The sequence below is a fragment of the Budorcas taxicolor genome, chromosome 11, assembly GCF_023091745.1.
Source record: "Budorcas taxicolor isolate Tak-1 chromosome 11, Takin1.1, whole genome shotgun sequence".
NCBI lineage: Eukaryota > Metazoa > Chordata > Mammalia > Artiodactyla > Bovidae > Budorcas > Budorcas taxicolor.
This window is the reverse complement of record NC_068920.1, coordinates 105,916,626-105,988,714: the sequence shown is the minus strand read 5'-3', so window position 1 is coordinate 105,988,714 and position 72,089 is coordinate 105,916,626. Positions and strand designations below refer to the sequence as shown.

At 42.3% G+C, this 72,089-nt stretch overlaps 2 protein-coding genes across 2 annotated transcripts; both read left to right on the top strand.

The window, feature by feature from the left end:
- The first annotated feature begins 25,810 nt into the window (after window positions 1–25,810).
- IL1A (interleukin 1 alpha) lies at window positions 25,811–35,234 on the top strand. Its single transcript, XM_052649493.1, has 6 exons — window positions 25,811–25,857; window positions 27,075–27,123; window positions 28,783–29,005; window positions 30,606–30,779; window positions 32,490–32,611; window positions 35,043–35,234. Exons 1-6 carry the CDS (start codon window positions 25,811–25,813, stop codon window positions 35,232–35,234), a joined length of 807 nt encoding a protein of 268 aa, XP_052505453.1.
- Window positions 35,235–44,826: 9,592 nt separating this feature from the next.
- On the top strand, window positions 44,827–66,273 carry CKAP2L (cytoskeleton associated protein 2 like). The gene is made up of 9 exons (XM_052649559.1): window positions 44,827–44,857; window positions 47,052–47,118; window positions 49,029–49,080; window positions 50,137–51,377; window positions 54,574–54,781; window positions 58,844–58,999; window positions 62,997–63,060; window positions 64,446–64,635; window positions 66,048–66,273. Exons 1-9 carry the CDS (start codon window positions 44,827–44,829, stop codon window positions 66,271–66,273), a joined length of 2,235 nt encoding a protein of 744 aa, XP_052505519.1.
- Window positions 66,274–72,089: the final 5,816 nt, after the last annotated feature.

Here is a 72,089-nt window from a genome sequence, read left to right as displayed (position 1 = left end):
CATTTCCCTTTCCTCCATAATGACTCCAGGGCCTACTTCCTCTGCCATCGCAAAGAACCAGTCCTCCAAGCCAAGCAGGGGTGGAGGCCGATGCCTGAAAAATAAATTATTTCACCCACAGCTTTTTTTTTTTTTGTCAACAGAAATACCTCTAGGCTGAGTTGGCAAATGAGAACCTGAGAAACGTGCAGGGAAATTCTTGTCCCTGCTGCAGCTACTGAGTAATCGCTCTGAATTCATCTTGTGTCTCCCAGAACGCTGCCTCCACATCCTTGGGAATTCCCCCAGAACAGGGAGTTTGCAATGAACTTGATGTCGTGCTGTTTATTTCTAAGGCTGCACATGGAATATTTGTGGAACTTCCTTTGCAAGAGCAAATGGTGACCTTTAAACTTTCATCGAAAGAAAAGGAAGTAAATGCTATAATAAGATTCTCTCAGCCGATACTATCTAGCAGGGCTAAAAGCCTGTTACCTTTGGAGTGACCCCAGTAGAGCCCCTGAGAGACACCTGGGCAGGGGCTCCCTAGTTTCTCAGGGCCTAAAGCCCAGAGACCCTTCCTCCTCCCAGCCACCCTCCACTCTCAGGAAGCCTTAGATTCCATTTTCTAAGATTAGGATAACAAAAACTCATCTCTAAGAACTCTGTAGTCTCCACCTGAACCTATTTCCCAAACCTGTCCCTCCACACCCACCCACTCATCAGCAACTTGGTCTTTCTGTATGAGGAAGGAACTTTCTACCTGGTCACCAAAAAAGTCCAGGCCTTCAGGCTGCTCCTCATTGGCTGAGTCCCTGCCACCTCAGAAACTCTGGGCTCTTAAATGTCTCTTCCTGGGACTTCCCTGATGATTCAGTGGTGAAGATTCCATGCTTCCACTGCAGGGGGCATAGGTTCAATCCCTGGTCAGGGAACTAAGATCCCACATGTCATGTGGCATAGCCCAAAAAATAAAAACTAAGTCTCTTCCTGGCCTCAGGCCCTGGAACCCTTTAGAAACGAAATGTTAAGTCACTCAGTTGTGTCTGACTCTTGCAACCCCATGGACTGTAGCCCACCAGGCTTCTCTGTCCATGGAATTCTCCAGGCAAGAATACTGGAGTGGAATGCCATGCCCTTCTCCAGGCAACTTTCCCACCCAGGGATTGAACCTGCATTTTAGGCAGGTTCTTTACCATCTGAGCCACCAGGGAAGCTCAGAATCCCCTTACTCAGAGGCTTATCTTAACTCCCCTCCCTTTCTCCCTCTTCTTTTCCTGGCAGGAAGACTCACCCTTAACTGACTCCTGAGGTGCCTATCTTGACCTTCACACCATCCTAAACTAAGCTGCAGGATCTCATTTGTCTTCATTTACCCTTACTCACAGCAGCCACGTTCTCCTCCTGGGAAGTTTCCCCAAATCAGCTGCTGAAGTAAAAGAAGAAAAGGAGGAATGAAGGGAGAGAGAGAGAGGGGGAAGGAAGGAGAAATGAGCTTTTACTGAACAATAAACATAACCAATACATTGGGCAGTCTGAACAGCACGATTGGCAACATGAAATGATTTTCTTTTCAGCTTGTTTTTGTGTACGGTGTTAGAGAATGTTCACATTTCATCCCTTTACATGTAATTGTCCAGTTTTTCCGGCACCACTTATTGAAGAGACTATCTTCTCCATTAAATATTCTTGCCTGCTTTGTCATAGATTGTTGTGTGTGTGTTGTGTTGTGTTGTGTTGTTGTGCTCAGTAGCCCACCAGGCTCCTTAGTCCATGGGATTCTCCAGGCAATAATACTCGAGTGGGTTGCCATTTCTTCCTCCAGGGGATCTTCCCAAGTCAGGGATCAAACCTGCATCTTCTGTGTCTCTTGCATAGGCAGACAGATTCTTTAACACTAAGCCACTTGGGAGGCCTTGTCATAGATTAGCTGACATAAGTGCATGGGTTTTTTTCTGGGTTTTCTATCCTGTTCCATTGATCTGTATGTCTGGTTTTGTGCCAGTACCATACTATTTTGATTACTGTAGCTTTGTGGTATTGTCAGGCAAAGTGATTCCTCCAACTCTGTTCTTTCTCAAGATTGTTTTGGTTATTTGGGATCTTTTTTGTTTCCATACAAATTTTAAAATGACTTGTTCTAGTTCTATGACAAATGCCGTTGGTAATTTGATAGGAATTGTACGCTTGCCTGGAAAATCCCATGGACGGAGGAGCCTGGAAGGCTGCAGTCCATGGGGTCACTGAGGGTCGGACTCGACTGAGCGACTTCACTTCCACTTTCACTTTCATGCATTGGAGAAGGAAATGGCAACCCACTCCAGTGTTCTTGCCTGGAGAATCCCAGGGATGGGGGAGCCTGGTGGGCTGCCGTCTATGGGGTTGCACAGAGTCAGACATGACTGAAGTGACTTAGCAGTAGCAGCAGTAAATCTGTAGAGTACCTTGGGTGATAGGGTCATCTTAACAATATTGATTCTTCTCAACCAAGAATGCAGTATATCTTTTCATCTGTTTTCCTGCAGCAACTGCTTCAAACATGCTGTCAGAGCCCTCTGATGCCTCTAGCCAGTGCAGAGCTTTCTCTTGAATAATCTTCATATTTGAACAGTCTCAGATTCCAGATAAAGATGGCAGATATGAACTCTTTCACCTCTGCTATTTCTGTTCCCAAACCCACTAAAATAACATTAAAGGGGTCTTTAAAGCCACAAACCTACAAGGATGAAGAGAACAGGAAAGGAGACAGCAATAATGGGAGGGGGTGAAGACCAGACAGCTCCCTGGCATGCCCTGTGCTGAGTTCACATTCACAACAAAGATGCAAGAGTTCCCAGCCTCACACAGGAGTTTTTCAAGGGGTGGGGGGTGGGGGGGGGGGCGGAATCAAAGGCTGGAAAGCAGTAGTTGGACAAGTAGAAGCTGACCTTAAGTGAGCAGTAGGAAAACTGAGAACCAGCCAACATCTAGTATCTCTGAAAGAGGGAGTAGAGGGTAAAATATGGAAGGTTGCTTAAAAGCTGATAAAGAGACCAAAAAAAAAGTACATCTTGTGCAATTCTATTTTCATAAGACTCTAGAAAATGTAAACTAAGTCACAGTGACAGAAAACAGATCAGTGTTTGCTGGAAATGAAAGAGGGGAGAAGGAATTATCAAGAGGCCTGCAGGAACTTATGAAGTGAAGAATGCCTTCACTATCTTGATTGTTGTGACGGTTTTGCATGGGTACATCAAAACATATGAATTGCACAATTTAAACGTGCAATTTATCATATGTTGGTTTTACCTCAGTAAAGTTGTTTTTTTTTGTTTTTTTTTTTTTGAAGTGCTGACAGGGCTGTAAGGGAATTCTTATTTGTTGCTGCCTGGCTCAGTGTTTTTGAAGAGCAACATGAGAGCCATTTAACATCTGGATAATAATTAAAGTGGAGAAGGAAATGGCAACCCACTCTAGTATTCTTGCCTGGGAAATCCCAAGGACAGAGGAGCCTGGTGGGCTATAGTCCACGGGGAAACAAGCAGTCAGACATGACTTAGTGACTAAACAACAACAATAAACAATAATTAAAATTATATTAACAGGGGAAAAATTAATAAGCAGATCTATAGATAATTTTTCCCATGCTAATACAAGACAAATTGATTCTGTAAAGGCTGTAAAATAAAGTGTCATTGAACTAGGGAACACCAAGTGTATCTGAAGGTGGGAGAAGTATTACAAACAGTAATTTCTTAAATTTATTTATTTATTTTTATTTTTGGTTCCACTGGGTCTTCGTTGCTGCATGTGGGCTTTCTCTAGCTGCAGCGAGTGGGTTTAGTTGCTTCCTCGCAGTGCTGGGGCTTCTCATTGTGGTGGCTTCTCTTGTTGCAGAGCATGGTGTCTAGGGTGTCTGGGCTCAGTAGCTGTGGCACACGGTCTTAGTTGTGCCACAGCACGTGGACTCTTCCCGAACCAGGGATGGAACTTGTGTCCTCTGCATTGGCAAGCAGATTCTTAACCACTGGACCACCTCTGCTACAGGAAGAACCTGGGCTACTTTTCAAACTTGTCTGGATGTTTAAGGATTTTTGTGGTGAGAACTGGCAGGGGAGGAGAGGAAGCAAAAATACCAATCTCACATCTAAGTCAAAGTTTCTTATGGGTCCTACTCAGCCTGGCCCATGGCTCTGGGACAAGGATGCATGTCAGTTCCTTCACTTTTTCCTCCTTGCCCTCCCTCCTCTGTCCTACCTTCCTCCCTGATTTGGAGCCTAGGAAGAAGCAGTGGGGAGTAGGGAAAGTCTTTCATGTCTGGGGTTTGCCAACCAGACCAAGCCTGCCCTGAGTGATGGGAGGGCCGGGTGGAAACCTAGGTCAAGCCAGTACTTGGAGACAGCTGGTCCAGGCAGGTCAGATGAACTGGTGGGGCAAGCAGCAGGAAGTCACTCATTGGCATGAGCTGATTTGAATGCGGGGGCAGGAGAATCTGCCCAGGAATCTGCGGTGAGGAAACATTGTGGCATTCTTCTTTAGTAGGTGCCTCTGTTCAGGCACGGAAATCAGGAGAAGGGGCTTGGGAGAGTTATTTCATCAGAGACTCCATGAGACGTGGAAAAAAAAGTACCAAAGACACAGAGGCAGATGGTAGGGACATGCTCTGCTCTCTTCTGTCCTGATGCAGGATAGCCTTGATGCTTGTCCACAGGCAGGTCCTTAGAGGGCAGGCCCTCCTGGAGGGACTGTGCCTCCGGCCTATACATCAGCTTTCTCTGCTAATACCCGGCAGCAGGGCCAGCACCATGCCCTCAAGAAGCATCACAAGCCACTCCCAACAAAAGCAGCGTCAGTGCCACGTGGAGACTGTAATTCCCAGGCCGATTTACATATGAGATAGTGTCAAAGCTATCTCTGACTCTAAGGTAAGCCGGGTGAGACACAGGAGCAGACTCCGAGTTCTTGGCCAGAAGGAAACAGCAGTCAGGGAAACTGGAATTACACTTTTGTAGTTTCCTTTTTTTTTTTTTTTAATTTTTATTGGAGTGTAGTTAATTTACAATGTTGTGTTAGTTTCAGATTTATTGAATAGTGAATCATTTATACATATACACGGCAATCCACTAAAATATTCTTCCCTGGAAAATTCCATGGACAGAGGAGGCTGGCAGGCTACAGTCCATGGGGTTGCAAAGAGCTGGACACGACTGAGCATGCATGTGTGCATACACTCATTTTTTAGATTCCTCTCCATATTTATTTTGTTTTTTGGCCACACCGTGCAGCATGTAGAACCTCAGTTCCCTGACCTGTGATCAAACCCATGCCCCTGCATGGGAAGCACAGAGTCTTAACAACTGGATTGCCAGGGAAGTCCCCATTTTTACTACAGAGTATTGAATAGAGTTCCCTGTGCTATACAGTAGTCCTTATTTTCCAGTTTCTTTACACCCACACAATTGTGAGACCCAGAGTACCTTTGTTTTTTCTTTTTATGTTTAGTCTTTTAACAGCTTTATTGAGATGCAACTGACCAGTTTAAAAAAATGCACACACTGAAAGAGTACAGTCTGATCATTTTGACAAAGGCATACACCAGTGAAACTATTCCCACAATCAAGATAATGAACATTTCCATTAACCCCGAAAGTTTCTTCATGCCTCTGTGTCACCCGCCTTCCCCCGACCAGCCTCCAACACCAGACAACTACTGATGCTTACTGCCCCATACGTCAGTTTGCATTTTCTAGAACCTTCTATAAATGAAATCATACAGCATGTACTCTTCCATATTTGGCTTCTTTCAGCATAACTATTCTGAGATTCATCCAGATTGATGTGAATGTCATCAGTTTATTCCTTTTGGTGGCTGAGCAGTTTCCCACTGTGTGTGGATGTACCATAGTTTGTTTATCCATTCATTTATTGATGACATTGGGTTGTTGCCATTTTTAAAATATTTATCTTTATTTACTCATTTGCTTGCTTCATGTTTTATTTGTGGCACGAGGGATTTTTAGTTGCAGCATGTCAAATCTTAGTTGCAGGATGTGGGATCTAATTCCCCAGTCAGGTACTGAACCGGGCCCCCAGCACTGGGAGTGTCGAGTCTTAGCCACTGGATCACCAGGGAAGTCCCTGCCATTTTCAAATAATGACAAAGTTGCTATAAATACTCTTGTATGTGCTTTTGTATAAACATATGTTTTCATTTCCCTTAGATAAATAAAAACCTAAGTGGAAGGTCTGAGTCATATGGTAAATAAATGTTTAAATGAATAAACTGTCACCTCATTTCCCAAAGTGGTTGTATCATTTTTCATTCTCACCAGTACAGTATGAAAGTTCTATTCCTCTACATATTCATCAGCACTTGGTATGGTCAGTCTTTTTCATAGCAGACATTCTTATAGGTGTGGTGTGAGGTCTAAAGAGACTAGAGTTACACGGGTATCTTCTTTGGCACCAAGAACAATGCCAGTTCAGTTCAGTTCAGTTCAGTCGCTCAGTCGTGTCCGACTCTTTGCCACCCCATGAATCGCAGCATGCTAGGCCTCCCTGTCCATCACCATCTCCCGGAGTTCACTCAGACTCACGTCCATCGAGTCAGTGATGCCATCCAGCCATCTCATCCTCAGTCGTCCCCTTCTCCTTCTGCCCACAATCCCTCCCAGCATCACAGTCTTTTCCAATGAGTCAACTCTTCACATGAGGTGGCCAAAGTACTGGAGCTTCAGCTTTAGCATCATTCTTTCCAAAGAGCACCCAGGGCTGGTCTCCTTCAGAATGGACTGGTTGGATCTCCTTGCAGTCCAAGGGACTCTCAAGAGTCTTCTCCAGCACCACAGCTCAAAAGCATCAATTCTTCGGCGCTCAGCCTTCTTCACAATCCCACTCTCACATCCATACATGACCACAGGAAAAACCATAGCCTTGACTAGACGGACCTTAGTCGGCAAAGTAATGCCAGGCCTAGGGGAAATACTTGTTGCTTGATTGATCAATCTTCTTCCAGTAAATGGAATCAGTTACTAACTGGTAGTCCTATGGGTTAAACTGTGCCTAACCAAAGGCACAGACACAGAGACAATGAGGCACAGAAGGCAGAACATCTAGTAAAATATTAGTGAAGTAGCCATGGGCAACTCACTCAACTTCCCAGGGGCTCGATTTTCCTATCTGTAAAATGGGAAACTTTAGGATAATTGATTTGCATAAGTTTATGGTTGGTCAAAATTTTATCAGTGAATAAAGTTTTCCTTTATCATATTACAAAAATTTCATTTCTATGAGAGATGCAAATTTCCAAATATTTTAAGGACTACATCAGATGCAAAAGCAGAGAATTTGAATATTTTTGAGTATTTTTTTTTTAACCAGGAAACTCACCTTTTGTGGGATTTCCACAACTACCTTATAAGGAGAGGTACACCATTTCAGATGCTAGAAAACATCAGTCTGTTAGACTCCAAAGCCCAGGTTCTCTTTCCTGCAGTAGGAAGTGAAGGAACTAGTTCTCTACAGATGCATTAATCACTCAGGACCCCTGCCTATGTGAAATCTGTCCGCCAAAGCTGAATGGAGTTGTAGTTTCCCAATAATCTCCTCAATCATTCTCAACCCAATCCTTAACACAAATAGTTTCACCAGGCCTAGAGACAAAGTTGTTGAGGATTTAAAAAAAGACAAATGTGTTACAAATGAATTTATATGCAACATAGAAATAGAGTCCCAGACATAGAAAATAAACTGATGGTTACCCAAAGGGAATGGGGGAAAGAGAAATAAATCAGAAGTTTGGGATTAACATATACACTCTACCGTATATAAAATAGGGGCTTCCTTGGCATCTCAGCTGGTAAAGAATTCACCTACAATGAAGAAGACACTGGTTCAATTCCTGGGTTGGGAAGATTCCCTGGAGAAGGGGTAGGCTACCCACTCCAGTATTCTTGGGCTTCCCTGGTGGCTCGGACAGTAAAGAATCTGCCTGCAAAGTGAGAGACCTGAGTTTGATCCCTGGGTTGGGAAGATCCCTTGGAAGAGGGCAGGGCAGCCCTCTCCAATATTCTTGCCTGGAGAATCCCCACATAGAGGAGCCTGGCATGCTGCAATCTATGGGGTGGCAAAGAGTCAGACACAACTGAGCAACTAAGCACCGCATAGCATATATAAAATAAGGACCTACTGTAAAGCACGGGGAATATACTCAATATTTTTTTTATTTTGCCTTGGGGTATAGCCCATTAACAATATTGTGATAGCTTCAGGTGAACAGTGAAGAGATTCAACCATACATACACATGTATCCATTCTCCCCCAAACTCTCCTCCCATCCAGGCTGCCAGATAACATTGAGCAGAGTTCCCTGTACTGTACAGGAGGTCTTTGTTGATGGTTATCCACTTTAAATATAGCAGTGTGTACATGTCCATCCCCAAATCCCTAACTATCCCTCCCCCCACCCCACCCCCACCCCCCAGCAACCATGAGTTCATTCTCTAAGTCTGTGAGTCTCTTTCTGTTTTGTAAGTCACTTCATTTGCATCGTTTCTTTTTAGATTCCACTTGTAAGGGATGTCATACAATATTTCTCCTTCTCTGACTTACTTCACTCAGTACAACAATCTCTAGGTCCATCCATGCTGCCGCAAATGGCATTATTTCATTGTTTTTACTGGCTGTATATGCAATGCGTTTAATAATCTATAAGGGAAAAGAATCTGAAAAAGGATAGATAGATGTATAACTGAACAACTTTGCTGTACGCTTGAAACTAACACAAAATTGTAGATTAACTATACTTCAGTAAATATACAAAACCAAAAAAAATTTAAATTGTAATTAAAATAAAAGAAGAAGAATGTGGTTCACCTCAGCTCCACTGGACAGAGCACAGCGTGAGCAGCAGAAAGGCCAGCCCACACTGTTCTCCACACCTGGAGAACTCAGGAGTCCACCATATTTCAGGAGGGCCACAGACAAGCTGAGTCTTCACTGAGGAGAGAAACCAGCTCAGCGAGGGGTCTGAGAGACAAGCTATGTGAAGAGAACTCAGAGAAAACTTGGCGGGGATGGGGGGGGGGGGGGTGCATAAGATCAATGTCATCACCTTCCTCAAGAGCTCTGCTGTGGTGTCATAACTTCCATGCATCTTTCCAGATATATCTTGGATCAACAGCTGGGACTCACAGAGGTGCTTACAGGCTTTAGTTCATTCACCAAAAGCAAGAACATTCTACTAGCAGAGCTGTCCAGTTGCAGAGTGGGCGGCTTCACTAAGTTTGTTGTTGTTTGTTGTTTTAGTTGCTAAGCTTTGTCTGATTTTTTGCGACCCCATGGACTGCAGCCCTCCAGGCTCCTCTGTCCATAGGATTTCCCAGACAGGAATACTGGAGTGAGTTGCCATTTCCTCCTCCAGGGGATCTTTCCAACCCAGGGATTGAACCCACATCTCCTGCATTGCAGGCACATCCTTTACCACTGAGCCATCAGGGAAGCATGCTTCACAAAGCTACAAGTACCCCCATCTCTCAAATCACCCTAGTCTTGGCAAGAAATGCAGGTGAAGGTACTTACTTCTACCATGAGGAAGAGTTGGACTAGGAAAACAGTTCCAAAATTCTAAGAAGTAAGGTATGGTCGATCACATACTAGAAGTTTTCTAAGGTCTCTGCTTAATGAAACTCAAGAATTGAGACAGGAAATGTCAAATTAGACATTAAGAGATTGCATTAAGACAAGGCAAGCGGATGGAAATGAAGTAATGAGTTCTAGGGCCTGACTCAATTATAGTGATGAGGGCTGAGAAAGAAGATTTCCCAGAATATTAAGTAAGGCTAAACATGGGCCCAGGCCAACTGGAGAGGAGTAGTCTGGAGGGACTTTTATCCAATGATCTGCTACCCAAAAAACTACCAACATATCCAATGAAAAGAGGCATGCCCATCCCCTTCAGAAGCCCAGAAGAGAAAAACCCCAAGGGCTGAAGGCCGGAGGAAGATCTCTTTGTAAAATTTTCATAAGCAATTGGGGAAGACTTTTCTTTAATGTTTTAAATGTTTTTCTTAGTATAACAAAAGTAATATATGTTTGTGGTTGAAATATTTTAAATAAAGAAAAGCACAAAGAAGAAAATTTAAAATATCTGTAATCCAAAATTCAGAATATTTCTGTTTGTGACATACTGGTATATATCTAGCCAGTCTTATTTGTTTTTATAACATGGGATCATAAATACTGCTCAGGAACTGAAATGCAGACCAAAAGGGAAAAAACATATTTGCTTCAATGGAGTCAATGAGTTTACATTATTATTATATAAAGGAGTTTTAAAAAGTAATAATAGGGACTTCCCTGGTGGTCCAGTGGCTAAGACACTGTGCTTCCAATGTAGGGAGCCTGGGTTCGATCCCTAGTGAAGGAACTAGACCCCACATATCACAGCTAAGAGTTCACTGGCCCCATCTAAAGACCCTACATGCCACAACCAAGACCCAGAATTATGTAAATATCTGCCTTTACTTTCTTCTCATAATTTTATGATTTTTTTTTTAATGTCTATGCCTTTCATTTATTTGGAACTGAATGTTAATTTGGAGGCTTTCCTGGAGGTTCAGACAGTAAAGAATGTGCCTGCCAATGCAGGAGAGCCGGATTCAATCCCTGGGTTGGGAAGATCCCTTGGAAAAAAGAATGGCAACAACCCACTCCAGCATTCTTGCCTGGAGAATCCCATGGGCAGAGGAGCCTGGTAGGTTATAGTCCATGGGGTCGCATAGTCTGACATGACTGCGAGACTAGCACTTTTTGGCATGGAGAAGGCAACCTTTTCATTTTTTCAATGGATGATTCCTTTCTGAATCGCATTCATTCATTAACATAAGCATTCCCCCACTGCTTTTAAATACTGAAAGTTTACCTTTGACGTGGAGTCCACCACATTTCAGGCTACATTTCAGGAAATTTTTTTTTTTAATTTTAGACTGAGACTCAGAAGATCCTGTCTGCTCCCTCAAGCCTATGAGACAGAGAATACGTCACTTCCTTTTTTTCCCCTTTATTTCTATGAATTCCTTCTTTGCAAACTCTACAAGGAAAGGCCACTGGTTCCGTTTTATAGAAATTCTCAGGACCACGGGCAAAGCAGAACTAAGTAAAATGGGGAAATATGGGAAATGCTTTCTATAGGCGAAGCCCACCTCATGTGACTCAAACTGTCTAGCGTGCAAATCATTATTTTCCTCCCCAAACCATTTCCTCCTCCAGACTTCTCCAATTCTATTGTCCAGATTGATGTCACCATAGAGTCCTCGTTCTCTCTCAAACACCCAGGACCCATCAGGGTCCATTCCTCCTGCCCCACTCGGGCCTCTCTGATCCATTTTCTCCGTCCAGTCCCATCACGGCTTCCCTCTGCCCATCCTTCTGTCACTTTTCACCTGGAGAAGCAGACTGAGCTTCTACCTTCACTCACTTCCTGTGCTAATAACTGCCAGAAATTTCCCCAGTGCAGCATTGCTCTGCTCCAAACACTCCAGGGGTTCCTTCTTGGTCATAAACGGAAGTTCAGATATTATAGTTAGCAATGCCCACCACAACTTGGGAACCCCACCCACCTCTTCAGTCTTTTCTCCTTGCTCTGACACAAGCTCTCAGTTGATCTCTTCAACATTTCGTTATTTCTCTCCTCTTTTACCTTCAGTCTCAGCTGGATTTAAGGACTATTTATCCAAGTATTGAATAAAGCCTGACGGTGCCCAATGTTAATTTCTAACATTTTAAATTACATTGTACCTTAATGCTCATGTATTTACTTTTCTCAGTGGGTTAATAAGGCTTCCTAGTTGACACAGTGGTAAAGAATCCACCTGCCAATGCAGGAGATGCAAATTCCATCCCTGGTAGGGAAGATCCCCTGGAGGAGAATATGGTAACCCTCTTTGGTATTCTTGCCTGAAAAATTTCGTGGACAGAGGAGCCTGGCAAGCTACAGTCCACAGGATCAGAAAGAGTCAGACATGACTGAGCACAGCCCTGCACAGCAGTGGGTCAGTAGCCCTCACAAAGCACAGTTCTCAGGCCCAGCCTAAAACCTTGCTTTCTCCAAGCTCTTCTTTTAAGAGACATCAATATCTGCAAGGTGCACTATATTTGGTCCTGGAAATTTTGCATGAAAGATTTTATCAAATCGCTTTCCTCTAAGCCACGAAAAGGTGGGGGCAGAAAGGGCTGGAACAGGTCAGAACAAGCTAGAAGGAGCAATGAGTAACACCGCAGGTGAGCTGATGGCTTCAGCTGCACTGTGCCCTGTGGATGGACCAGAGCTGGCAGCTCCTCTGACTCCCAGGGACTCACACTCTCTATGCTTTCCCTAGTTCCTTGGCTTTCCGTTTACTCTTTCCACCCTTTCCCGGGCACCTGCCTCTGACCACCAGCTGCACCTCAGAGCCTCTCACCCTTTCTCAAGGCTTGCACTGCTAAGGATTCCACATCACCGTCTCCAGCCCATTGGCTCTTTCTGAGCTGTAAACACATGGCCCCAACTCCCACTGGCTTCAGTCAGGGGCTCCCCCACTCCACAGCCTCTTTTGCAAGTCTGTTACCATTTATCTTAGAACATGGTGCTGTAGTTATTCCTCACTGCTGCTTCCACAGTAGGGATAACTGTTAATAAAATACATCAGCCCTCCGAGGGGCCATCTTCCTCACATCCCCTGTCTATCAAGTCTTGTAGGTTCTACCTTCTATTAACCCAAATACACCCTTTCTCTCTACCTCCACTGCCAGGACCCACGTCAGAGCCATCCTCATCTCTTACTGGGAGGATTCAGTAGCTTTCTCCCCTTATTTGCTTTCTCCAGTTTAAACACAATACAGATCTTTTAAAAATACAAACCTGATTTTACCTGCTCAAAACATCTCGATACTGCCTTCAGGATGAATCCGATGTCCTTAATGTGTTTACAAGGCTACCAGTCGTGACCTGGCCCTGCCAACCCCTTCACCCTCATGTCAGGCCACTTAAAGTCCCCTCACTCTTTTGGCTTCTGCCAAGGTGGCCCTTTTTTCAGTTTCTCTAATACACAATAGTCCCTCTAGATTTGGGGCCAACATGCATGCTGTTCTCATTGCTCAAGATGTGAATCGCTTTCCCTACACCTACCTGCACATTCATCAGGATAAATCCTCCTCTTTCTATTCATTACATTGTTTCCCTTTAAGAATAGATTCAGTTCTCCCCTCCCCCACCTCATATATATCTCTAGCATCCCACATGACAGCTTTCTTAATAACCAGCCACAACTGTGATCATGTGTGCAAGATATGGTTTCCGGCTAGCAGAAATTATCCATGAGGTTGTTTTTGGGGGGCGGGGCAGGGGAAGGGGAGGGGTTTGGCTGTGCCATGCAGCTTGTAGCATCTCAGTTACCTGACCAAGGACTGAACATACACCGTTGGCCGTGAAAGCTCAGAGTCCTAACCACTAGATTGCCCGGGAATTCCCAGAACCATGTTTCTCTTAATCACTCTCTGGCTTCAAGCAGGTTCCCAGATCAAAGATACCCAACTTCTATGAATGAATGAACTGATAACCTTTAATAATTACTCCAGCCTACTGTACCCACTCTAGACAAGCTTGCATTCAACTTAGAATTCCTTTGACTGTAACCTAATCTCTTACCAGCCACATTTGACATTCCCTGCAGCAAATCTATGCTCTCCATTCTGTGTCCAGGAGGTAATAGGGCTAGGAAAGAAAGGTCCTAATTCCATGGATGGAAGAGGCGGAATAAATCCCAAAGCGGGAATAGCTTGAGCAAAGGTGGAAAGATGGGAGAATGTGGGACATTTGGGGAGAAGGAAAAGGAAACTAGTAGTAAACTGAACTCTCTGGAGGTGGGAGGAACCTACTGTATGGCACAAGGAACTCAACTTGGCAATAGTACTGGAGTGGGTTGCCATTTCCTTCTCCAGGGGATCTTCCCAGCCCAGGGCTCGAACCCAGGTCTGCCGCATTGTAGACAGACACTTTACCATCTGAGCCACCAGGGAAGTCTACTTAATGCACTTCAGTTCAGTTCAGTTCAGTCACTCAGTCATGTCTGACTCTTTGCCACCCCGTGAATCGCAGCACGCCAGGCCTCCCTGTCCATCACCAACTCCCGCAGTTCACTCAGACTCATGTCCATGGAGTCAGTGATGCCATCCAGCCATCTGATCCTCGGTCGTCCCCTTCTTCTCCTGCCCCCAATCCCTCCCAGCATCAGAGTCTTTTCCAATGAGTCAACTCTTCGCATGAGGTGGCCAAAGTACTGGAGCTTCAGCTTTAGCATCATTCCTTCCAAAGAAATCCCAGGGCTGATCTCCTTCAGAATGGACTGGTTGGATCTCCTTGCAGCCCAAGGGACTCTCAAGAGTCTTCTCCAACACCACAGTTCAAAAGCATCAATTCTTCGGCACGCAGCCTTCTTCACAATCCAACTCTCACATCCATACATGACCACAGGAAAAACCATAGCCTTGACTAGACGGACCTTAGTCGGCAAAGTAATGCACTATGGTGACCCAAATAGGAAGGAAGTCCAAAGGGGAGGGGATATATGTGTAAGTATAGCTGATTCACTTTGCTGTATGGTGAAAAACTGACACAACATTGTAAAGCAACTACACTCCATTAAACATTAATTTTAAAAACTGATTGGTGTTTCCTGACTGCAGATGCACTAGAAATTTGAAGTTCACTGGGGAAAATGAGTGGTTTCAAGTTCTGTGTATAATAAATGACTCAATATTCCTCCTTTTAGTAGCAGAACTATACCTTAAGCTAATGTGCTAACTGAATAATAAGCTAATGTGCTAACTCTCAAGATAAGAGTTAAATAAATAAATAAACTGCACACTCTTACAACCTCATTTACTCTTTCCAAAATTCCTAAAGAATTACTAGCCCAGTTTTATAGATAAGGCAACTAAAGCTGTAAAAGTTAAGGAATTTGCCCAGGGCACAGTGGGCTTCCCAAGTGGCACTAGTGGTTAAGAAGCTGCCTGCCAATGCAGGAGACAAAATGCAGGATCAGACTAGTAGGTTTGATCCCCGGGTTGGGAAGATCCCCTGGAGGAGGAAATGGCAACCCACTCCAGTACTCTTGCCAAAAGAATCCCATGGACAGAGGAACCTGGCGGCTATAGTCCATAGGGTCACAAAGAGTCAGACACAATTGAGCACACACATAGTAGGGGAGACAGGTATGAAATGTCTTTATGCTTTTACTTACATTATTTCCTCAGCTTGTACTGTCCATTCTCCACTATCTAGATCTAATTCTTTGAGACACAGCTAAAATGCAGCCCTCAGAGGTCCTGAAAGTGAAAGTCGTTCAGTCGTGTCCGACTCTTTGTGACACCATGGACTATATAGTCCATGGAATTCTCCAGGCCAGAATACTGGAGTGGGTAACCTTTCCCTTCTCTAGGGGATCTTCCCAACCCAGGGATCAAACCCAGGTATCCTACATTGCAGGCAGATTCTTTACCAGCTGAGTCACAAGGGAAGCCCAAGAAAACTGGAGTGGGCAGCCTATCCCTTCTCCAGCAGATCTTCCCAACCCAGGAATCGGACCTGGGTCACCTGAATTGCAGGAGGATTCTTTACCAACTGAGCTTCAGTAACTCCTTTCCCATCTATCTGCTTCTGTCCTATTACAGCGCTTCTTTTATTCTGCTTGTCCTGTCAGCATCTGCACAGGTCTTGCCCACAAGTTCCAAGCCTGTTAAGGGCCAATGGAGTTCTTTTTCACCTCTTTCATGTGGCTTCCAATACAATGCCTTACACAGGATGGATCTGTGAAGCAGGTTGTCAAGAGGGCTCCAGCAAGGTTTCATGAAAGTGTGCTCCATAGAATCACCTGCTCTCCTCTGCCTCCAGGTCCTCCTGCTGAGTCCAGGCTCTCTTAGGTTGCCCCTTCTCTCCCAAGAGAGTCACAGTGCTTTGAGCAGCCCTGCAGAGAATACAGTGGTCTACTGAGGACAGCACTGGATGGAAGGAGGAAATTAAGATCATATTTGTTTCTTAGATGTTCTTTTATCATTTTCCAAAATACTCCAACAATTATCCAGCCTTTCAGGCTCAGAAACCTAAACTTCCTTTTCTTGAGGGTAATAAGGATTCAGATGGTCCTCTGTGTATACCAAGCTTTCTAGAAAACAATCCTGAGTCATCGTCACTTAACAGATAGAGTACAGCTGCCATTTCCTTCCAATTTATCAGCAACTGTTATGTACTTCTGTCCTAGAAAAGGAACTTATTTCTATTTATATTCAGAGTGACAAATCAAATTTGCCATTGGAGTCATGAAAAATATACATACATATATCTCTTTGTGATTCAACTGTACGTGTGCCTGAGAAAGATTTGACCAAAGCATAGTGTGGAATGAGTCCAGTGTGGGCTCTACACAATGGAACGTAACATTTCAAGAGCACAGAGGTGCCATGGTCGTGTTCAGTGTAGTCAAGAAATGTGGAATAGACAATTTGGGCTAGAAGTCCATACAGTCATTCACTAAAACTGCCTCCTCTTATAGATAAGGAAAGCCTGGGGAATGTGTGGTAATTGCCAAAGGTTACCAACTGGTTAGGGACAGAGTCAGAACCAAGATCTCTTGCCTCTCCCACCGCCCTGTCTGCCACACCTGCCACTCCACTCCCTGGGCCACAATTGCTCTTATCAAGGGAGCATTCTCTCCAGCTTCCATGAGTTCATACCAAAGGGAGGGAGGAGAGAATCATGTGCTGGGCATGGAACCTTTGCGATTTAACATTTGCATGCATAATAAGCTGTATTCAGTGCTTATACTGAGTTGGCCCAAAAGTTTGTTCAGGTTTTTACCATAGCATTGTACAGAAACACCCAAACAAACTTTTGGGCCAACTCAAAAGTTTTGTTGATGAAAAAATGCTTTGAAAAACTGTAAAGTATCATATACAGGTTAGAGTTTTAATGTAATTATTATATGTTTCGATTCTGGGATGTTAATTCAACTTTATCATTGGCTATTCTACTTTCACAGTTAATTGATCTTTATATCTGAAGTTGAAACTCAGCCAAAATGAAAACATCTGATTACATTCTTGATTGATCTTAGTGGAACAGTCATCTCCCAGAGGTTGAAGAATGTAAGACAGAAGAATTCTAAGACACACTTTTGTCCAAGGAGGAATTGACTGTATGAAAGAGGAGTTTTGAGGAAAAGTATATGTCATCTTGGAGAAGGCAATGGCGACCCACTCCAGTACTCTTGCCTGGAAAATCCCACGGATGGAGGAGCCTGGTAGGCTGCAGTCCATGGGGTCGTGAAGAGTCGGACACGACTGAGCGACTTCACTTTCACTCTTCACTTTCATGCATTGGAGAAGGAAATGGCAACCCACTCCAGTGTTCTTGCCTGGAGAATCCCAGGGGCGGGGGAGCCTGGTGGGCTGCCGTCCATGGGGTCGCACAGAGTCAGACACGACTGAAGCGACTTAGAGTTTGTGACAGAGAAAGGAAGGATGGTCATACATAGTAGTAGTCAGAATAGGTTAAGTTATACCTGGGTAACAAATAAGTCCTAAAATGTCAGTATGGTTAACACTAATGCAGACTGTTCTAATCTCAGGCTTTTTCCGCCCACACCTCATGCATCTGTGACCACACCCTCTGGAACACATGACCTCCGAAGTTGCTGCATCAGGGGAACTTGGCAATGACGGTGGTGAACACTGGCCCTTGATTGCATCAGCCTAGAGATGTGACAAGTACTGTCTCACTTCCTGCTCACAGGGCACTGGCTGGACGAACTGTGTATCTAATCTGACTGCAAGGGAGACCAGAAAATAAAGACAGACACTTATTAATTAACCCCAGAAATGAGACAAATATTTGATGAACATGGTCTACCAAATACATATTCCCTAAATCCCAGGAAAGCAAATATGAAAGTGCATGGAGTATCTCATGTGTATGAAACAAATAGATTCATGGCTTGAAAAAAAGAAAGACTGAAAGGAAATGCACCAAAATAGTAATAATGAATATTTCTAGTTATTCAATTCAAGAGGGGGTGTATTTTCTTCATTTTTTAAAAATTTCCCTGGCAATATTTAATCTGCATGTTTAAAAGTAATACAAGCTTTTTTTAACTGAGAAACAAGTTCAGACCAGAGATAAACATGACTACTATGAAAAAATGACTCAAAAGAAAATGAAATTACTTAAAAATGCAGTTCTAACTAAGCAGTCACAATTAGCCAGAAAGAAGAAAATGAGAAACAGGCCCAAACATGTCTGTTGCCACACAGGAAGCTTTCTGATGAGCTCTGATTTCTATAGCTTGTCTGTGAAAGAGAGAAAAAGGGACACAGAGTCAAGAGAGAAGGCAAAGAGGGGACACAGGCCTATTTAGCACCACCACAAGAGAAGAATGAAAGGAAATTTAGAAACAAGAAAGCACATACATTAGGGAACAAATAAGCTTTATGCAAAGCAAGAAGATCACAGCTAAATAAGGATTTGCTGACCAATCATGAAACTGTCCCTTCCTGACTCTGACAACTTGAATTTCTCCATCTGGAGAAAGTCACAGCCACCCCTCTTCTCTCTGAGTTCTCAGAGTAACTGCCCAAAGTTTCAGTTCAGTTCGGTTCAGCCGCTCAGTTGTGTCCGACCCCATGGACTGCAACACACCAGGCTTCCCTGTCCTTCACCAACTCCCAGAGCTTGCTCAAACTTATGTCCATCGAGTCCATGATGCCATCCAACCATCTCATCCTCTGTTTCCCCCTTCTCCTCCTGTCTTCAATCTTTCCCTGAATCAGGGTCCTCTCATCAGGTGGCCAAAGTATTGGAGCTTCAGCTTCATCATCAGTCCTTCCAATGAATATTCAGGATTGATCTCCTTTAGGATTGACTGCTTGGATCTCCCTGAAGTCCAAGGGACTCTCAAGAGTCTTCTCCAACACCACAGCTCAAAAGCATCAGTTCTTCAGTGCTCAGCTTTCTTTATGGCCCAACTCTCAGATTCATACATGACTACTGGAAAAACCATAGCTTTGAAGATACAGACCTTTGTTGGCAAAGTAATGTCTCTGCTTTTTAATATGCTGTCTAGGTTGGTCATAACTTTGCTTCCAAAAAATAAGCGTCTTTTAATTTCATGGCCGCAGTCACCATCTGCAGTGATTTTGGAGCCCAGAAAATGAAGTCTGTCACTGTTTCCATCGTTTCCTCATCTATGTACCATGAAGTGATGGGATCGGATGCCATGATCTTAGTTTTTTGCTCAAAGTTTACCCAAAATTAAATGGGTAAAGAGCTTAGTGGGGCCAACACAAGGCCCTGTCTGATGGGTTCTTGCTTTCCTTCCCCTCTAATTTCACCACCTTCTTAGGTCCCTTCCCCCCATCAACTCTAGGCTCCAGCCTCAAAGCCCTACTTTCATTTCATCATTTGACCCCCCACAGCCTTTGCTCTGCCAGGAACGTTCCCTCTTCCCTCCCCCACTGAACTACCCACTTCCAATCTCAGACTAGCTCTTCTGTTCAATGCTCTCACAACACTTTTATCTCAGTTTGTATAAAGCTGAGCACCAAAGAATTGATGCTTTTGAACTGTGGTGTTGGAGAAGACTCTTGAGAGTCCCTTGGACTGCAAGGAGATCCAACCAGTCCATTCTGAAGGACAGCAGCCCTGGAATTTCTTTAGAAGAAATGATGCTAAAGCTGAAACTCCAGTACTTTGGCCACCTCATGCAAAGAACTGACTTTTTGAAACAGATGCTGATGCTGGGAGGGATTGGGGGCAGGAGAAGGGGACGACCGAGGATGAGATGGCTGGATGGCATCACTGACTTGATAGATGTGAGTTTGAGTGCACTCCAGGAGTTGGTGATGGACAGGGAGGCCTGGCGTGCTGCGATTCATGGGGTAGCAAAGACTTAGACACGACTGAGCGAATGAACTAAACTGAACTGAACTGAACTGAGGAGATTATCAATGAATGCCTTTACTGTCAGCTTCCAGGAGAGTAGAAAACATAGATGGTTTTGCTCACTGAATGGAATCTCATTTTGTTAATTCCTTTTCCACATACTGGTGAAACACCATAAAGAGATTTTTTTCTTAACCTAAACTTTCTTTATCATAGAGCCAGGGTCAGATTTCCCTAGCGGAACAGTGGATGAGAGTCTGCCTACCAATGCAGGGGACGTGGGCTGGATCTCTAGTCAGGAAAGATTCCACATGCCTCAGAGCAGCTAAGCCTGTGTGCAACAACTACTGAGCCTGTACTCTAGAGCCAGCAAGTCGCAACTAATGAGCCCACATGCCACAGCTGCTGAAACCCGAACGCCTAGAGCCTGCGTTCCACAAGAAAAGTCCCCGCTCCCTGCAACTAGAGAAAGCCCATGTGCAAGTGGCAACAAAGACCCAATGCAACCAAAAATAAAATTTAAAAGAGTCAGTAGCACTAGATAGTAGGATATTTTGAACTAGAAATCAAGAAAAAGTTTTCATTTTTCCTTCCCATTCTCATAATGAACTCTCCGTGTGACCTTGGGACTTTGATACTTTCCCGCTGAGTGACTTCTTCTTTGATTGAGTAAGAGTTTAGAGTGTCTGCAGTGCATCCTTCTCCAACATATCTTTCTAGGTCCTTTGATAGACTAACAGGACAAAGCAGAAAAAAGTAGACATCAACAAGGGCAAAGTAAAGGAAGAGGTCACACTAAGAGAAAGAGAGTCCCTCATGATTGAGTGAAACTCAGCTCTGGACTCTGAATCCTGTTTCAGCAATCTGGTAACCTCGAAGCCTTAGATAGACTGCTTCAAGTCTCTGGAGGGACCTTGACTTCCTCTTCTGTAAATGTGATAAGAGTACTGACCTCATACCACCGGTGTGATTAGAGAATTAAAGGAGATAATGTAGTATAACACCCAGAACATCAAAAACAAGGTTACCTGTTAGGTCCTTTCCTCTTTCCCACTAACTGGAATTTAAAAGCAGATTATAGGAGTGGGAAGTGGGAAGGAGGTTCAAGAAGGAGGGAATATACATATACCTAGAGCAATGGCATATACGAGGCAATGGCATCCCACTCCAGTACTCTCGCCTGGAAAATCCCGTGGACAGAGGAGCCTGGTAGGCCACAGTCCATGGGGTCGTGAAGAGTCGGACATGACTGAGCGACTTCACTTTCACTTTTCACTTTCATGCATTGGAGAAGGAAATGGCAACCCACTCCAGTGTTCTTGACTGGAGAATCCCAGGGACGGGGGAGCCTGGTGGGCTGCCATCTATGGGGTCGCACAGAGTCGGACACAACTGAAGTGACTTAGCAGCAGAGCTGATTCATGTTGATATATGGCAGAAGCCAACACAATACTGTAAAACTATTATCGTCCAATTAAAAATAAATTTAAATTTTAAAAAAGCAGATTACAACTACATAGGGCATCAGTTAAAACAAAAATCTCTGCATGTGATGGTTTCTGCACACTTTATTTCTCTGAAGAGGCTTTTCATCTCTTAAAAAGAAATCATTGCATTCCCCCATAATTCACAGAGAGGACTTAGGTTTCTCTCTTATTCCAGAGACCCTGTTACATCCCACTATTTGCAATGATTTTAAAGTTGGTCCCCAAGATGCATATAGATGTTTCCCATCTTCATGGTACAAAGGCAAGAGCATCACTGAAGCCCCCAGCCAGACTCTACCAGGACTAGGTACTCAAGTACACTCATCACCTTCACCCCTTTGTTGTATTTCAAAGAAAAAAGTGAGATTTCACTGGAGAAGAAGAGAGGGAAGCTATTTCAAACATTTCCTTGTTTATTTTCATTTTTATTTTTTTTACAAAGAACCCCAGAATCACTGAATGATAGGCTGTTTAAAGCAGAAAAGACCTTTAAGAACAATCCATTTCAGCCCTGTCACTTGGCATTGGTGGTGATAAGAGATAAGCGTCTATCTATATGCAGTGGGAAGAGAAGCTTGGGCTTGGAATCAGAAACTTGAGTTCGGGTGCTGCCTCTGCTGGTTTTGTGACTGTAGGTTGGTCACTTAACCTCTTCAAGAGTCCTCAGCTGTAAAAGGGGGTGGTGATCCATATCTCTCATAGGTAAAGTGGGGAGTCAGTGAGACTGCCCGGGTGAGAGCTCTTTGTGAACTATGTAAAGCAGTTTCCAAATGAAAAGCATCACCGTGACTTTTTGGACCCACAGCCTTCAAGCTCGTAAAGTGTATCCACTCACCAACCAAAATACTACATCATCTATCCCACATACCTAATTTTGTGAATCATGAAAGAAAATATACCGATGCCCAGCAAAATACGTGCCACAGAAGAAGTGAGCCATAAAATTTTTTAATGATGTATGTAAATAGGACTAAAGAAGGATTGTTGAGGTTTCCTAAGAATCAAGAAATGAGTATAACATGAAACCACCCAAAGTCCCAGTCTCAGGACAACCTCCAAACACTCTTGGGGTTCCGTAGGTTTCTCTCTCTGTTTCTGAGAAAGAGGGGTTCTGATGCTGAGACTTAATCACAAGTCAAGTTTTGTTCACATTTACAGAAAAGCAGGTTCCCCAAAACAAAGCAAGGACCTCTCACTTTCTAAACCCCACCCACATTTTTGTTCTTTCTTTGAAAACTGGTTTCAAGGAAAGTCACGTCCTAGAAAAAGACTCCAACCACAATTGGCTGACTAGAAAAAACGTTCAAACCCCCCTTGAGAAATTCAACAGCCACATTTGAGGAATTTTCTACAACAGAGATGTGACATCGGCCAGGATGGGCGTTGCCACTGCCGGTACAACCAAGGGTATTTTCCTGGATTACCAAAGATGTGGTATGTATCCCTCCCAGAAACTGGGTATCTTCAGGGTTTCAGTGGAGGCCTTCGCCTGAAAATGTCCTCCCTATCAAAGTTTCCAATTATTATTTTCATAAGAACGATATTTTCTTCAGTGAACTAAAGTGTTACAGTGATGACTATACAGGTTCCCAGGAACAGAAGCCATCATTAGTGCTGTTATTATTTTTGTTTAGTTGCATCTCCATAGCAGCCCACGTTCACAATGTGCTTTGCAATTGTTTCTTAGTAATAGTTCTCACAAGATCTGTAGGAGGCAAGAGGGGGTGATCGGAGCTAATATTTCTGTGTTGCCTGAAGGGAAGCACGTGCATGCGTGTGTGCTCAGTCATGTCCGACTCTCAGCGACCCCATGGAAGATAGCCTGCCAGGCCGTTCTGTGCATGAGACTTCCCAGGCAAGGATACTGAAGCGAATTGCAATTTCCTTCTCCAGGGGATCTTTCCAACCAGGGATCAAGCCCACGACTTCTTTACCACTGAGCCACCAGGGTATCCCAAAGGGAAGCACAGATGTAGAGAGTCGGCTGCTATCACTGTCCACAAAAGGATCCCTCCTGAGATCCCCAAGCTGGACCCCAGCCTGGTCCTACATTTACATTGCCTGCATCCAGGATTGACTTCCCTGGTGACTCAGATAGTAAAGAATCCACCTGCAACTCAGAAGACCTGGGTTCAATCCCTGGGCTGGAAAGTTCCCCTGGAGGAGGGCGTGGCAACCCACTCTAGTATTTTTGTCTGGAGAATCCTCATGGACAGAAGAGCCTGGTGGGCTACATTCCATGGGGTCACAAAGAGTCAGACACAACTGAGCGACTAAGCACAGCACAGCACCCAGGATACCATTTATTTCTGTGGCTCTTGTTTATAACTATTATAACACCAGATCTATGACCAGAAGGAACTGAACTGGGCTACAGAATCAGAACCAGAGACTTTGCACCTAGGACAGACCTTGATGATCACAAAATCAGCCTCATCATTTACAAGTAACAAAACCAAACAGCATACCTTACTCACACTTTACTTCTGGTTCTGAGCTTTTTGTGCTTTTCAATAACATGTTGCACTTTGGTGCCTTGTCTTTCTCTCTTTAATTTTTTAAAAAATTCCTCCTTGACTCTCCCCATCCATTTCCTTTATTTAAAATTATGTGGCTTAAACTCCAACCAGGAAAACGAAGACATTTATCTGCTGAGTCTGGTGTCCTGCCACCTGAACTGGGCCATCTTCGGAATACTGAAAAAGTCTTTGATGATAACAGCCAGGCAACACTGAATCAGTTTCATGTATAAGAGTCCCTTCTTCCTTTCTCCCAATCTTTTTTTTTGGCCATGCCGTATGGCATGTATAATCTTAGTTCCCCAACCAGGGATCGAACCCATGCCCCCTGCTGTGGAAGCGTGGAGTCTTAACCACTGGATCACCAGGGAGGTCCACCCAATCTCCATTCTTGAATCCAGCTACTCCCTGAGTCTCCAGCTATCCTAATATACCTTGGGTTTAACCTAGAGAAGACTAGACTTCTCTTTGGGCTCTGGTAGAAGGTAACTTTGCTATAACATGAGCCAGGGCATAGAGTTTTCTCATAAAGCTCTGTCACTTCTGTCTGAAACAGACTGACAGTATTCAGAGGAGTAAAAGGATTGACTTTTGTGGTTGACTGTCGATTTTCTGTCTTCTACTGTGCCCTAACTGGGAGCTTGTCTTCCCACACTCAGACTGATTTATGGCTACTCAAGCAAACCTCTGCAGAAAAGATGGATCGGCTTCCCTCAAGAGCCACTCCTTAGCTGCCAGGGGCTGTCAAGTATTCCATCAATTCATACTCAGCCCTGGGGTGCAATAAACGAAATAAGCCGAAACACAAGCTCCTAAGCACCCCTCCAACTCTAACCATCTACAATTCTGCTTTGGGGAGTTTTCCCTCCCTCCTCCACCAAATACTTTTAGAAATTTAAATTTCCTGCTCTTTTCCCCCTTTTCTAAGACCACAGGTTTAAAATTGTTAACAGCAAAAGCAATAAATAAATGAATCAAGTCAGAAACTCCTGGAATCTCTAGGAATTTTTCCTGAAAACACTATATTCAAGTATACAATTTGTCATTATTTGGACCTGTATAGGTTGAATGATCTTACATACAAAACAGAAATCTTGTAAATTCCCAGTGACGCAATCGTGGCCACGCCCACTCCGAAGCAGACAAAAGGCGAAGTAGCCCGGCTCAGTTCAAGCCTCCGCGCGAAGACGAGGGAGCCGGTCATCTCATTGTTGCCAGCTCGGTTCAGCAAAGGTATCGTCCTTATCGCATCTTTGGCTCTTATAATATTTTTTGCTTTTCCTCCTTGGCTGTGATCTCTCAAACTGCCTCCTCTGAAGCTTAAGCCTCTTCCTTCCTTTGCCGTCCCTCTCTGGTTTGGCGAGTTAATTAGAATCATAGTCAGATTTCAGAATATGATTCTCTCTCTGCTGGTGGGAAATGGAGCGACAGAGGAACTGGTTTCCTATGAGAGCATGAGATTACAGCCAAGCCTTCCTTTGGGGATAGTCTCTGCTGTCAAAAACTATTCAGAGAAAACTGGGAATTTCTAACTCTTTCTCTTGCAACTGTATAAATTAAATATTTCATGCTTGTTGGGGTTCTTTGGTTTTGGTTTTTTACTTATTCAAGTTTTCATCAAAATCCTACCAAATGCAATGCATTGGGTTGGATGCCTAAGAGATACTGAGATTCTAACAGAAGCTTACAGTCTAGCAGGGGAGGCAAATACATAGGCAGATCATTCAAAGGAATTGAAAAGAAGAATGCTGGGTGTGAGCTCACTCGTTCATTAAGTGTCTTAGAAGCGCACAAGGGAGGTGGTTCCCCTTGCAGGTGTCTTGTTCACACAATGGCCAGACTGACAGCTACTGGTGTTTTCTGTTGCAGAAGTGAAGATGGCCAAAGTCCCTGACCTCTTTGAAGACCTGAAGAACTGTTACAGGTAGGAAAGAGATTCTGTCTCTTGTGACTTAATGAGGGAAGAAAGGCACATTAGAATTCAGCTAGGAGGGATTTGCCAGGGAGTCCAGTGGCTAAGACTCTGTGCTCAAAATATATATTTTTTTAAAAAGAAAGAATTCAGCTAGGATTACAGTAACTATCAATGGGGCAAGACCAGCAGAGGCTATAGAGATGTGTTCTACCTCTGAAGTCAGGGCAGATTCAGAGAAGACTCAGGGAAATTAAGCATCTAGTAGGTAAACCAAGGTGAAATTTTTGACACAGAGATGGCCATTTTAGAAAGATTACTTTTAAGGTCTCCTGACTCCTAGCAGTTCTCAACATCTACTTAGACCCAGCTTCAGTCAACATGCCCTGCTACAGTAATAGATTGTCAGAAAGAGAAACCTTTCTTAGGAAAACTTCTTGATCTCAATCTGGAATGGGAAATGGCTTCACAGCAATTTGAGCATGTGAAACCTACGCAGTCAGTCTCATTCGGATGCAAAAGAAAGATAATAAAAAGTTGAGCTTATAGAACACCTTAAACAGATGCAGTGTTCCACATTACCTACACACTAACACAAAGCAGACAATGGAAATGTTTGCCTGCATGTTTTGGAAAGTATAATGATTAAATCTGTTTTAATGAATACAGGAAAGCAAAGTGTAACAAATAACCTATTTGATTCAAATTTTGATGAAGTGCTTCAAAAGGAATTCTCCCTGAAGTTTAAATGTTTTCCCTGAAATTCAGTTACCACTCTTCAATCCGTTAGCCAAGCCTCATTTATTTATTTGTTTTGATGAAGGGGGAGCTAATTTAAAAAAATTTTAATTGAAGTATAGCTGACTTACAAAGTTGTGTTAGTTTCAGGTGTACAGCAAAGTGATTCAGTTATATATGTATATATGTATTTCAGATTATATTCCATTATAGGTTACAGTACCTGTGCTCTACAGTAAATTGGCCAAGCCTCATTTTTATTGATAGAGTACAAGTAAAGTTCAAGGCCTGGCCTGATGATTACTAATTTCACATTATCAGGTACAAATTACTGTATGGATGTGTATGCATAGAAGTCCTTAATTTTCAAAGATGACAATAATGGCTATGTATGTGTGTTACCCAAAGCTAGTTTGGTTATTAAAATATGTTGCCCAGTGAATGTAGTGATATAACAAACAGAATTAAATTCTCATCATCTTGTTTAACAGTGAAAATGAAGACTATAGTTCTGAAATTGACCACCTCTCTCTGAATCAGGTAAGCAAATGACTGTAATTCTTAGGAGATTGCTATCCTTACACAGTATTTTCTCTACTAGAACAGCAACAGCTGAATCTTAGATGCGTTTGTTCTGCCTTCACTGGAAGTCCAGAGAGATTCATTTCTTCGTGATAAGTGAGGCCAGCTCCCTCTCTAGACTAACAGCTGATGGCACCCTTCATCTCCGTGGATTTTCCCAGAACAGAGGAGAATGAACCTGAAACTCCAAGAATGAAATCTCCTGGGTCAGCCTTCCATCAGAAGATTGCTTATACCCTCCCTGGCCAGGCCCCCTGGGCTACTTCCCCAGGGGTCTTAAATGATATGTTGTGGATATCCTCTCTAACATCAGCTCCAGAGATTAGAGGTAGCTTTCTAGATCTAATAGTCCATGAAGCTGAGGTGGAGGAAGCAGGCCAACTGAAAGTAAAAAATCTGCAGTCATTCAGATGCTGTGTTATTTCGCTAAGAGACCACAAAACAGTATAGGTCCTGCTTTGTGTGTCTTTGAGAGTGACTCTAAAAGCTGTATCTAGAGGAATATTCCTAAAATATTTGAGCCTTGTCAAGTAGATGTTTAACCTTCTGGAAAGAACTAACTGGAAGGCTAAATCACTCACTAGCATCACTTGAAGACCCATCTCATCACCTCTCTTTTTTTTTTTTTTTTAACTGAAGTGTAGTTGATTTACAATCCTGTGTTAGCTGCAGGAGTAGAGCACGGTGATACATTTTTTTCTGATGATTTTCTAATATAGGTTATTACAAGGTACTGAATATAATTTCCTGTGTTATATAGTAAATCTTTGCTTACCTATTTTATGTATAGTAGTTTGAATTTACTAATCTCATATCCCTAATTCATCCCTCCTAACCTTCCCTCTCCCCTTTGGTAGCCATTTAGTTTGTTTTCTATGTCTGTGAGTCTATTGCTGATCTGTTTATGGGCTCATTTGTATATTTTTTCAAGTTATTTTTAAAATTATTCTATTTATTTATGTTTGACTGTTCTGGGTCACTGCTGCGTGGGCTTTTTTCCAGTTGCAGCGAGCGAGCGGTGGCGACTCTTTGTTGTGGTGCTTGGGCTGCTCAATGGGCTGGTTTCTCCTGCTGCAGAGCATGGGCCCTAGGGCGCATGGACTTCAATAGCTGCGGCATGTGAGCTCAGTAGTTGTGGTTCCTGGGCACTAGAGCACAGGCTCAACAGTTGTGGCGTAGGGGCTTAATTACTCCACAGGAAGTGAGAGCTTCCCAAACTGCCTTGTTAGGGGGATTCTTTACCACTAGGCCACCAGGGAAGCCATGTATTATTTTTTAGATTCTACATGTAAGTAATATCATATAGTACTTGTCTTTCTCTGACTTACTTCACCAAGTATAACAAGGTCTCATTTTTGAGTCTGAAGAGGGATGACAAAAAACCTTGCCAAGATCACATCGTTTGAGGGAAATCCTAAAAGAAGAGGTGGGAGGTAAGAGGGAAAGGGGAGGCATACAGAGGAAAGGGGGAAGGAGAGTCGGGGGAGGGAAAGACCAATGAAACGTGGGTTGCCAAGGCCAAAATGGCCACTCTTCTCTCTAAGACTGTTGAACAAAACTCCTACTGTAAAGGAGTCTTGTTCACTGGCCTCTCAGTTCTATTTTCCTTCATCTCAGAAGTCCTTCTATGATGCAAGCTATGAGCCACTTCGTGAGGACCACATGAATAAGTTTATGTCCCTGGATACCTCGGAAATCTCTAAGACATCCAGGCTTAGCTTCAAGGAGAATGTGGTGATGGTGACAGCCAATGGGAAGATTCTGAAGAAGAGACGGTTGAGTTTAAATCAGTTCATCACCGATGATGACCTGGAAGCCATTGCCAATGATACCGAAGAAGGTAAGGGGTCAAACAATAATATCCTTGTTTTCTGTTTTCAACAAAATGCAGACAGCAGAGTGTAGGGGAAAATAAAACCTAAAACCAGAGTAACAAGAGGGTAACCACCCATTTGTCTGATAATTGTAAGAAATGAAAATTAATTTTTATCCTTCTGCAAAGGGAAGAGAGCAGTAAGTGCTTGAGCTTAGCATATGTGCTCACAGGCTTACTTGGTGGCCATATGATTAAGTCATGTGACTTCTAGCCTATTGGCAGAAAGTAATTATATACCGTGAGTGGGTGACCACTTACAGGTTATGCTATTCCACATACTAGTTATGTCTTGGGCAAGTTACTTAACCTTTCTATGCTCTGGTCTCCTCTACTGTAAATGGAGTTAATCCAAGCCCCTAATTGTTGTGAAGATTAAATGAGTCAACTCTTGCTAACTTCTGAACTAAAATAATGCCTGGCACATAGAAAATACCTAATAAATGTTCGCTATTATTGTTGTTATTACTTTTGCTAATACTACAAACACTACTAACTTATTAATGATTGCATTATCTCTAACCTTCACAACAACTCTGCACTCTCATTTTATATGTGAGGAAACTAAGCTCAGTGAGATAGTGACCTGCCCAAAATCTCACAGTCTGTAAGGGTAGAGCATCAAATCATATCAGTTCTACCTGACTATAGATGTCATGAGTTTTCCCCCTTGCCTTTACTGTACAAGCCTCTTCGTGAATTATAAATCTAATATTTTTAAAGTAACAGTTGATCACACATGTTCACCTAGAAAATTAGAAAATACAAGAAAAAAAAATTAAAATTACTCATACTACCCCTCAGAGTTTACCACTGCCAGCACTACATCACTTTCCTTACAGTCTTTTCTGTGTACACACAGAGTAACAAACATGAAGAACATTCCTAGGATCAACTATGTGCAATTTAATATGCAGCTTTCCTCATTTATCAATACATAAAGGACATTTTAGAGCACCAGTTTTTCACCAATATATGTAATGTGACAATGACTGTCTATATCAATAAATCTTCATTTCTATCATCATTTATTTCCTCAGTGATTAAACATTCCTGGAAGTAAAAGTATTCAGAGCCATGAAGATTTGTAAAGCTTCGAAACATACCACCGTTCAGAAAGGTGGTAGGTAGGAAAAAAAAGAAAAAAACTTTTTTAAAGCAAAAAGATGGTAGACATTTATACTGGCACCTCAGTGACATATAAAATTTTTAGTGGATTCTTTTCTCAGGGTGCATTCATTTGAAAATGTAGTTGGAGAATACGAGGAGTCTTCCCGGTTACTTCCAAACCTCCAAACAACCAAAAAAGTTGTACATGTGATCTCTTAAAAAAAAAAAACAATAACCATTGCCTGAAGAATCAAAGTTTTTAGACATAAGTAACCATGGGGTAATCCTGGAATCAATTCCGCTGATGGGGTGATTTCACTTCTATGTCAATTTCCTCACCTCCCTTGGGATATTCTTCAGGTGCCTTCAATAACTACTTTGTATGCTTGTATTAGAGCAGATACATCATCCGTGTTTGTACTTGGACATTAATCTGAGCTTGTGATAATGGTTTTAGAAATCATCAAGCCCAGATCAGCACATTACAGCTTCCAGAGTAACGTGAAATACAACTTTATGAGAGTCATCCACCAGGAATGCATCCTGAACGACGCCCTCAATCAAAGTATAATTCGAGATATGTCAGGTCCATACCTGACGGCTGCTACATTAAATAATCTGGAGGAGGCAGGTAAATGGACAATTCTGTCATCTCCCCATCTTAAAAAAAAAAAACAGATTGATTTGTTTATTTTTGGCTGTGCTGGGTCTTCATTGCTGCAGGAGCTTTTCTCTAGTTGTGGGGAGCAGGGCCTACCCTCTAGTTGCAGTGCTCTGGCTTCCCGTTATGGTAGCTTCTCTTGCTGGAGAGCATGGGGTTATGGGGGACTCAGCCTTCAGCAGCTGCAGCACAAGGGCTCAATAGTTGTGGTTCCTGGGCTCTCAAGCAGTGGCTAAATAGTTGTCCACCACATGTGAGATCTTCCTGGACCAGGGATCGAACTCTTGTCCTCGCATTCACAGGCAGATTCTTTTACCATTGAGCCACCAGGGAAGCCCTCTCCTCACCTTTTTATTTCTGCATTTCTTTTAAGCTTTCTGCTTTTAAAGAATAAACCTCTCTAGATTCCTGGCTTTGCACAGGAAGCACATCACCCCTGGTTTTTTTTAAAAAAAAACAAACAAACTTCTGGGTTAGGCCAGAAACTTCAACCAAATCTGGAAGCTTTAACAAGTGTCCTAGCTCTGAAAGCACTAAGTGCAGTAAAAAGCTTTCTGAGGTATTATCTCTCTTGGTTCTCTGAGACACTCTTATCCTCATATTTTAAAGGTAAGGAAACTGAGTCTCAGAAATATATAATGACTTACCCAAATTTACTCAGAAGCCAATGAGGAGCCTGCTCATCAAACTTCCTAATAACACCAAACTAGAAAGAATCCTTATCTTTGATAACATAATTGTGAGGCAAAGAACCCAATAATTTTAAAGAAAAAAAACAAAACTGGAAGATTTGCATGTGTTCTGAAGAATGAAATTTAGGATCCAAGAAATTCTGTTACACCAAGCCAACTTCCATGTTGCACATATTTTTAGCTTAAGGACATGTCATCAGTAAACAAAATGATTTTCAGAGATCAAAAGAGGTTACTCTGTGCTAACAAGCAGGGCTATTTCTGATTGGATATATTTCAGCTAATATGCTTTCTACTCTATGACATTCACAAATTATCTTGTGTTCTACAAAATCAATTGTTTTCCTACTTAATATTATTTCACATAATTTTCCCATATATGGACAGGGTATATGTTATTTGCCATTTTTAATGGCCCTAGGATATTCAGTCATGTTGCTTTGCAGGTGTCCAGGGTTTCCTCTATATAATTCAGTTGCACATGTCTTTGTATGAATTATTTCTTTTCCTATGAGGGTATTTCTTTGGAGCATATTCCAAATGCTGGATTTCTAGGCATAAATAATTTTACAGCTCCTATTAAGCATTGTTCTCTAAGGAAAACTGAACTGCTTTTCACTATTCTTAGCAACATATGAATGCATCAGCTCCCCTAAATCTCCCCATTTTACTCATGACTTCAAAAATTCCAAGGTCTTATCCCATTAATATAATTATAAGAGATTCAATAATAATCCACCCACAAGCATTCATTCAACACAGAGAATTCTAAAGTTATTAGGTATTTACTTGCCTAGTAAATATGGCAGACATTGTGAGGGATACAAAGATGTATCAATATAAATTCCATTTCTGAGCTTCAGGTACTTACATCATAGTTGGGGACATAACTACATACATATACACACACACACAGCATCTTCATAAACACTTGATTTTATGAAAATACAATGGATTTACTTTCTTTTTTGGCTTTTCTCTTTGCCAGTGAAATTTGACATGGTTGCTTATATATCAGAAGAGGATTCTCAGCTTCCTGTGACTCTAAGAATCTCAAAAACTCAACTGTTTGTGAGTGCTCAAAATGAAGACGAACCCGTCTTGCTAAAGGTCAGTTGTTCCCAGTCTCCAATTTACCTTCATTTACAGCCCATGCATTTGTAGGTGATCCCAAGAGGCAGACACCCCTAGCAGGATGACCCAGTTCTTTCCTTCCTACCACAGTTTCACCTGCCTACCCACCTTCCCATCCTACTTCTGACCCACTGACGGAATGTGGTCCACTGGAGAAGGGAATGGCAAGCCACTTCAGTATTCTTGCCTTGAGAACCCCACGAAGAGTAGGAAAAGGCAAAATGATAGGATACCAAAAGATGAACTCCCCAGGTCATTAGGTGATGAGATGGCTGGATGGCATTACTGACTCGATGGACGCAACTCTGAGTGAACTCTGGGAGTTGCTGATGGACAGGGAGGCCTGGCGTGCTGCGATTCATGGGGTCGCAAAGAGTCAGACACGACTGAGTGACTGAACTGAACTGAGCTGAACTGATCCCCAGAGGCAGTTCTAGGCAGGATCTGTGAGGCAAGATGGAGCAAGATGGCAGTGGCAAAGTACATAAAAGGGAAATTGCCTTCCTCTTGCTCTTTTCCCTACCTGATCCTTATTCACCTCCCATTCCTGGGCATCTGAACATTCCATCCTTCTTTGAGCCTTACTGACTCTTACCTGACCTACGTGACTGTAGGCGTTAGGACAATGGAGTCTGCCTCTAAGAAACTCAGTAAGCCACTGAGATCAGGGAGGATGAATCACCTGTCGAAGAGTACAAAGCAAAAAGCTGTACCCTGGCCTTCTGACTCCACGTCCTCCCTCTCTTCATTGGTGCCAGTTTTCTGTGTCATCCCAGCCTCATCTCCACTACCACCTTCCCGTCCGAACATAAAGACATAAACACATGCCCACTACAGCCAAATGTTTCTCCACTGACTAGTAGATGACTCTTATTCACTAAATGTATAATTCACCACCCAGTCCCTCCCCAACTAGGATTTATGTGGGTGCATGTGTTTCTTTCCTGGATCAAGTGAGATGAAAGTGATGTCTACAGTAGGGCGGTAGCTTCATTCGTGAATTCGTTCAACAAACATTGTTTATTGAAAGCCTTCTGTTTTTCAAGCAGAGTGTCAGCAGCTCAGTAGAGAGTAGTGAGCCAAAGTCTTATAGAAGTCAATCTTCCAAGGAGCACAGATGGTAGATGAGCCAAATGACCAGCAAAAAGGGCAAGATGCTGTAAAGCCAATGAACAGGGTGCTGAGATAGAGAAAATGTTTAGACAGAGCTCCCTGTGAGCTCAGAGCTGTCAACAGAAAGGAGTATACCATCAAACGGGTGATGGGGCAAGCGTTCCAAATAGAGGGGTCTGAGTGCCCCTAGCCCTAGACCTTCAAGAGGTTATAGGCAAGTTTTAAAGATCAGAAGGGACACCCAAGGATCTGGAAGCTAACCCTGCAAAAGAGGAAAGATAAGTAGAGGAAAGGAATTCAAACTGAGAAGTGTCCTGGTTTTGCATATTTTTTCTAACTTGGAGAATAGACTAGAAAGGAGGCAATAGAGTCCAATTAGGATGCTGTAATAACAGTCGGGGTGAGTGAGGAGAATTGTGAGACAAGTGGAAAGAAGGAGACAGAATCTGGTTATATTTTGGAAATTGAACCAACAGGAGGAAGAGGGGAAATCCCATTTACTGAGATGGGGGGAAAAAACAGGAGAAAAATAGGTTTGGAAAATAAAATCCTTGTTGACATTGAAAACCCCAGGGAAATCTCAAAAGGATGTCTAGCTCTTTTAGATTAAAAGAATAGAAAAGCATCTCAAGTTAGAATTTGAATTTTGTTTTTCCATGAAAGCACTTTTAGACTTTTCTCACACTCACAAGAGGATGATCTAAAGAGATTACAACTGTCAAAAAATTGTCTTGAAAGGATTGCCTTTCAAAGGATTGCATATCAAAGGACTGCTGATATGCCTGGGAAGTTGTGTGTGTTGAGGTGGGGTTTTTTTTTTACCTTCAATTGTTGACTTAAATACAGAGATAAACATGTCTGAATTCTAAATTATTTTCCCAAAGTATGCTTTGAACATTTAGAGGTCAAAAGGTTTTCAGGTCTTAGAGTCATTAGTGCTCAGATTTGAGCACTAATTTGATAATGCTTTATGCCCGTGTTGGAGGCGATGTTTCACCCTACCTGCCAGGATACAACGAGACACTAGTGTACTTGGCAATCTTCATGATGAAATTGGATTTCTCTCCACTTAACTAAGGAAATTAATTATTATGAATAGACGGGGCCATACATCTAATAGGCATGTAATGAGCGCTTTTGGAATGAACAAATGAAGAACTTGTATCATCATGTTACGTAGTCATAGTCCTAAAGTGCTGTGTTTCTCACGAAGGCCAAATGCCAAAGGATTGAGGTCACTTCTTTTTTTAGCATCTTCTTGTTCTCTAACAGATCTTTGTTCTCTGTATCCTAGGAGATGCCTGAGACACCCAAAATCATCAAAGATGAGACCAATCTCCTCTTCTTCTGGGAAAAGCATGGCTCTATGGACTACTTCAAATCAGTTGCCCATCCAAAGCTGTTTATTGCCACAAAGCAAGAAAAACTGGTGCACATGGCAAGCGGGCCGCCCTCGATCACTGACTTTCAGATACTGGAAAAATAGCCTTGATTGTGCACTCTACTTACTTGTAAAGTGGTGACCATCTGTATGTACTATGTACATGAAGGAGTCGAATCCTTCACTGTTAGTCACTCGCTGAGCATGTGCTGAGCTTTGGTAATTCTAAATGAATGTTTACTCTCTTTGTAAGAGAGAACACAAAGTCCAGTAGAACCAACACTAACATGTAATGTTGCTTGTTATTTAAAGAACACCCTATACTTTGCAAGCTACCTATCAATTTAATTATTATTCTGCACAATAGTCTTGGGAGGACTAAGGCTACTATCTGCGGCTACAAAAGGTTCTTTCCATATTATAGATGAGTAAACTAAGGCATAAGAATACTAATACCAAAAAAAAAAAAAAAATGAATACTAATACCCATGACAGCAGTTGGAATAAGCCGTGGACACACGATTTCATTCCAACTGCTCAGCTTCTACTTTTAAGCCGCTATGAGCCCTTTATCAAATACTGTAAGTTTCTGGGGTCTCAGTTTGACCATCTTCAAAATCAAGGTTATGATGACTATAGCCCTCCTACCTCAACAGTATTTTATGCCAATGAGTTCATTTAAGTAAAATTTTTCTTGAAGCTGAGCCTCAAGAAGAATGCAAAGCTTGAAATATTATTTTAAGTTATTATTTATATATGCATATATATTTATAAGCATTATTTCTAAGATATTATTATTTCTAACATATTATTATATTTATGGCAATTCATTGCAATATCTTAGTATGACCAGGTATCTTCAATAATAGTAGACGGTGTTTTCCAGACTGAGTGAGTCTGAGGTTCAAAGTGCCTTTTGCATTGTCATGAACTTCTGTATTCCAGTACCTGAGAGCCCTGTGATTATGGTAATAAATTTATATTAATTGCCTTGTTTGTCTGAGATGGTAAATGGCCAAAATCTTTTACTCTTCTGCCTTTAAACTTGATTTGGCATTCTTGTGTTATTCAGTTTCATCTGCTATCAAATCCTACTAGCTAAAATGGGATGAACTTAACTTTGGCGACCATGAAACAAGCGTTATCTAAACATTCTTTTCTGGAACGTAAGCAATGTTCCTTCTAGGTTCTAAAAGTTATCATCCAATCGTAGTGTTACATTACCATCAACAATGAGAAATGACACATTATTATCAATCATAATTGAATAAAGCTCTAAAAAAATAAATCTGGCACATTTTAACCATTAGTTTACTTCATGGTATAAGTAGGAACAGATGATAAGAGTTCATAAAAATAACTATAATTAGTGTTACTTTACAAAACTAAACCCAGATTTTATGCTTTTTCTCTCCGTTACCTTGTCAGTATGCATAAATGGCATTAGGAATGATAGCATTCCCTGGTTCATTTAAAACTTGCATTAAACACAGCATGTGTGTTCATGTGTTTATACAAATTCACACATTCAGAACCACATTAAAGACTAATGAATCCTTTTGGAAAACATGCATACAAAGTATGTTGAGTTGGAAAAAGTTGAAATCAAGAGATCTTGGAATTAGATGTGGGAATTAATGGGGAAGGAGTAGTTCAAGATGATTCACAGTTTCCTGTTATTGGAGAATAGGTGAGCTCAGTTCAGTTCAGTTCAGTCACTCAGTCATGTCCAGCTCTTTGCCACCCCATGGACAGCAGCACACCAGTCTTCCCTGTCCATCACTAACTCCCGGAGTTTACTTAAACTCATGTCCATTGAGTTGGTGATGCCATCCAACCATCTCATCCTCTGTCATCCCCTTCTCCTGCCTTCAATCTTTCTCAGCATCAGGGCCCTTTCAGATGAGTCACCTCTTTGCATCAGGTGGCCAAAGTGTTGGAGTTTCAGCTTCAACATCAGTCCTTCAAATGAATATTCAGGACTGATTTCCTTTAGGATGGACAGGTTGGATCTCCTTGCAGTCCAAGGGACTCTCAAGAGTCTTCTCCAATACCACAGTTCAAAAGCATCAATTCTTCAGCACTCTGCTTTCTTCACAGTCCAACTCTCACATCCATATATGACAACTGGAAAAACCAAAGCTTTGACTAGACAGAACTTTGTTGGCAAAGTAATGCCTCTCCTTTTTAATATGCTGTCTAGGTTGGTCATAACTTTTCTTCCAAGGAGTAAGCGTCTTTTAATTTCATGGCTGCAGTCACCATCTGCAGTGATTTTGGAGCCCCCCCCAAAATAAAGTCTGACACTGTTTCCATTGTTTCCCCATCTATTTCCCATGACGTGATGGAAGCAGATGCCATGATCTTAGTCTTCTGAGTGTTGAGCTTTAAGCCAACTTTTTCACTCTCCACTTTCACTTTCATCAAGAGGCTCTTTAGTTCTTCCTCACTTTCTGCCATAAGGGTGCTGTCTTCTGCATATCTGAGGTTATTGATATTTCTCCCAGCAATCTTGATTCCAGCTTGTGCTTCATCCAGCCCAGCATTTCTCATGATGTACTCTGCATGTAAGTTAAATAAGCAGGGTGACAATATACAGCCTTGACATACTCCTTTCCTGATTTGGAACAGTCTGTTCCACGTCCAGTTATAACTGTTGCTTCCTGACCTGCATACAGATTTCTCAGGAGACAGGTCAAGTAGTCTGGTATTCCCATCTCTTTAAGAATTTTCCACAGTTTGTTGTGATCCACACAGTCAAAGTTTTTGGCATAGTCAATAAAGCAGAAATAGATGTTTTTCTAGAATACTTTTGCTTTCTTGATGATCCAAGAGATGTTGGCAATTTGATCTCTGGTTCCTCTGCCTTTTAAATCCAGCTTGAACATCTGGAAGTTCACGGTTTACATACTGTTGAAGCCTGGCTTGGAGAATTTTGAGCACTACTTTGCTAGCATGTGAGATGAGTACAATTGTGCAGTAGTTTGAGCATTCTTTGGCACCACCTTTCTTTGGGATTGGAATGAAAACTGACCTTTTCCAGTCCTATGGCCACTGCTGAGTTTTCCAAATGTACTGACATATTGAGTGCAGCACTTTCACAGCATCATCTTTCAGGATTTGAAACAGCTCAACTGGAATTCCATCACTTTCACTAGCTTTGTTCGTAATGATGCTTCCTAAGGCCCACTTGACTTCTCACTACAGGATGTCTGGCTCTAGGTGAGTGATCACACCATCGTGATTATCTTTTTGGTATGGTTCTTTTGGGTATTCTTGACACCTCTTCTTAATGTCTTTTGCTTCTGTTAGCTCCATACCATTTCTGTCCTTTATTGTGCCCATCTTTGCATGAAATGTTCCCTTGGTATCTCTAATTTTCTTGAAGAGATCTCTAGTCTTTCCCATTCTATTGTTTTCCTCTATTCCTTTGCATTGATCACTGAGGAAGCCTTTCTTACGTCTCCTTGCTATTCTTTGGAACTCTGTATTCAAATAGGTATATCTTTCCTTTTCTCCTTTGCCTTTCACTCCACTTATTTTCACACTCCTCTTATTTGTAAGGCCTCCTCAGACAACCATTTTGCCTTTTTGCATTTCTTTTTCTTGCAGATGGTCATAATCACTCACTGCCTCCTGTACAGTGTCACGAACCTCTGTCCATAGTTCTTCAGGCACTCTGTCTGTCAGATCTAAACCCTTAAATCTATTTCTCACTTCCACTGTATAATTGTAAGGGATTTGATTTAGGTCATACCTGAATGATCTGGTGGTTTTCCCTACTTTCTTCAATTTAAATATGAATTTGGCAATAAGGAGTTCATGATCTGAACCACAGTCAGCTCCCTGCTTTGTTTTTGCTGACTGTATAGAGCTTCAACCTCTTTGGCTGCAAAGAATATAATCAATCTGATCTCAGTATTGACCATCTGATGATGTCCATGAGTAGAGTCTTTTCTTGTGTTTTTGGAAGAGGGTGTTTGCTATGACCAGTGCATTCTCTTAGCAAAACTCTATTAGCCTTTGTCCTGCTTCATTCTGTACTCCAAGGCCAAATTTGACTTTACTCCAGTATCTCTTGACTTCCTACTTTTGCATTCCAGTCCCCTACAATGAAAAGGACATCTTTTGGGGGTGTTAGTTCTAGAAGGTCTTATAGGTCTTCATAGAAGCGTTCAATTTCAGGTTCTTCAGCATTACTGGTCAGGGAATAGACTTGGATTATTGTGATATTGAATGGTTTGCCTTGGAAACAAACAAATCATTCTGTTGTTTTTGAGATTGCATCCAAGTACTGCATTTCAGACCCTTTTGTTGACTATGATGGCTACTCCATTTCTTTTAAGAGATTCTTGCACACAGTAATAGATATAGTGGTCATCTGAGTTAAAGTCACACATTCCAGTCCATCTTAGTTTGCTGATTCCTAAAATGTCGACGTTCATTCTTGCCATCTCCTGTTTGACTACTTCCAATTTGCCTTGATTCATGGACCTAACATTCCAGGTTCCTATGCAATATTGCTCTTCATAGCATTGGACTTTACTTCCATCACCAGTCACATCCACAGCTGGGTGTTGTTGTTGCTTTGGTTCCATCTCTTCATTCTTTCTGGGGTTGTTTCTCCACTGATCTCCAGTAGCATATTGGGCACCTACCGACCTGGGGAGTTTATCTTTCAGTGTCCTATCTTTTTGCCTTTTCATACAGTTCATGAGGTTCTCAAGGCAAGAATACTGAAGTGATTTGCCATTCCCTTCTCCAGTGAACCACATTTTGTCAGAGCCGTCCATCTTGGGTGGCCCTACACGGCATGGCCCATAGTTTCATTGCTTTAGACAAGGATATGGTCCATGTGATTAGATTGGTTAGTTTTCTGTGATTGTGGTTTTCAGTCTGTCTTCCCTCTGATGGAGAAGGATAAAAGGCTTATGGAAGCTTGCTGATGGTGGAGACTTACTGAGGGGGAAACTGGGTTTTGTCCTGATGGGGAGGACGATGCTCAGTAAATCTTTAATCCAATTTTCTGTTGATGGGTGGGGCTGTGTTCCCTTCCTTTTATCCACCTGGGGCCAAACTATGATGGAGGTAATGAAGATAATGGCGACCTCCTTCAAAAGGTCCCATGCAAACATTGCTACACTGGAGCGGCAGCTGAGCAGCACTGGAGCAGCGGCTGCGGGGTCCTGGAGCGATTTTGAGGAGATATCCCATGTCCAAGCACAAAGAAGCCCCAGCAAGACTGTAGGAAGGGCAAAATCACGTTTAGAATAAAATCCCACACCCACTAGAGATGCTCAGTTCAGTTCAGTCGCTCAGTCATGTCTGACTGTTTGCAATCCCATGAATTGCAGCACGCCAGGCCTCCCTGTCCATCACCAACTCCTAGAGTGCACTCAAACTCCATCGAGTCAGTGATGCCATCCAGCCATCTCATCCTCTGTTATCCCCTTCTCCTCCTGCCCCCAATCCCTCCCAGCATCAGAGTCTTTTCCAATGAGTCAACTCTTTGCATGAGGTGGCCAAAGTATTGGAGTTTCAGCTTTAGCATCAGTCCTTCCAATGAACACCAGGACTGATCTCCTTTAGGATAGACTGGTTGGATCTCCTTGCAGTCCAAGGGACTCTCAAGAGTCTTCCCCAACACCACAGTTCAAAAGCATCAATTCTTCAGTGTTCAGCTTTCTTCACAGTCCAACTCTCACATCCATACATAACTACTGGAAAAACGATAGCCTTGACTAGATGGACCTTTGTTGACAAAGTAATGTCTCTGCTTTTTAATATGCTATCTAGTTTGGTCATAACTGTCCTTCCAAGGAGTAAGTGTCTGTTAGTTTCATGGCTGCAATCACCATCTGCAGTGATTTTGGAGCCCAAAAAAATAGTCTGGCACTGTTTCCACTGTTTCCCCATCTATTTCCCATGAAGTGATGGGACCAGATGCCATGATCTTCATTTTCTGAATGTTGAGCTTTAAGCCAACATTTTCACTCTTCTCTTTCACTTTCATCAGAGGCTCTTTAGTTCCTCTTCACTTTCTGCCATAAGGGTGGTGTCATCTGCATATCTGAGGTTATTGATATTTCTCCTGGCAATCTTGATTCCAGCTTGTGCTTCTTCCAGCCCAGCGTTTCTCATAATGTACACTGCATAGAAGTTAAATAAGCAGAGTGACAATATACAGGCTTGACATACTCCTTTTCCTATTTGGAACCAGTCTGTTGTTCCATGTCCAGTTCTAACTGTTGCTTCCTTACCTGCATATAGATTTCTCAAGAGTCAGGTCAGGTGGTCTGGTATTCCCATCTCTTTCAGAATTTTCCACAGTTTATTGTGATCCACACAGTCAAAGGCTTTGGCATAGTCAATAAAGCAGAAATAGATGTTTTTCTGGAACTCTCTTGCTTTTTCCATGATCCAGCGGATGTTGGCCATTTGATCTCTGGTTCCTCTGCCTTTTCTAAAACCAGCTTGAACATCTGGAAGTTCACGGTTCACGTATTGCTGAAGCCTGGCTTGGAGAATTTTGAGCATGACTGTACTAGCATGTGAGATGAGTGCAATTGTGCGGTAGTTTGAGCATTCTTTGGCATTGCCTTTCTTTGGGATTGGAATGAAAACTGACACCGGCTGCGATGGACCACGTGGCAGAAGTGCACCGGCTATGACAGATCTCGCAGAAGCATGGCCAAGAGGAGCTACCCCACATCCCTGAGATGCTCAGAGGGCTCAAAAAAAACCTTGTGCACACCAGGACCCAGAGACCCCCACGGAGACTGAGACAAAACTGTGTTTGAGTGTTTCCTGCAGAGGTACAGGTCAGCAGTGGACTGCCACAGGGGCAGGGGCTCTGGGTAAAGCAGACCTGGGTATGGCATAAGCCCTCTTGGAAGAGATCACCATTAACCCCACAATAGGGACACCAGAACTTACACAGAATTGGAGAAACAGACTCTTGGAGGGCACAAACAGAACCTCGTGCATACCAGGACCCAGGAGAAAGGAGCTGTGACCCAAAAGAGACTGACCCAGACTTGCCCGTGTGTATCCAGGAGTCTCTTACAGAGGCATGGGTTGGCGGTGGCCTGATGCAAGGTTGTGGGCACTGAATGTAGTAGGTGAGCAGTGGTTTCTTAATCAGTATTTTTGATGGAAATACTTCCCAGGTGGCTTAGTGGTAAAGAACCCACCTGCCCATCCGGGAGATGCAGGACACACGAATTTGATCCCTGGATGGGGAAGATCCCCAGGAGAAAGAAATGGAAACCCACTCCAGTATTCTTACCTGGAGAATCCCATGGACAGAGGAGCCTGGCAGGCTGCAGTTCATGGGGTCACAAAGGGTTGGACACAAGTGAACAACTGAGCGTGCTAAGCTCCAGGATAAAACATAATGAGTACCATTTTAGACACATGATTTTAGCTAATGGCAGGACACCCAGGTACAGTGATCATATGATGATGTGTCTAGAACTCAAGAGAAGTTAGAACTAGGTACAGATTTGGAAGATGTCAGTAGGTCTATAGTAGGTAAAATCTTAAAAGTGACATCAGAGAGAGAAGAATATGACGAACACTGTTAGTAGTCCACACAATCACCATCTTCCCTTCTTCCTTCCTGACAGGACGCTAACTTCATTCAGAAGGAAATATGTCTCTTTTTTTATAAAGAGAAGTTTTAACACTATTTTTTTTTAATTGTAGAAACTAATGCAAGGAAAATACTGCCTGCAGTTGATAATTTGTTCATTAAACTTTGAAACAACTTCAGTATAAAGAATTACATAAATTGCAATTTGAGTTCTGTAACCACAGCAAGCCACCACATTCAAGTCAAGTGAAGAAAAATGTTTTTATAGAGGGGAGAAAGAAAGTTGGGGGAACGGGATTGTAATAAACCGAGTCCCTGGCTTTTCACTGGCAAGTCTTTGTCAGGGAAAAGGAGTCTTTCTTCTTCTTATTGGGCTTGCTATGTTCACAGTTCACTTGCCTGGGGAATGCCACAGAGGAACTTGGCAGGCTACAGTCCATGAGGTTGCAAAGAGTCAGACATGACTGAGCAACTTTCACTTATTTACTTATGGTCACAGGATATGACATCTCCCCCTGCTGGTCTCCCCAATCTACGGGGGGTTCCTATTTATTAATTTTTTCAGTTCAGTTCAGTTCAGTCACTCAGTCGTGTCCGACTCTTTAAGACCCCATGAATCACAGCACACCAGGCCTCCCTGTCCATTGCCAACTCCCAGAGTTTACTCAAACTCACGTCCATCGTGTCAGTGATGCCATCCAACCATCTCATCCTCTGTCGTCCCCTTCTCCTCCTGCTCCCAATCCCTCCGGGTATCAGGGTCTTTTCCAGTGTCAACTCTTTGCATGAGGTGGCCAAAGTATTGGAGTTTCAGCTTCAGCATCATTCCCTCCAAAGAAATCTCAGGGCTGATCTCCTTCAGAATAGACTGGTTGGATCTCCTTGCAGTCCAAGGGACTCTCAAGAGTCTTCTCCGACACCATAGTTCAAAAGCATCAATTCTTCGGTGCTCAGCTTTCTTCACAGTCCAACTCTCACATCCATACATGACCATAGGAAAAACCATAGCCTTGACTAGATGGACCTTAGTTGGCAAAGTAACGTCTCTGCTTTTTCATATGCTATCTATGTTGGTCATAACTTTCCTTCCAAGAAGTAAGCAAGCGTCTTTTAATTTCATGGCTGCAATCACCATCTGCAGTGATTCTGGAGCCCCCCCCCCCCCAAATAAAGTCTGACACTGTTTCCACTGTTACCCCATCTATTTGCCATGAAGTGATGGGACCAGTGGTGATAATTGTACAACATTGTAAATGTATTTAATGACACTGAATAATGGCTTAAATGGTAAGCTTTGCTTCGTATATCTTACCATAATGAAAAACAAAGAGGAGTCACCCTGCAGTACTAGGGCTTCCCAGGCGGCGCTAACAAAGAATCCTGCCAAGCAGGAGACCTAAGAGACGCGGGTTTGATCTCTAGGTGGGGATGATCCCCTGAAGGAGGAAATGGCAACCCACTCCAGTATTCTTGCCTACAGAATCTCATGGACAGTGAAGCCTGGCGGGCTACAGCCCATAGGGTTACAAAGAGTCAGACACGACTTAAGCGACTGAGCACCCAGGAACTGCGGTACTAAGAACTAAGATTATTTAACTTTAGAGACCCATAAAAAGTAGGAAGTATACTCGTGAGGTGTATACTCGTATATACTCGTGGTATACTCGTGCCAAATTTATCATTTTGGTTTTATACTGTTTTTATATGAAACTTAGGATCTGAAAGGGCGGAGGAGGTGCTTTGTCTGTGGGGCCCCGGTGCAGCCCCCTGTCGCCAGTCCTGGCCACCTTTCTCGTAACTGAAAGCACAGCAACCCAGAAACCTCATCCTTAAAGGGGTGGGGAGGGTTCCGCCTCCTGCCCAACCAGCGGTCTTCAATGCCAACGGCCCCTTTCCCTGCACATTCTTCCAATCAAATGGCCCCAGGGTGGGGCTTGAAGTGTAGAGCCAACCGAAACGCGTCAATTTCCTTTGGGCCCGCCCTTCCCTATTTCCGATTGGCAGGTTTCAAACCCACGGGACCCAATGAGAGCGGACGCAAGCGCGGCGCTCCGGCTTTCTCTCCAGGCGCGGCCTTTGAAGAAAAACTGTCGTTTGAGAATCATGGTGCGTCCTGGACTCTCCGCCGCCGCGGGTGAGTATGACCTCCAGCAGCTGTGTCTTACGGGTGGGGACGAAGGGAGGACCCCGAGTGAGCGGAAGTGACCCGATCGCTTGCCTGCCTACCTGTGTCTCCCCGTGGGCGTTTTTGGTTCTGCGGGGGCTGACCCAAGCCCACGCTCCAGGCCTCGGTGAGAAAACGGGGCTGGGGGGCTGGGAGGCTGTGCGCGGGGCCACGCCTCCCAGGCACCTTCCCAAAGAGTCCCGCAGCAGCTCTGCAAAAAGCTGTCATTGTCACCTCGTTTGGGTAAAGAACCGAGGGTCCTTGCCCGAGATCGCACAACCAGCGGAAACCCAAGCGCTCCTGCGGCCCAGATTTGGCTTCAGGCGGAGCCGGGGTGTGGCCCTCGGGGCTACGCCGCCCGCCCGAGCGGGCTGTGACAGCTGTCAAGGCGGATCTCACCCAGACGCGGAGGTCTTCTTGCAACACGCGCGCCCTGGAGGCTGATGGGTTAAATCTGCATCGATGCTGAGGGTCCTGGGCTCCCTGACTTTGCTAAATGTGTCTGGAGCCCTTTGTTGACTTTTTAAATATTCCTGCTCAGATATCTGTCACCTGCTCCAAAATGCACAGTGTTTTGTTAATTTCTGCAATAGTATCTGTTCACTGTTTCCCAGGGCCCAGGCACTGTCCTAGGCATTTTACACAACAGCCCTTAAAAATGGGCATTTCTGCCCCATTTTACCTGCTCAGCAACAGCAAGGTTTGCTACCTGGCTAGACATCATAGAACTGGGATTCTAGCCACATCTCTCAGCTCCATCAGCCCTCTCAACACAGCTGTCTCCTGGGGAAGGATCAGAACCAGATATCAAAACACAGGGCAACTCAGTTTAAATGAGGTTGAGTTGTTTTGCACCCCCTATAGCTGTTGTTTTTGTTTGGCCGATAAAGCATGTCTGACCCTTTGCGACCCCATGGACTGCAGCACGCCAAGCTTCCCTGTCCTTCACTGTCTCCTGGAGTTTGCTCAGCCTCATGTCTATTGAGTCAATGTTGCCATCCAACCATCTCGTCCTCTGTCGTCCAGTTCTCCTGCCTTCAGTGTTTCCCAGCACCAGGGTCTTTTCCAATGAGTTGGTTCTTCACATCAGGTGACCAGAGTATTGGATCTTCAGCTTCAGCATCAGTCCTTCCAGTGATTATTCAGGGCTGATTTCCCTTAGAATTGACTGGTTTGACCTCCTTGATGTCCAAGAGACTCCCAAGGGTCTTTTTCAGCACCACAACCATCTTAATTTTAGCGTTTTCCAGTCGCCCGCTCCCCTCACTCAGTTCCTGCCTATGGACTCCCATAGTTCTTTCTTTGACCTACTTTTATCACCACTACCTGGGTGAAACTTCTCGGAGAGAGAAATATTAACTTTTCATTCCCTCACAGGTAGCTTGCTTAGAAAGAAAGTCACTGTATGGATACATGTTTGCGATGAACCTCCAGCCTAGCCTATTTTGTCCTTAGTTCCAAAAGAAAGGGTTTGTGGGCAAAATTCATCATTCCTGTCAGAAGGGATTAATATAACAAGCCCTGAGCTCACCAGCTCAGGTGGGCCAGTAATAGCATTTCTTCATGCAAAGCTTGATAGGTTGTAGCTGAGAACAGTGGCTATGAGCAAGGACTCTGGGTTGAATAAACCTGGTTTCAAAATCTGGCTTTGTATACCATTTTGTTGTTGTTGTTTGATTGCTAAGTCATGTCGGACTCTTGCAACCCCATGGACTGTAGCCCTCCAGGCTCCTCTCTCCATAGGATTTCCCAGGCAAGAATACTGGAGTGGGTTGCCATTTCCTGCTCCAGGAGACCCTCCTGACCCAGGGATCAAACCAGGATCTCCTGCATTGGCAAGCAGATTCTTTACTGCTTGAGCCACCAGGAAATTCCCTGTATAGCATTTATCCATGATTAAATTTCAGACTGTAAAATACTTTATTGGATTTTTGTGCAGATTAAAGGAAGTAATGTAAGTGTAAAGAGCTTAGCATAGAATGAGACATATAAATTTTATTGTCAATGTTGATGTGAACCTGGAGGCAAGTCTGTAGGGCTAGAGACTTTAAAACATTATGGTCCAACGCCAAAATCAATACAGAAAGGTGCCTTCTTTTAGAATATAAGTGAGCTTGTTAAAATCTTGAGCTAAAATTCTGTTGTTTGCTTGCCTGTTTTGCAGAAGAGCGGCAGAGAAAGCTGCAGGAGTACCTAGCAGCCAAGGGAAAACTGAAGTGCCAAAACACCAAGTGAGTCTATTTCCCCGAGTTATGCAAGTTCTGTTGCCCTGGTTGCTAATGGCAATTTAAAGCTCTGCCAAAACATAGCCCTTTGTTTGCAGTCTGCTCAGACTGCATTAGGATCCTAGGATTATTCAAAAAGGGCATTTTGGTGTAGGTGTGATAAAAATGTTGGCAAAGATTAAAGCATTATTATTGTGAGTCTCCCAAGGTGAGAGAGAAGGGTCTACAGTAGCATCTACAATGCAGGAAGCTTCTCCCATCTCTGCTTTGTTTGCTGGGAGAGGGATGGTCCTGGTCCTGGTGCTGCTTTCTAAAATGAAAACCAATTATGTAATCCATCCACTGTAAACTGCACATCCCTATCCTCTCGGCTGAGAGTGTGCTTGGGTCTTCCTCTTAGCACTGACTGTGGAGGTGAACAGAATATGACGGCCTCACTTTTCTCTTTTGTTGACATCTTGTCATCTCAGTGGTGTCACCACGTTTACCTTAGCACTGATATGTTTTTTTCCCCAACGTGTTGCTAAATTTTTAGTTGAAAAAAATTTTTACAAAGTTAGCTTTCAGCCTTTGTTTTAGCTTCTTTTTACTTTGAGTTTTTCATCTTGTTTATAGTTTCCCTTGCAGTGCCAGAGCTTTTAAGTTTAGTTAGGTCCCATTTGTTTATGTTTATTTCCATTACTTCAGGAGGTGGGTCAAAAAGGCTCTTGTTGAAATTTATGTCAAAGAGTATTCTGCCTGTGTTTTCCTCGAAGAGTTTATTAGTTTCTCACCTTAAATTTAGATCTTTAATCCAGTTTGAGTTTCTTCTTTTTCTTTTTTTGGCTGAGCCATATGGCATATGGGATCTTGGTTCCCCCAACCAGGAATCGTACTCATGCCCCCTGCATTGGAAGCGCAGAGTTTTAACCAGTGGACCGCCAAGGAAGTCCCTTTGAGTTTATTTTTGTGTGTAGTGTTAGGAAGTGTTCTAATTTCATTCTTTTACATGTAGTTGTCCAGTTTTCCCAGTACCACTTATTAAAGAGGCTATCTTTTCTCCATTGTATATTCTTGCCTTCTTTTACTTTGAGTTTTTACTTGACTTGATTAAATAAATAAACTTAATTCATTTATTCAACAATTTACTCAATACCTGTAATGTATCAATCACTCTTGGTTCTAGAGATAAGGTGCTTACCAAAACAAAGCAGTCTCTGTCCTCCTGGGATGTGCATCCAAGACCAGAGAAACAAACATCAAGTCTTCATCAAAGTTCCTGTTTGGCAGTTTATGATCCGTGAAGTTTAAATCTAAATTCTCCTCTACTTTTCTTTTTTTCATTTTTTTAAGTTTTCTGTCTCACTAGCTGCTTTTCATGTGTACCTCTATGTTTTTTTGTTTATATTGCTTTCCTCGCCTACAAATTAACTAGTTGAAGACACTTAAAAAACAAACAAGTTTTTTTAAGTTGAAGTATAGCTGATTTAATACAAATGAATTTATTTGCGAAACAGACTCATAGAAAACAAACACGCGTTTTAAAGAAGTACTTATTTGGCATTGAATCTCTAGTGCCTGGCACATTGCAGTGTTCAGGGAATGATGTTTAAATGAGTAAGACTATGCAGATATGAAGAAAACATATTTTATTAATATTGTTAGAATGTTGTATCTATGTATAGCACATCTATGAAAGGATCACAGAAAAAAATAGGTAAGAGTGGTCATGGTCGCCAAGCAGTGGAATAGTAGGACTAAGGAAAGGTTGATAAGGAAACTTTTTATTAATTATAATTGTTGAATTTTTTAACCACATGGAAATTCTAATGATTTAAAATTATAACCATAATAATTTTTAATATTTTTAATCACTGTACTCCCAAGCCTTGCTGATTCTTCTGTACTAAGAATTAATCTTATTTCATCTTTTTTAGGCCTTACCTAAAAGCCAAGAATAATTGCCCAAATCCTCCACCTTCTAAATCTGTAAGTAGAAATTAGTCTTTGCCCTTAATGCCAGGTGGGTCTGGTTACACATTCACGAAACTTACATAGTAATTATTCATCATATTACCAAACCAAAAACAGAAAGTCGTAGCTCTAGCACTGACATGTCTTTCCCTAGATAGTCAATAAATCTCTGACAAATTCTCCTTTCTAAGTAATTGCTTTCATTGGATACTGTAGCATCCTCAGTGGCCTGTTCCTGTTATTTACCATATTAATTCTAAACACCCCTCCCTAGTTTTTAGTTTTCTGCTACCTAGTCCTCCCTTTCTTACCCAAAATTAAGTCACATGACTGAAGTATTTACTTATGAATAATGTAGAATCTAGCCTTAAAACTCTGTCCTATCTTCACAGAAATGACTTACTTTCTACTGAGATTTTTGATGCTTATTCAGAGCTGTCTCAAAGTATCTCAGGCCTGCCAGCATCTCCCACCACTCCATACCACTAATCTCCAGGATGAGAGAGTGTTCCTTGAGTGACACTCTGACCTTTCAAAGGCAGTGTTGTTTTAAGAGAATTAGTGTAGCAATAGAAAGTACAAGGAAGTGACTTCCCTGGTGATCCAGTGGTTAAGACTCTGCACTTCCACTGCTGGGTACACAAGTTTGATGCCTAGTCAGGGAACTAAGATCCCACTTGCCTCTCATTGCAACCAAAACAAAACAAAAAAAAAGAAATGAAAGTATGAGGAGGAACTCAGGAGGTACCCTAACATAAGTTTATTATGTTTGTATCTTTCCGGAATTCCAGGAAGGATACTTCACTGGGACATAGTGAGCACTCAGCAAGTACTTGTTTGTTAAAAAGCAATTTTTGTGTGTTCACTGCATCTCTGCAGAATTCTGTTAGAATTCTATTAATTCTAATATATTTCTAATAGGAACTCAAGTTATAAAAGTCATCTATTAGTGAATCTTTGTTTTGTCAGGATCAATTTTCTTAAGTTATCAAAAAAATAACTAGTTGGGTTTTTTTTTACTTTAAAAACAATGGACTAATGTTTTTACCTTTAATTTATTTATCTTTTTAGACTATTGGACCCAAAAAGGATGTTACCAACCATGTTGCCTTGCCTGTCAAAACTACAAGATCCATCAGCATTAAACTGCCATCCAGACCTGCCAACATCACCAGGTCCCAGAGGCCAAAGTTGGAGCCACCAAAACTAGGCAAAAGGCTCACTTCAGAAGGTGTTTCTTCTAACCCAAACGGTAAGCCTGCTGGCAATAGTCAACAGCTGCATGGATTTGGATCGTCCACTGCTGGAGAACAGACAAGAGAAACCATGGGATCACTTAATATACAGAAACTGAAAACTACAAAGCAGCAGGTAACAGATCAAAGAACTGCTAAAGGTACAGACCCTGTGGACAATACCCATGTTGAAAATGAATCCCTGGGTGGCTGTCTAAAAGAGATGAATAAAGAGAACTTGCCCCAAGACTTACCAGACTCAGAAAGGAAGCCAAATCCTGAATCCTGGACCATAAACAAGCCCCAAACTAATCAAACCAAAAGCAGTTTGGCTCCTACTAGAGAAGTCTTGGGCAAAAGCTCAGTGAACAGTGCTGCTCTGAAAGAGAGAGTTATTAAACCATTTGTTGAAGAAACACAAATCAGGGTTCCACCAGGCAAGTCTCAGAAACTCTCTAGAGGAGCAGACCTTATTAGAGCAGGGGGAAAACCCCCCAAGGCCCTCCCTTCTCACTTTGTCCAGACACTTAATAGGACTCAAGCCACAAAGAAAACAGTGGTTAAGGACATAAAGTCTATAAAGGTTAATAGAAGTAAGTATGAAAGACCAAATGAAACGAAGTTACAGTCATACACTGTTACTGAGCAGAAAGTAAAACACAGCAAACCCAGTACACACCCCAGTGTGCTTCAAGGAGGATGTAACCACAGACATCCAAACATTAAGCAAGATCTTAAACCTACTCAGGCTTGTTGTAGACCTCAGACATCACATGCACTGCAGAAATCAAAAGCCATAAGCCAACGGCCAAATTTGACTGTTGGCAGCTTGAACTCCGTCATTCCAAGCACCCCTAGCATAAGAGCAAATGGAGCCACTGGGAATAAATACAACAACAGCTGTCAACAAAGAGCACAGACTCTGGACTCCAAGTTCAAAAGCGCTCCTCCCCAGAACTGTTTTCTAAACAAGACAGCTCCCCGGCCTCAAGCTGGTGGCCCAACTGTAAGTGGAGGAGAAGTCCCGAATGGGGCCCAAACTAATCCATGTAAGAAGATCGCAGCAGAGGATCGAAGGTACTTTATTTTAATTCCAGAGTTTAGCAAATTAAGATGGCTAGGCAAATTGACTATCAGGAGTGCTAAAGTCAGGAAATGGGTCATAAATAATGGCTCCTGGGTAATTTTTAGCTATAACTCTTAAAACTTCAAAGCAAATATTAAGACTTGATAGAACTGGGTGGAGATTGTTCTCTGTAATCTTCTGTATGCTTGAAATAAATTATTTTTTATTTTTCTTTTAATTTTTTTTTTAAAAGAAATTCAAGCAAAATAGTTGACCGAGAAGTAGGGGTTGCAGAGGTAGACGATTCATGCAGGAAGTGCCCGACAGGACGGAACAGAGGCAGGGTGGGAGGAGCCAGAGCAGTGAACTTGCATAGATAGGAAGTGCAGAGATGGTAATCCCTCATCAAGCCAACTAGTGTGTAAAGCCAGAAAGGTTACCAGGGAAGAAGGAGCAGGAAACTTCTATGAGTCTGAGCAGGCCAAGTTTTGGAAAGTAAACTGAAGCAGAGAGAAGTACACAGTTCACATAGAGTTCAGATGGTAGAAATCAGGACCTCAGGCATTAACATAGGTGATGCTTGAAACTGAGCCAAAGGACTTCATACACTTTCTGCACAGGACCATATATAGTCTCACGATGTGGTGAACATCCCAGAAGCACCTCAGTACACTTGGTTGGAATAGAAAATAAGGAGATTCCTGACAAGGGCGAAAGGACCACATAAAATAAGATGGTAGCTAAAAAGGTGTAGCAGAGTGAAGTGAGGGCAGGATTTATTTTCTAATACAGCCTGGAACTCAACTGACAACCTCTCTGCCCCCTGAAGAAACAGAAAATAAACAACTGGATTCAGGGTGAGGTGATTGAGAGAGGGAGGCCGGGATGATTTTTTTAGATAGAAGGGTCAGGGAAGGTACTTTCAACAGTGACAACTGGGCTGGGAAAAGGACAGTAACAGGAAGAAAGACAAGTCTTAACAGAGAGAAAACTGAATGCAAAGACCTGGAGCTGGTGAACAAGGAGGCCAGGCTCCCTACCCTGGAGCTCTAGTCTAGACCACGTAACCTACAGTGGATCATAAGATAGTCTGATTACAATTGGCCGGCACTGATGACCAAAAGAGGAGGCGTCTGTAGAGGGAACAGATCTGCACTCATCCCTAGAGTGTTCCTTCAGCACCTACCATGTGTCAGGCACTGAGAGATACAGTGGTGTGTGCACAGTCACAGTCTACTCTTAGGGAACGGTTTTTTCCTGGTGTGTATATGGAAAGTACTGGAATAATCAATCTGTGGCTTTCAAGTCCTGGGAATGAGTTGACTTTAGAAAAGGCAAGTTCTAAGAGCGTTAATAGTTGTTGATTTTCTGGCAAAAGCAAAATGATAAGGACAGCAAACAGATCCGTGATTGCTGGGAACTGGACATGGGTGGCATGGCTGACCACCAAGAAACATCAGGGAATCTTTAAGGGTGTTATATCTTGATTGTAGTCATGGTGACATGATATTCATGCATTTGTCGACATGCACAGAACTGTGTGCCAGAAAAGGTGAATTTTACAGTAATTAAACACTTAATGTGTTCCAAACACCATGGTAGGCACTAAGCCATCCGAGGTTTCCATCTTCACAGACCTTGCATTCCAGTGCAGAAGATATTCATAGAAAGTCAACACATTGATTAAATAAGATTAATTACAGAAAATTACCCCTTCAAGGAGGTATCATTTGAGTAGAGGACCAAAGATTGATAATACAAGGCCCTGAGACAGGAATGAGCTTGGGTCAGGTCACTGGAGGGAAGCCAGGGCTCCTGGATGGCAGGGATTGAGGAGGAGAGCGGTGAGACGTGAGTTGAGTGGGCAGGCGGCACGTTGCTCTGCGCCTCTGGTCACGGAGAACATTTTGAATTTTACACCAAGAGCCATGAGAAGTTCCTGGCAGTGACTCTGGTTTATGGTGTAAAGATCACCAGCAGCTGTGCACAGGATAAATTTGAAAAGGATTAGAGTGGAAGCAAGGAGGTGGCTTAGGAGGCTTGCTGCAGCATTCCAGGCAGAAGGTGATGGTGCACTGGACCAAGAATGGTAGCAGTAGAGACAGAAGCAGTACTGACTATACGATGATGTGTCAGATGTGAGGAAAGAAAGGACTGCTCACGACAACTCCTAGTTTTAGGCCCTAGCAGCTGGGTAAGTTGGGAGAGTATTTACCAATGTAGGGAAGGCTTTTGGGGAAAAGACTTAGAGATGAAAAGAGCTTTTTTTTGGACAATACTAAATTTTAAATACCTGCCAGATATCAAGTAACAGATATCAGTTAGGCAGAGGGATTTGCAAAGTTTGGGGCCCTAGGGAATGATCTGGGCTGAAATGTACATTTGTGAGTCATAAAAGTGTAGTTGTGATTTAGAGAAGCTGAAGAGCCTACACGCAGATGCTTGGGTCCTCGTGTTTTGGTGCCACCCCCAACAGTCGTCTGTGGACCGCCTCAAAGCAGGAGTGCAGAGTGGGAATGGTATGGGGAAGGTATGGCCTAGGACTTGGTGCCGTCAGAGACTAGCTACCTAAGAAAAGAGCCCTGAAATTATCGCCCTTGTTAGGGGAAGCAGGGGTCCTATGTCATGGAGAGGGTTAAGGAACTTGGGCAAGTGGGTCACTTTGAGTGGCCAAGATCCTACTGAGTGCAGAATATAGGTTTGGTTCATCTGATTGAATGGCAGATATAGAGCTTATGAGAAGAGAAATGGAGTGCTGAGTTAGTGATCTCGAAGATGGAGGGATGTCTTAAGAAAGCAATTGTCAGAAGTAGTATACAGGTGAAATAAAAATGTTCAGGGAATAATATTGAAGAATAATCAGGGAATTATTGAGATAGAGAAGGACTCGGAAGCCTGGCATGCTGCAGTCTGGGTCACAAAGAGTCAGACGTGACTTAGCAACTGAATAACAATCAGGAAATTAAGGAATTTGAAGATGGAGATGCTAACCACATGTTGTAATCCTAGTACTCCATCTGGCATCTACCTTCTGAAGGGTGGGAGCAACCAGTGCCTCCGAAGCAAATAGTAAATTGTTTTTAAAACATTCTCCCGACTTTGCAGTTGAAGGTATGCAGTGCTAATCTATGCTCGTCGTACTTTAGAATCTTAACCATGTACCGGAAAAAAACCCTAAACCCGTTCCCTGTTTTAATTGTATAACAGGAAACAATTAGAAGAATGGCGGAAATCTAAGGGGAAAATCTATAAACGGCCTCCTATGGAGCTTAAAACAAAAAGAAAAATAATAGAGGAAATGAATATTTCATTTTGGAAGAGTATGGAAAAAGAAGAGGAAGAAAAGAAAGCACAACTTGAACTGTCCAATAAAATTAACAACACTCTGACAGAATGTCTGCAGCTCATTGAAAGGGTGAGTGAGAACGATAATCTTCCAAAGCTTTGCCAAGTCTTAAGGTTTTTAAACACTTTTCTTAAGTATAGTTTCAGGGAGACAACCTCTGTCTAAGCAGAAATTTAGCTACTCCTTTGAAGAGGGAGGAGTGATAGTAATAATAATAATGATACATACTTAAATAATGGCTCCTGGTATGCCAGGTACTGTTCTAAGCACTTCACTTATATTATCTCATACAATTATCATAACAACTATTACTATATTCACTTTATAAATGAAGCTAAGGCCCAGAGAAGTTGGGAAATTAACCCAAGCAGTCTGGATCCAGAATGATCCAAAAGGAACTTTGCCTTCTTTGTGTATCAAGGTCCAAAGAGTTCACATTTGACATTTGGAGGTAAAGCTATAGTCAAAAGGCAAGGCCTAGCCTCCAAATTTAGCTTTGGTCTTATCCTTCAGGTTTGACTAGGTAATGTTTCATATCAGTTAAGAGTCAAGTCAGGAAAACAGAAACACAAGCAATCTCAGTAGAAAGAATGTAATATGAAGATCACTTTCACAGTGTCTTATGTGAGTTTCCTAGAAGCAGACCCTAAGAGAATTTGTGTGGAAGTAGTTTACTAGGAAGAGGTTCCAAGGGACAACTGGGAGGGGAGTTGGGGATGTGGGACCAGGAGGGGAAAGAGGGCAGGCAAGGCGTGGTCTCAAGGAGAGTTCATGGAGGGTCGCTGCGGCACAGTCCCACCCGGGAGCTCCAGAGACAGTGCCGGTCTCATCTCTCAGAGCTGTCCTGATCGGGGCAAGGAAACTGTGGCATTAGTCATTCCATGGTCATTGAGTCATGGCTGCCCTTGGGGGTCAAAAATACCCAGTCCCTTCTGACTCTATGGACACATTACAAAAAGGCACAGATGCTGCCTGTACAGTACTTTGTGAGCCTGTGTGCACAGAAATGATAAAAGAATCACAAAGGAGATGGGGTGCCACACACAGAACTGACAGCAGAAATGAATCTCAGGTAACAGTGGCAATAACTGCAGAAAGCAGCTAGCAGCATCCGCTGGGTCTAGGGGAACAAAGAGAGGCTGGGGATGTCAGAACCTAGAAGCTGGGAGAGACAAACCCTGGTGTAAGTGGGACTCCAGCTCTAAGGATGCTGGTGCCACAGGAGCTGCAGGAGGGTCCTTGTGGGGCTGGGATTCAGACCTGGAGAAAAGGATGCTAACTATCCGGTTGGGGCTTTTGCCTCTTAAGGAGCACAGTGAGGCAGGATCCGTGCATGCCAGTGTAAAACAGGTAGAGGCTAGAACCAACTGCTGCTTCCAGAGTGAAGGACCGTTATTGGGGTGATGAAAGCAAATGAGAAAGAGGAAGTCCCCTCTCTTCTCCAGCCTGCAGCCTTCCTCTACTGCCCCACACTGGCTGAGCCCATCAAGGAACTGCTGTCAAAACAGAAAGTGATTTATAGGCTTACAGAATTCTGTACAACAAAGCAGAAGATAAAAGGTGGGTTTAGAGCTAAGACACCAAAGCTCAATAACTAACACATTCTCATTTGTTGCTAGTTCGATATTTCCATTTTAAGATCTTCAACCCAGAAGTTACCTTAGAAGAGTATCTTTTAACTTCCAGACATGTCGTTGGTTTTGTTGGTGTCTGGTTTTTTTGTTTGTTTTTGTTTTTCTGGCTACCTATCTGTCAGTTTTTAATTTTACTGCATTGTGGTTGGTGAATGTAGCCTGTGTGTGTTCTGCTTGATGGAATTTGTTGAAATTTTCTTTCTGATCTTAATGTCTGATCAGCCTTGGTGAATGTTCCAAAAGCGTTTGAAAAGTATATGTATTCTCTGTTGAATAGAAAATTCTACATGGATATCCATTAGATCAAACTTAGAAATTTTAAATAGCACAATAATTTTTTTGTTCATTTGCTTGCTTTTTTTTTGCTCTCTGAAAAAAAATATACCAAAATCTTTTACTGGCACTGTGATTTCATAATGTCACTTTGTCCTCCTATCAATGTTTACTTTCTATTTTTCCAAGTTATGTTGTTAAGTGCATAAAGATTCATGACTTGCTCTGATTTTTCTTTTGTCTGATATTAACCTTGCCACACCTGCTTTGTTGTTGTTACAATTTGTCTGATAAATCTTTCCCTATCTCTCTATTTTTAAAGGTATGTCTCATATGAATACATAGTTTAATTTCTCTAACAAAATATGGAAAACTCTCTGCTTTTAAAAAGTGCATTTAGCCCATGTACATTTATTGTAATTACATATATGTTTAACTTTATTTCTGCCATTTTATTTAGTAACTCAATTTACATGCAGTATTTTTTGGTTTATTTTTCTTCATGCCTTTGTTTGATCCAGCTTTCATTTCATAAAGAAAGCATATAAATTGAAATCACAAAAGAAAGTGCTAAGTATGAGTTCAAACATGGTGTGCAATTATATATCATATTCTTCTTGTGGCTATTTTTGTTTCAAGTCTTCCAGTTGAATTCTAAAGTTCATTCACTAATAACTTTATGGTTTTTGAATGGTAAACTTTCTGGGTTGTTATGCTTCTAAAAATGTCATCACTTCATCCTCATGTTGGATTCATAGTTTGACTGGGGGAAATTTCTAAATTCAGATGGTTTTTCCTGGAAGATATGGAAGTTACTGTTTCGCTTTCTTTCTTGCATCTGGAATTGTTGATTTATTAACGTCCCGTGTCAATCTCTCATTCCTCTGTAGGTAATCTTGTTTTTTTTTCCCCTCTCTGGAAGAATGTAAGATTTTCTTTTCATCCTTGGTTTTCTAAGTATGGGTCTTTTTCCATCCATCTTGCTTAGCTCTCTGGGGACCTTGCAGTCTGAACATTTGTCTCTCTGTTCAGTCCTTGGGAATTTTCTTCTATAACTGCAATGTATATTCAGCTTTGTTCTTTCTCTGTGTCTTTGAAGAAATTCTATTACATGGATGTTGGAATATATCCAATATAGATGTATCTAATAAATATATCCAATATAGAGTATAGATGTGTCCTCCAGAACTCTTTTATATACTTCATTTCTTTGTTCTGTTTCACTGGGTTCTGGAAGAATTCCACAGCTGGATTTTCAGCTCACTGATTCAACAGTGCCACTGTTCTGCCCATCTATTGATTCTTTTTCATAACATTGATTCTAGTTTTATGATGGTAGTATTTTATCACTCTGAAGGTATTGACTACAACACTCTTAAAATTTATTCCTCTTTGCGCCCTCAGCTATTTGCACCAGTGTTCATTCTTCTGGTTGTTGAGTTTTATGCCTCTTTCATGCAGTGTTGGTTTCCTCAGACATTAGTGATTCTTGACTGTGATCTTACCCCTGTGTCTTTCCCATTTCAGGAAGAGTAGGAGGTGCTACTTGGTTCAGTGTGCCACTACCTGGATTTCTGAGCATAGTAGCTCCCATTTTCCTTCTAGTCCATGTCACTGCGCTGTTCTTGGTACAAGGCAGAAAGGGTCCAAACCTATGAAGCCATTATAAAGTTCCTTTGTATGTGATTTAACCTTGTTTATATATACCTGCAAAGAGTTGGACACGACTGAATGACTGACACACACACACACACACACACACATATACGTTCATGGATCCCCAACACATACACATGTACATCCATGACCCTTTCACACCTATGCATCCTTATGCTTCTGTTAGTTAAGCAGAAATTCTGGTCACTATTCACTGTTCATGTTATTATGACTATGTAAAAAATACATGGAAGGTGGATTACTCTAGGGTTTGGTTTGGTTTTGGTTTTGCATAAAGAGGTAGAACAATTTCTTACTTTGAGCTATGATAAACATTTTTCTATTTGGTCTCTTAACTCTTAAAATTTAATGATCAGTGCAAAAACTCTTCGAAACTATTTAAATAGGTTCATTTTATTATATAAACTATTTCAGTAAAATTGAATATTTTTAATTAAAAAAAAAATACTTATCACACTGATTTCTGCATACCTGCTATGGTAAGTATTAGGAGATGTGAAAATAACAGCAAGTAACAATTACCTCTGGGTACTTTTCTTTTTTTCAGGGTGTACTTTCTAATGAAGTATTTGCCATTTTGTCCAGTATTCCTAAGGCTGAAAAATTTGCTAAATTTTGGATCTGCAAGGCAAAGTTGTTAGCAAGCAAAGGCACCTTTGATGTTATTGGGCTCTACGAAGAGGCCATTAGAAGTGGGGCCACAGTAAGTATCTGTCTTGAATGGGTGACTTCTTAAAACTCCTCTTTCATATGAGTTCTCTGTTGTTTGCAAAATGGCAGTTATATAATATAATGTTAAATATTCTAATTTACTTCATAAAGTTATATGCGAAATATGAAGTACATTATGTCCTTTGTGAACATTTTAATTGAAATATTTATTTTCTAGAAAATAGTGTCACATGTAAACAAATAGAGTCACTTTCTTGTCAAGTGAATCAGTTCAGTTGCTCAGTCATGTCCAACTCTTTGCGACCCCATGAATCACAGCACACCAGGCCTCCCTCTCCATCACCAACTCCTGGAGTCTACCCAAACCCATGTCCATTGAATCCATGATGCCATCCAGCCATCTCATCCTCTGTCATCCCCTTCTCCTCCTGGCCCCAATCCTTCCCAGCATTAGGGTCTTTTCCAATGAGTCAACTCTTCGCATGAGGTAGCCAAACTATTGGAGTTTCATCTTCAACATCAGTCCTTCCAATGAACACCCAGAACTGATCTCCTTTAGGATGGACTGGTTGGATCTCCTTGCAGTCCAAGGGACTCTCAAGAGTCTTCTCCAACACCACAGTTCAAAAGCATCAATTCGTTGGAGCTCAGCTTTCTTCACTGTCCAACTCTCACATCCATACATGACTACTGGAAAAACCATAGCCTTGACTAGATGGACTTTTGTTGGCAAAGTAATGTCTCTGCTTTTGAATATGCTGTCTAGGTTGGTCATAACTTTCCTTCCAAGGAGTAAGCGTCTTTTAATGTCATGGCTGCAATCACCATCTGCAGTGATTTTGGAGCCCCAAAAAATAAAGTCTGACACTGTTTCCACTGTTTCCCCATCAATTTGCCATGAAGTGATGGGACCAAATGCCATGATTGTAATTTCCTGAATGTTGAGCTTTAAGCCAACTTTTTCACTCTCCTCTTTCACTTTCATCAAGAGGCTTTTTAGTTCCTCTTCACTTTCTGCCATAAGGGTGGTGTCAAGTGAATATGTCTCACTTAAAACTCATTGCAGAAATGTACACTTGTGGAAAGCAATAGCATAGAAAATTATAGTATAACATCAATATCCAATACTTAGAAATTCATACCTCACCATAAAGAACCTAAAAAATATATTAAACCCAATACATCAATATCCATAGATCATTCAGAGCCATTTCATGAAATAACTTGTAATTCTAAAACCTAGTAAAACCACTGTCTCTATAGAATTTAACAAAGACTCCATCAAATAGTTTTAAAACTCTTTTCCCTATAATATCACTTTCTATGTCATTGTATGTTCTACCATACCTTTTCCATGATTGTTCAAAATCAGAGTTTTACATGGTCATAGTTTAAATAAATAGTTTGATAAAGCCTATACCATAAGGCCTATTTCCTTCCCCTCCCATTTCCCACTGACAGCAAACTGAGTATTTTGTTACCTTGATAATTTCAGATAATGTGCTAATATTATTACTTCTTGATTTTTCTCTTTAGACATGATTTGTAGACTTCCAATTCTGTAGGATGAGGATCTAACCCTCTTTTTCACACACACCTTCACAGATCCTCAGCACACACACACAGACACCCCATCACCCCCGTAGACTTCACTGTCCTCCATATTTTCATTAGAATCATACAGACATTCTGATCACTGTCCAGTGCTCACATTGTCATAAATAGGTGAGAAATATACTCTGATCCATGTAGTACATGCTATGGTTACTTTGCCTTTTAAGTATGGTTTTCTAATTTTCCTGCAATTATTTTCTTGTTTTCCCTTTGCTTAGTATTTCCAAACTCTTCTATAATTATCTATACTTTTCAATACTTTCAAAACATTACATTCTGTTGATTTCTTTTCCTCAGGTTATTCTTCTTTTGGGGGGAGGGGTGCTATGCTAGGTCTTCACTGCTGCACTGCCAGGCTGTCTCTGGTTGCGGTTAGTGGCCAACTGGTGGTTCTTCACCCCCATCTTTATCAGTTGTCATTCTGGGATCTCCTCTCACCAGAACTATCAAGTTACCTTTTCTTCCTGCACTGCCTGATTCTTCTCCAATGCTTTTTCTTCTCTCATCTCCTTTTTTTGAAGGAAGAGTTGGGTGTTTGGTTGGTTGTATTCTCTATTGTTCATTAGAGGCTTTACTCAGATGCTGGTGAAACTGGACCGTTTGTATGTGTATGAAGTGGGTTTTAAAACCTTATTAAAAACTGGTTGCAGATGAAGCTTTACCATAGAGTGGCTGAGATCTGGCTGAGTCAACTGATTGAGGAACCCCCAGTTTCAGTACCTTCTGATCTTTCCTCTAAGGCTGGTCATATTCTCTGAAGAAGGCTCATTTATCCTCCTTCCCAAGAACCAGGAACCAGGCTACCAGTTCCCCTTTATTGGAGAAAAGGGAGCTGGGAGTCTCAACCTTCAGCGTGGAAACTTTCATTTATCCCTTTTTTCAGCAGACACTCCCACCCTCAGTCTTGCATGATATCATCCAAAGACTTGGAGCATATGTGCCTGGTGGTCTGTTGGGATGAAGGTGGGTGGGACACAGCTACCAGTCTGCATGGAGTTCAGGGATGCAGGGTGGATTTGGAGGTCTGATGGTTTTATTGACTGATTGGCCAACCACCATCTTTGGGGATCTTCCCTGACCAGGGATGGAATCCAGGCCTGGCAGTGAAAACACCAAGTCCTAATCCCTGGACTGCCAGGAAATTCCCAGGTGTGACTGCTTTTTGACAGATGCTCTAGAGCCCTCCAGCAATTCCTGAGCCTTTCAGAGGCTTTGGGGTTGAATCAGATTCTGTCTCAGCTAAACTGCCAGCATAGAATTTGACTCTTTCGTTGGTCAAGCTGGTTACCTCTTCCTTCTACATTCTTATTGCTATTTCTTCTATTCTCTGTGGCTATTGCCTCCTTTTAACCCCCTTTTAAAATCATTTCAGAAGAGTTTCAAGAGGGATTAGGCATATTTGCGTACTCAATCTATCATCTTTAACTAGAAGCTTGTGAAAATATATACTTAATGAGTGTTTTATATAATTAAGATGCTTTGCCATGTATTCTGTACATTTATTCCCATTTCCTTAAGCATTTAGCTCTTAAGCATTTTAGCTTTTGTAAAAATGTATAGACAGCTTTGCTTTTATGCTGTTTTCAGTTTATATCTGTTATTTATTTGATACAGGGTCCCAGATCAGGAAGACCAGCCACCAAATACTGTGTTCCTATGAGAAAGTACAGTTCATTAGTGATGTTCTGTTTCATGGCATCGTTTACATACTTTAAAAAGGAAGGGGGGAAGAAAAGGAAGACTATCTCAGATAATTTTATCAGAAAATTACTTTTCTGTGATAGCTTTTAGTTTAATGTTTTTTATATTATGTTACCAAATAAAAGAATTAAAGGAAAAGCTGGGGGAAAATTGTCTAAAATGCTAACTAAAGGTTATATTTAAATGATGGGATTATGGGTAGTTTTCCTTTTTAACTTTGACCTATTGTTCAGTTATCTTTATAGACATATATGACTTTCACGATAAAAACAAAAATTCAGTTAAGACAACACTGAACACATATATCAGATTTTCTGTATAGCTTAGTTATATATCTTTGGATTAGAGTCTTTATATGGGAATATGTCTTTGATGGGATCATGTCAGTCAATAAAAAACCTAATTTGATTTAAAGAAATTTTAAAAAATAAAAATAAAAAAAAATTTTATTACAGACAACGTTCCATAAATTCATCTCTTCATTAAAGTCAAGCATGCCAGCATTTAACCAATATTTTTTCTCTTCCTTTATTTTTCCTGTAAAGCTAAAACTGAAGCCTTTTAAATGTTACTCATAGCTAGACAAGAGATTAAAAAGGGAAACATTCTTGTTATAAAAAGTCTATTTGATGTTAAACAACATCATAAATTCCTTGGATCATTTTTTCCATGAATGTTTTTAATATACCATTCGTGTATTTTCTTCCTTCTAGCCAATCCAAGAGTTGCGGGAAGTTGTCCTTAATATTTTGCAAGACCGAAACAGAACCACAGAAGGTACTGCTATTTTGTATTTAAATTCATTCCCTCTAGCTACTCAAGTAAAGGTCACTGAGGATCACATATAGGGAAAGAAGAATTTTAAGTTCTCTGAAATGCCTCTCGCTTCTTGGTTTCCCTGGTGTGGACCTTTCAGCTTTCATCATCAGCTGATTGATTTCTGTTATTACAAGTAAATATACTGCTCCAACACCAAACAAAGGTTTCCACCAGAGCATCCTAGACCAGGGTGACTTGCTTCCCTGGAGAGAAGACAAGAGTGAGACTGAGCCAGAGAGGAGAGGTGCTTTAGTTTAAGTTATGTGTTTAGTTGTTACATGCCCACCAACCTGGATACATCCAAATTCATGGTCTACCTTTAAAACATAGCCATCTCAGGAATCATTTCGCATAGTTCACCGTTGCTGTCATTGGCCAAAACCTTTAGAGAACTCTTCTATGAAAAATGTGCCAAATAAAGCGAGTGCCACATTATGTATAATTATATTTGTGATATGAACAGGGTTAGGGGGAAGACACCCTGAGAAAATAAAATGGATTACTTTTATAATCTTAAAAGGTGACAAATCTTTTTCCGCTAAGAGTAGATTGAACTTTGGGGAACAATCAAGCCGTGTGGAATTATAGCCAACTAACCCATTACTTTTAGGAATAAGGTTGTAGTATATACATACTCAATGGTACTCTTACTGAGAACGATGCTATAATTCAGATATTGTTTATAATTTATGGCACTGTTCTTTAAACAATTAAAAAAGAGAGAGAGAGACAGGAATTCATGCCTTTTCCACATGTTGGCCTCTCTTGGGGTCTCAGCCTCCAGCCAGAGTATATCTATCTGTCTCAGTCAAATTTCCTTCCCTTCATTTTGGTTGCTGTGCTGGTTAGACTATGATGCACATTGTGTTAACACAAGACATTTACATCTACATCCAAGGTGAGAGCCATATGGTCATCCCTGGGTTGGAGGGGATCAGAAGGTCAAGTGGGTTAACCCTAATGAGTTAGGAGAATTGACCCAAGGTATGAAATGAGGGTAAGAGGACAATGGTTAGTCACTACGGGAGCTCCCTCAAGAGTGAATAAGAGACTGGGGATGTATTCAGAATGTTAAAAGGGTAGCAGGGATCCATTCTCACAGGCCCAAAGGTTGTGTGGAGGACTGGTTAGGAGAAGGCTTAATGCAGCAGGGTGTTACTACAAAGCTTAGTGGGAAAAACTAGTTGTAAGTCCCACTCCAAATCAGTTACTCTTTATTTAGCATGTGGAATCCGTAAGGATCACTAAGAAGTCATGGAGATATTCCTGTTTCACTTTATTGATTTTTTTTTTAGCTTCAGTATTAAATTGCTAAGTCTTTCCTTTTGACCTTATATACATAGGAATTACCTCTAACTCCTTAGTTGCTGAAACTAATATAACATCAGTAGAAGAGCTGGCCAAGAAGACGGAATCTGGGGCATCTTGCCTTTCCCCAAAAGAGAGCGAACAGATGTCAGTAACACCCCAAATAACAAAGTCAGAACAGGATGGTCATCCCGGTATCAAATTACAGATCGCCCCAATCCCTCGGTAAGCACACTGTAAAGCTTTTGTGTTCGCAGGTCTAAATTAAGTCCAATTGTCAGCTTCTCCTCCAAAGATCCAGAATACCAGCACATTAGTGACATGAATACTTCCTGCCTCATATGAGGACTAGGTGATCTAATCGATCTCTGGTGTTAAGGGAAAGGGGGAGGGGAGGGGTGGAGCCCATGCCAGGGAGACAGTCCTTTCTCTGTACACACCCCCACCGCCCCAGACACAGCACCTCCAAGGAGATCTGACCTTCCTGTGAGCAAGGAGCTGCCAGACTCAGGAGGACTGTTGGAGTGGAGTCACCCCTTCCTCCTGAAATCAGTCCTCCCCCTTCACCCTCATTTGTCCTGCAATGGCAGATCCCATCCACCTTTCCTGGGGGTCAGGAGTGGGGTGCTGCACTAATTGCTAAGCAAGGGCAACCTCTGGAGCTATGGGAAGGAATGGGCCGTGGATAGCCTGTAAGAACAAGGAGGGCGGTCAGGACTGTACTAGTTAGAGGCTGCTCATGTATCAAGTGTCTGGTTTTGAAACAAGTGGAAGTTTAAGAGAGAATCCATAATAATTTAAGGAACTGTGTCAGGGTATCAATGTCATTGCTCATGCTCTTGAAAGGAAAATTTCAAACAAAAGCAACAAGACCACAGTTCTTTGTCTTACTTTCCTGGGGAGCACGGCTGGGCTTCTTCCACTCTAAACACCTCTCTCAGATGTGTCATTTCCCCACTATACTCCGCTCATGGGTGGGTGAAGTTAAGCTGCTGATGTGAAAGCCACCTCTCACTGGCTCAGGAATTTTTAGGAGCATTTTCAGCAGACTGGCCATGAGTTTTATAAGACTAATGTAATCTGTGATTTTGTATCCTGTGGCCAGGATTCACTCCGTGGAAAGTCTCTGCAGCTTATCTTTCAGGCTATTACAGGAATGCATTAAAGCCCTTACCAGGAAGATGCCCAATTTGCTCCAGTCTCCATCTGTGGTTTGGTCCACCATCTTAAAAGATGTTTTTGGATTTTACTGTCAAAGCTAGAAAGTGTCTTTGAATTCTTTAGTCCAGCCTTTTTTGGTGTTAGGCCCAATTTCCCCAAAGGATGTCAACTCTGTGGAAGTTTATGGAATAAACAAACACCAACTGCCAAGTAGCTGACTTCAAACAAAACCACACTTAGCACTTCATTCAATGAAATCCCTCTGCTGACACCATCTGAGAACAGATGGTGGAGTCCACCCAGTTCATTCTAACACTCAGGGGACATCCATCTTAGGATGAGAGCTGCCCTAGACATATCTCTTGTATCAGCCAACATTGAAATTCTCTCATGTCTTATTAGAGAACGAGAAGAAAATAATAAGTAGAATTTTGAAAGGAGTTACAGGGTTTTAAATGCACCTCTTGCTCTCTTAGGATAAATGGGATGCCAGAGGTGCAGGACATGAAGCTGATCACACCCGTGAGGCGTTCAGCCAGGATCGAACGAGCCGTGTCCCGCTACCCGGAAATGCTGCAGGAACACGACCTCGTGGTGGCTTCTCTAAACGAGCTCTTAGAAGTGGAAGAGACCGAGTACTTTATATTCCGCAAAAATGAGGCTTTGCCTGTAACGTTAGGGTTTCAAGTCTCTGAATCATAATTTCTCAGTGCTTTCTTTTTTAAGAGACATTTCAGAGCCTCCATGAGACAAGAAATGCACTTACCCAGGAAACCTGGGAGAGACTACAATGGAAAGGCATTGTGGATGCAGGCCATGGGCCCCTGGAACTTGAAAAGTAATTCACCGGGACCGACTCTCAAATTTTATATCCCTGCAGGAAAGGCTGGTTTATTTAAGACTGGAGTTGGCCACAGTTTTACAACTTACATAAATTTCCAACTTTTGAAAATTAGTTTATCACACAAGTACAGAAAATGTTTGAATTTTATTGACCTACCTTAATCCTACCATAGTTACTTTTTATATCAGGAGGTCAGATCCACAATACAATAAACTTTACTTCCTGCATCCACCCTAGCAGAGAGGGCAGGTCCTCGCAGCCTGAAAGCCCTGAGCATAGACACTGGCCTTCCCCACTTAGATGGAATGTAACCCACCATCTGGTCAAATGCCCTCATTTAGCTGATGAGTTTACGCCAGCCGTTCCTTGGCTCAGAGATCACAAATGACTTTTCTGTGTGATCTTTGACTTCCCTCACAGATCCCTGGAGATGAGGGGTAATTCCCATCCTCTCTGTGTCTGGTTTCCTGTAATGATACACAATCCTGAATTGGGGTGGTCATTAAGCTTTTTGTGTTCAAAACCTAGTTTGCATTTATTATTCAGAAATGCTTCAGATAAAAGCAAAAGGGAGTAGCAGAGAGCAGTAGGGAGAGGACCCTTGCCTCTTCAGTTCTATGCTCTGTAGGGGACATTGGCCTGAGAAGACCACCTAAGCCCCAGAGACTCCCCATTTGCCTTTCCCAATCAGAATCACTGTGTAAATATAATGTATAGAAGGACCTAGTCAATGTATTTTAGATTTGTTTTCTTAATATTTATATTATCTTTAAAAAAATTAACCTTTGTTCAGTCCTGCTTATTTATTTATTACAGAAAACTGTGATGGTAGCTTGACCTAGAGAATTAAGGGTGTGTCTGTGGAAACAGTAGTTTCCCAGATAGCTCAGTGGTCAAGAGTCTCCCTGACAAGTAGGAGACTTGGGTTCTATCCCTGAGTCAAGAAGATCTCCTGGAGGAAGAAATGGCAACTCACTCCAATATTCTTGCCTGGGAAATCCCATGGACAATGGAGCCTGGCAGGCTATAGTCCATGGGGACCCAAACGGTCAGACACAACTTAGCGACTGAACAACTTCAACTGGGATACACCAGCAGGCCTCACGGGGAACACCCACTACCCTGGAGAACTCATCTTGATCTGACCCCTAGCCTCACCCAGGATGCGGATGTTCCCACTGTGAGGCAAGCAGAGCCATCTCTAAGATTTATAAAAACAAGATTTATAAAACTGAGCTATAAAACCCTGAAGCTAATAGACTAACTCTCAATGAGAAATAGACTGTCACCACAACGAAAATGCAGGAATCCATGCAGCCAGCCCTTTCCTCCCCTGATAGACAGACTCACTTGATCTGTGAGGCCAAATAATGCTTAGAAGGCACAGAAGCTGAAAATGGGACTGGGAGAAATCAAATATTCAAAATCAGCGGACAACAAGCGTTAACCACATCCCTCCTGGTTCTCAAAAGAGCAACTTCACCATTGCCAGTTCTTAGCAGGATGTCTCGGTACCATTCTGGGTTCTGACAATGCAGGATGAATTATTGGCATCTAATAATGTGTAGTTTTCAAACTGACAAATTAGAGGTTTTAAACAGCCTGATTAGATTAAGTAGCATCTTCAAGATCTAAAAGGATGTGGAAATGATAGTGGATGGAACAGCAGCTGCAGAAAACTACACCCTGAATCTGAAGCTCTTTGTAGGTTCTCAGTAACCCTCTTGTTCGGTAAATAACTGTTCCTAGAAACCAGAGCAGGCGGGAAGGAAAGAAGGCAGGCTGCTAATCACTTGGCAGGAAGATTCACAGGGAATTGTAGTGGAGATACAGGCTTTAAACAGAATTAAGTCTAATGTGTAGGGACAACTTCTTAGGAGAGGGGAGTGTGAGTATTGAAGATAAATAGGGAGGGTTATATGCTGACATCAGGTGCAGAATGCCTGGGAACCAGAAGACAAGGAAGAGAGAAGGTATGACGGTTATTACTGTTTACTAGGTACCAGTTGCTCCTACTATAAAAGACATCCACTGTGCCTGCCGGGCATGAAATCCTAATAAGAACACCCTAGGGACTTCCCTGGTGGTCCAGCAGTTAAGACTCCACACTCCCAAAACAGAGGTCCCGGGTTTGATCCCTGGTTAGGGAATTAGATCCTACATACCACAACTAAGACCTGGAGCAACCAAATAAAAATAGATAACTATCTTTTAAAAAGAGCACCCTAATTTCCTGAGGGCCACCTGTTTCCTGCGCACAGTCTGTAGCTTAAGAGAAATGGACTACCCACCAGAGCATATGACCCAGGTCAGGCCGACCAGCACCCAGTATCTCTTGGCTAATAACTGACTGGATGATGGGGTTGTGTCTCACACAAAACCAGTGAGACTTTTCCTGTAGAGTTACCAAAGAAATAGGATGGGAATCTGGAAATCTACTAAACCCATGGGGAAAAAAAACCTACCTGAGAATGGCACCAAAATGGAATAAGCCTGAGAGCTGGAGAAAGTGTGGTGACATCCAGTGACATCATTTGATCTCCGGGCTAAAGCCCAGAGCCAGCCAAACCCTGTACTTTCCAATATGAGACAAGTGATTCTCTTTTTTGTTTTTTAATTGGAGAAGGCAATGGCAACCCAATCCAGTACTCTTCCCTGGCAAATCCCATGGATGGAGGAGGCTGGTAGGCTGTAGTCCATGGGGTCGCTAGGAGTCAGACACGACTGAGCAACTTCACTTTCACATTTCACTTTCCACTTTCATGCACTGGAGAAGGAAATGGCAACCCACTCCAGCGTTCTTGCCTGGAGAATCTCAGGGACAGGGGAGCCTGGTGGCCTGCTGTCTCTGGGGTCACACAGAGTAAGACACGACTGAAGCAACTTAGCAGCATCAGTAGAAGCAGCAGGCAAAAGCTAACAGAGTTTTGCCAAGAGAATGCACTGGTCATAGCAAACACTCTATTCCAACACCACAAGAGAAGACTCTACACATGGACATCACCAGATGGCCAACACTGAAATTAGACTGATTATATTCTTTGCAGCCAAAGATGGAGAAGCTCTATACAGTCAGCAAAAACAAGACCAGGAGCTGACTGTGGCTCAGATCATGAACTCCTTATTGCCAAATTCAAACTTAAATTGAAGAAAGTGGGGAAAACCACTAGACCGTTCAGGTATGACCTAAATCAAATCCCTTATGATTATACAGTGGAAGTGAGAAATTTAAGGAACTAGATTTGATAGAGGGCCTGATGAACTGTGGATGGAGGTTTGTGACATTGTACAGGACTCAGGGATCAAGACCAAGAAAAAGAAATGCAAAATGGCTGTCCGAGGAAGCCTTACAAATAGCTGTGAAAAGAAGAAAAGCCAAAAGCAAAGGAGAAAAGGAAAGATATACCCACTTGAATGCAGAGCTCCAAAGAATAGCAAGGAGAGATGAGAAAGCCTTCCTCAGTGATCAGTGGAAAGAAATAGAGGAAAACAATAGAATGGGAAAGACTAGAGATCTCTTCAAGAAAATTAGAGATACCAAGGGAACATTTCATGCAAAGATGGGCTCAATAAAGGACAAAAATGGTATGGACCTAACAGAAGCAGAAGATATTAAGAAGAGGTGGCAAGAATACACAGAACTGTACAAGAAAGATCTTCATGACCCAGATAATCATGATGGTGTGATCACTCACCTAGAACCAGACATCCTGGAATGTGAAGTCAAGTGGGCCTTGGAAAGCATCCCTATGAACAAAACTAGTGGAGGTGATGGAATTCCAGTTGAGCTATTTCAAATCCTAAAAGATCATGTTGTGAAAGTGCTGCATTCAACATGTCAGTAAATTTGGAAAACTCAGCAGCAGCCACAGGACTGGAAAAGGTCAGTTTTCATTCCAATCCCAAGGAAAGGCAGTGCCAAAGAATGCTCAAACTACCACAGTTGCACTCACTCACACAATTCTCCAAGCCAGGCTTCAGCAATACGTGAATTGTGAACTTCCAGATATTCAAGCTAGTGTTAGAAAAGGCAGAGGAACCAGAGATCAAATTGCCAACATTCGCTGGATCATCGAAAAAGCAAGAGAGTTCCAGAAAAACATTGACTATGCCAAAGCCTTTGACTGTGAGGATCACAATAAACTGTGGAAAATTCTGAAAGAGATGGGAATACCAGACCACCTGACCTGCCTCTTGAGAAACGTGTATGCAGGTGAGGAAGCAACAGTTAGAACTGAACATGGAACAATAGACTGGTTCCAAATAGGAAAAGGGGTACATCAAGGCTGTACATTGTCACCTTGTTTATTTAACTTCTGTGCAGAGTACATCATGAGAAACACTGGGCTGGATGAAGCACAAGCTAGAATGAAGATTGCTGGGAGAAATCTCAATAACCTCAGATATGCAGATGACACCACCCTTATGGCAGAAAGTGAAGAACTAAAGAGCCTCTTGATGAAAGTGGAGAGTGAAAATGTTGGCTTAAAGCTCAACATTCAGAAAACGAAGATCATGGCATCCAGTCCCATCACTTCATGGCAGATAGATGGGGAAACAGTGGCTGACCTGATCCCACCTCTCTAGGTCATCGCCGAGTTATCACAAAGACTCAAGCCGAGTTCCCTGTGCTATACCACAGGTTCCCACTAGCTGTCTATTAATATTTACACATGACAGCATGTATATGTCGACGCTAGTTTCAGCACACGGGCTTCGTTGCCGCATGACATATGGGATCTTAGTTCCCCAACAGGGATTGAACCTGCACTCCCTCCATTGAAAGGTGGAGTCTTAACCACTGGACGACCAGAGAAGTCCCGACATAATGTTTTTTTAAAACACACACACACACACAGAAAAACACTGCATCAAATGAACAACCCCCAGATAGAAATACAGATGACTTCCTAGGAGTTGAGCAGAGTTCTAATCCAAAGCTGTTAGCCTTCCCCACTTCCTCTAGTCTTTATGATATAACTGTAGCCCCACTCTTTTCCCTGCATTTCTACATGCCGACCCAGAGTAATAATAAATCAGGTCACATGGCTCATGCAACAAAACATACAGGACACTGGACACCAGAGATACAATGGGGACCCAAATGACCTGTCCCCGTGGAGCCACAAGTCTAGTGGGGACACATGTTAGAGCATCACAAATGTCAGAGTGTGATGATCCTGAGAAAGAGGATCAGGGAGGTAGGTGGGAGGCCCCTGAGACCTGAGGGAGGAGCAGAGGTGAGATAGAAGCACAGGAAGGGGTCTTGACCACCTCTTCTTTCTGCGAGTCTGCCCTCCTCCTCCCCCTCCCCACCCCTCTTCCCCTCCCTGTGCCTCATCTCTTCCTCAGACCCCTTAAGGATCTTCTGCCAGGCCACTTATCCCCCAGGCCATTTCTGCATTCTCTCTGCCCTAGGAGGGAATTCTAAGTGTTCATTTTTATAGTATTAACAAAATACTTTTTGTAATGCTACTGGATTTCAAAGAAAAGCATGTGCCCTAGGGTCTGAGCAGTTTTCCTAGTAAAATACTATCCTCTAAGCTTTTAATAAGAGTCTAGGGTTTAAAGACACAAGGCCAGGGACTTCTCTGGGAGCCCAATGGCTAAGACTGCATTCTCAATGCAGGAGGCCCAGGTTCCATCCCACATGCCGTAACTAAGAGTTTGCATG

Excerpts from the sequence above, each read along its gene's own strand:
- CKAP2L (XM_052649559.1), top strand. The coding sequence starts at position 44,827 with ATGGTGCGTCCTGGACTCTCCGCCGCCGCGG. Across the intron at positions 47,119-49,028 it reads CTGAAGTGCCAAAACACCAA|GCCTTACCTAAAAGCCAAGA; the intron begins GTGAGTCTATTT and ends CATCTTTTTTAG. Across the intron at positions 59,000-62,996 it reads CCATTAGAAGTGGGGCCACA|CCAATCCAAGAGTTGCGGGA; the intron begins GTAAGTATCTGT and ends TCTTCCTTCTAG.
- IL1A (XM_052649493.1), top strand. The coding sequence starts at position 25,811 with ATGGCCAAAGTCCCTGACCTCTTTGAAGACCTGAAGAACTGTTACAG. Across the intron at positions 25,858-27,074 it reads GACCTGAAGAACTGTTACAG|TGAAAATGAAGACTATAGTT; the intron begins GTAGGAAAGAGA and ends CTTGTTTAACAG. Across the intron at positions 30,780-32,489 it reads AAATAATCTGGAGGAGGCAG|TGAAATTTGACATGGTTGCT; the intron begins GTAAATGGACAA and ends TCTCTTTGCCAG.